Below are 52,657 nucleotides of genomic sequence, written 5' to 3'. Positions count from 1 at the left end.
TACATATAAAAAATATACAAGTTTTCTCACCCTAATGGAAATGGATGATTACATATGACTAATAAAATATATTGTAGAAATCTATAGTAAAAAGGTTGAGTTGGACTATGTTTTTGCATTCCTTGATTTTGCTGAGACATGTAGAAATCTGTAGCAAATGGTTGAATTGGCATTTGTTGTTGCAGTTCTTGATTTTGTTGGGATACTGACATATATATAACCAAGGATGGGTGCATTGAAGCACCAATAGCAGTATAGTACTCTGATGCATGTATGAAGTTTTGGTTATTCGGAATCTCCAAATGACCCTAAATAGGGGGGGGGGGGGATATTAGGAATATGATTGATGGAAAAAATCTCTAAATTAAATGCTTTAGGATCATATACCATTGCTGTTGCATGTGTCTGTGGTGGTGGTTGTGCCACATCACAATCATTCTTCATCTTTTTCCTTCTTCGTGATGATTTCTCTAAACCAGCAATAGGTCTCGCTGACCCACGGATTTCCTTATCCTTGAGTTTGATCCCCCTTGGCTTATTAGTCTTCTCTTCTTCTTTTTTTGAACTTGTGACATTTGTAGGTGCAGAGGTTAAATTATAACAAGAGTAGTTATTAAACTATTAATTATATAGTAGTGTGAAAATAAACCTTGTGGAGTAGATGAAGCGCCTAAGTCCAGATCAGACCTAATTTTTCAGCTCTTCTCAATGTCTTCAGCTAATTTCATGGCACACTTAGTGGATATAGAAAATGTTTCATTGGATTCAGCAGCTCGAGCAGCTATTCGAACGAACATTTTGCTTAATGTGTAGTAGCGATTTGATAGATTTATTTTAGGATCATCATGCATTTTAGGATTGCTACTTATATGTAAGACTTTAGCATCAATTGTCCATCTCTTAAATATATATTATTCAAGAATTCTTTTGATGTTATTGATGTCGAGTACTTTCAATGCATGAGAACATAGAATACCGACAAATTCAAATTTCTTGCAGCTGCATTTGACTTTTGATTCCATTGGAGAGAATTTGGCAATATGTTTGTAATGCTTACCATGAGCTTTTATTATGTACATCTTTTCCTTGCCATCATCACCACAACAGAATAGGTCACAATTTAAAGTCTGCAATACTTGTTCCTGAAATAACTTAAACACTTTTGCTGCTTGACTTAATATTGTAAATTCTACCTTTGGCTTCGGTTTATTTTGTGTTGCTCTGAAGTCATACCTGACCTCTTCACATCTTTTATCTCCCACCAACCTATCAAAGTGCTCAAAGAAAGTAAGCATGTCATATTTTACACTAATATAACCCTTCAATTTATCATTTAAGCTTTCATTTCTTTAGGTAGTACTCATATCAGCAGAGAATGTGTTTCGGCCGTATACTAATGCACATTGATGCATTTTATGAAAAAGTCGCTCAAGCCATTTGTTTCCTTGAAGCTCATACTTGTTAATCAATTGGTTCCATGCATTTATATATTCATCCTCCTCCTCTTGATCATAAATACAGCTCTGGAATTCAATATTAAATTTCTTATAGTCCTTAAAAACTTCAGCAAGGTGCGTGTCTGCATTCTGATTCATATGCCAGACACATATCCTGTGATGAGTATATGGTAGAACTATCATGATTGTTAATCAATTGCTTTAGCCATGGCTGCATCTTCATCTGTCAAAATTGTTTGTGGTTTCTTTTCGGACATTACATTTAGAAACGTTCTAAATAGCCAAACAAAACTCTCAGTAGTCTCTTTGTATAGAAGTGCAGCATCAAAAACAGTAGTTTTCTTATGATTATTCACCCCAACAAGCAAACCAAGAGGACGGCCATCATCCAATTTTCTGTATGTTGTGTCGAAGCCAACAACATCACCAAAAGCTTCATAGTCTAAGACCATCTTAGAATCCGCCCAGAAAATGTTAGTTATCAGATCATCCTCGTCGACTTGAATAGAATAGAAAAACTTCACAATCTTCTGATGTTTCTTTTCTCTCTCCATATATTCTAAAACCCCTCTGGTGTCACCTTGGTGTACCTTCAATGATCTCTTTGTATATAATATATTCTTCACATCTACACGAGTGAATCCAAGATTCTCAATCCCTCCTGCCTCTTTTGCAATTAGATCAATAACTGCTTTAGTAGAAATGCCTACAGATTTTACAAGTTCTACCCTTGAAATTTGTGCGTCATTAATTTGGCTTTGTGATGTTAGTTGGTGGCCCTGACTTCTAGTAGCAAGATTGTGGCTTTGTTCAGACACAAAGTGGTAGACAAAGTAGAATCCGTCCTTAAGGCTTATCTTCATACATGCTTGACATTTACACCGTGTCTCAGGTCTATTGAAACATTTACCGTAATCTGCTAATTCTGATCTTTTGTCAATGCCACGAGTCCCTGTTTAGTGCAACAAATTTATTTAAAATTACATATTGCTAAGAGGATACCTATATGTTGTAGTACAAAAAATGATCAGTACCTTCACGAGAACAACAGAATGTTCTGGTCTTTATTATGGAAGAACTTCCCACATAATGGTAGGTTGCTCCTTGGAATACTAAAACCTAGTTCCCAACCATAAACATTGTAAAAATCATAAGCATCTTGCTCAGAGTTGAATTTCATGACAATCTTTGGTATCAAGTCTTCAGGACAATCATTTCTTTGAGAAGCACCAATATTTCCATTATCCTGATTTATTCACAACAATATTTAATGATGGAGAAAGGATATCAAATGAACTGAGTATGCACATTGAAAGGTAACAAAGAGACAGATTTACAATTTTGCAGAAACTATAACTAGATTCATTCAGGATTGATAAATAGGAGAGAGATATGAAGATATCTTACATTTCCTAATTGTGATGTTGTTCCCAGGTTTTCTTCGAAAAATGTCATGAAAGCCGCCGATGACTCCATTGCTTCAGAATTACCCTTTATGTCTGCAGTACCTTGATGCATCTCTGATGTCGTTGCTGATGACTTCGTTGCTTCAGAAATATCCTTCATGTGCCCAGTACCTTGATGCATCTCTGATGCCATCGACGTTTTGTAACCAGCCTCTGTGTTGGGATATGTGAGATTACGCAAAGATGCCAAGATAAGTGTTGACAGGAGATATTTACATGAATAAACAATTTCACGCACTGGATAGATGTGTTGTTTTGGTGCGGTTGTTGGTTCCCACTTTTCATTTGACGCCAAGCTTTTACTGTTACCGCTAGATGGAGCTGTTTGCTTTGGAAACGTGAGGAAGTTGACGATGTTACGGACGGACGGACGCTAGATTGTGCTGGACCACCAGAGAAATAGGAACAAATAGAAAAGAGCCACGTAGCGGGAGCAGGGACGGGAGCAGGAAAATGGGAGCAGGGAAGCCATGTCCGGTTTGGGAACCCCTAGTTGCGGCGCCCGTCCAGGTAACCGTGCTCCTGGCAACTGCTCCGGCATCTCGCGGTTTTTAGGGCTGTTTGATTTTTATCCTAGCAGACTAAGTTAAATTTAGATGAGGTTAAATTAGGATATTGCTAAATTTTAGCCGCTAAAATGTTATTTGGTTAAAAATTTTGACAAATAATTTGCCGTTCGAGATTTAATCAGAAACACTATAAAAAAAATTTTAGTCGGTCAAATTTTTAGAGTATAACTAAATTTTAATCTCAAACCAAACATAGATCAAATTTTCAGAGTACGATTAAAATTTCAGACGATGTAAACGGTCTGTCAAACCAGTGCACGTGATCCACGACCCAGCAGTCCTCCGGCACAAGAGCAGGCGGCGCCTGGCCTGCAGATCCACTGCACTGGTTCGGAGACCGTCGACAGACAAGGAAGATGATGCTACGGTATTGTGCCATTTGATGAAACATTATCAGCGAGGAGAGACTGCTCCGTTGCCTGAGTTTACGAGGAGTAGCAAAAGAGGAGACTTGAAGCAATCGCTTTGGTTGTCATCTCCATTTGTAACAGGTCCAGGGGCGCTAACGGTTGGATGCTCCACTGAAACAGTCCACCAACAATCCATCTTTGTTTATATGTATCAATTGGAGGCTCCTTCAGAATCTCCAGTTAATTTCTAGGAACAAAGATAGAAATTCCTACAATAATTAGAAAATGATGCACCATATCAACCCGAAAAGAAAACATGTCTTGGTCATCTTGATCAATTGACCGGTTGTGAATTCTTGACGTCAGAGCAAGATGTAATGCTTTATACGAGAAGCTCGCATGTGTTTGTAGATAAGTCAAAATCAGAGCTAAACTAAATTTGAAATTATCCAGCTCTATTGTAAATTCAAAATTCTTCAATAGTAATATAATTTTATTAGTATATGTAAAGTTATAAAAAGTTACGGTGAAAGCCACATCTTGGAGACTGTACAAAATAAAAGATGTTAATTAAAAAAGAATGGGCGTAGTAGCACTTAATCGTGCTTTGTAAATGCATCTTAGTCTTCACCTTTGCTATCTCAAGGTCAAAATACACTTAATTTATTTTTAAATCTAGTTTTTACAACATTCAGCCATGACTGCAAATGGGGAGCTAAATAATAGCTCAAAATTATGAATGTAAACATGATGGAGCTAACAAATAGCACAAATTGATGAAAGTAAATGTGATGGAATGTACACTTAAGCACAAAGTCTATTAGTGTGTGTGTGTGTGTGTGTATCCATGCTTGACAAAGATTCCTATTATAGTTGTCTCCACGATGCGACAAGCCAGTTTCATTTTTTTCTTTTACTGCCTCCTTCTGTAAAAGGGATCAGAATCAAATCTAATGGGTGCCCAAATTTTTTGATCTAGTACTTAAGAGCACTTGGTGAATGTCACAAATGCAGTCCGTTACCAATCAATCTATTCAGATAATGTTCATAAATTACTCTCATATTTTAAAAGAGATGGAAAGGTCCTCTTTGCACCTTATCTAACCAAAGGGGGATCATGTAAAACGTTTCATACCTCAAGCAACGGTACTTCAATTTGTTTATCCTCTGTTTGATCTTCCTTTCTCCTCTTATTCCTTGAGATATTACACGGTAGCACATTCCACATTGTCTCCGCCATGGAAGGAGGAGGCACAACTCTCAGTAGTTCAATTGTTCCATTATTCAACAGCTGCCAACCAATATATTTTTATATTTGTGATGAATGATGTTTATTAATTCATGCTTCCTAAATTTTAGGCGTCTAAAATTTTAGACGCCTAAAATTTAGGAGCGTAATCAGATGTCGAGTTAGCGGCGGAGTTAGTGCTTGGGGTTGCCGGAGGGTGGCAGGTTTAGAGGAAGGTCGGCGGCGGTAGGCCGGCCCGACGGAGGAGGTGGGCTCAGGGGTGGAGCTGCGAGGCGGTGGGGACATCGCGGGCAGCGGAGGACGGTCGGTGGACGGTGCCGGGGCGGGGACGAGCGGAGACGGCCTAATGGAGCCGGGTTAGTGCGGCAACGGGAAAGCCATCGGAGGCGGGTGGAGGAGGGTGGGAGGCAGGGGCGAGGATCTGGCGGCTAGAGGTTGAAGATGCACGAGGGTTGTTGTATCATGATCTGATAGCTTAGATTCATTGCTTGATTTTAAAAAAACAAGCACCTGAGATATAACATTTTCCTTATTAATCAACTGTTTTGAGGAAACTCTCCTATCCAACAAGGCATATAGATATGGTAAGTAGGTTTAATCTGCCCATGACTTGAATCTTTGAGCAAATCAAGTTATAGGCAATCCCTCTTTCGTGTGATTCATATAGAGCAACAACCTCCTTATGAAATCCGAAAAAATCAATGTGTTCATGGTGGCAGTACTTTTCACTCCAATCTTCTGTGTCGAGACCATTACCATCTCTAGAGCTCCCTTTAAACATCCCCTGCTCTAGCGCTTTGTCACGAACATTCTCAATGTAAGAGTTTCATTCGAGCTTATCCACCACAAATGTTTCTTTGTTGTAATAATCATCGTGATTAACTCTATAGACACCATTGATAGCAATATCATCGTTGGAGCTCCATCCGAATATCTCCCACGCGAGTGATCTGTCATCATCATCTTCATTGTAGTACGGTAAGGTTGTTGTCACACTTGAACACCCACTCCATCTGGCCATATGATCCTACAAGGTACCAAACTTAAGCCAACACTCATAATCAATTGATGCATATTACACTCTCTTCTATGATCTTCCTAGGTAAAATCGAAGATGCTTGCTCACGTCAATACCCATCGGTGGTTTGATTAGGTGGTATGTGTTATTCTGAAGAAGAAACACAATTAGTAAAAATCATAATGTCAAATGGTACGGTTAAAGAAAAGAGAACAAAAGGCAAAATCATAAGGTGTGAGTACTATAGGCACCGCATGGCAAAGTCAAGCTGGCACAAGTACAGTCTTCCCGGGAGTAGGAGTTGTAGTAGTGAGCATAAATGGCTGGAATTGGATATCGGCTACAGTCCCATGGCATATCCTTCCCGTATGAAGGGCCTCCCCTCCCACGGTCCCCGTTCTTGATGAATGATGAGAAGACGTGCCATCCTTCATTGGCCAATGTGTCATCTTTACGCTGACCTATCTAGAGCTGTCATTAACTCTTGGCCACCTACGACTTGTACACACGCAGCTAATACAAGACCGTGCAATGGCTAGATTAGCTGGCTAGCAGTGCAAGCTACTTAACCTAGGGCACAGAGAGCTTGTGCGCTCAGTCCTAAGCTCCCTCCTAACTTATCTTCTCACTGTCTTGAAGCCACAAAAAAAAAATCATGAAGGACATCTACAAGATCCATTAGCATTTCCTCTGGGTCGGAAATTAGCGCTACACGGTGGCAAATGCAAAGTGAGCTGGGTGCGTGTATGTCGGCCGATTAATCGTGGGGGACTTGGCATCTCTAATCTGGAGTACTTCAGCTGAGCTCTTCGATTACAGTGGCTCTCGTTCCAATGGAGGTAATCTGATAGGCCATGGAATGGAATGGAACTGCCAGTTAATGAGGTTGATGTTGCTCTGTTTGCTACCGCCACACGAGTGCAAGTAAATAATGGTTGGAAGCCAAGCTTCTAGAGGTCGAGCTGGTTTGATGGCCACTCCCCAGCCTCTCTTTTCCCAGCGTTATACAAGCACAACAAACGAAAGCATAGGATTGTGGGTGAAGCTCTGCATGATGATCAATGGATTTGAGATATCTCCCATCATCTCATTGTTGGCCTCATCTCAGAGAATGTCCAGCTATGGTCACTTTTGGAGGATGTTTCCTTTCAACCCATGACAGAGGAAGATGATGTGATAACCTGGACACGCATGAGCAACGAAGAATACTCAGAAAATCAGCGTATTTGTTGCAGTTTGAAGGAGGAACTAGCTCCACCTTCCCAGCCACAGTATGGTCTATTTGGGCGCCTTCACGGTGCAAGTTTTTTCTTTGGTTACTGCTACAAAACCGGGTCTAGATTGCTGATCGTTTGTTGCTTAGGGAATGGCCAAACTCATATTTTTGTCCTTGTTGCAACAGGAACTTAGAAACAACCCACCACCTGTTTGTTACATGCCCAGCGGTGAGCTCCATCTAGGATGCCTTGAGCAACTGGGTGCATTGCTCCAGCCTGGCCATCTCGCACTGGCCTACGACTGTCATTGTTGGTGACTGGTATTTCAACTTAACTGGTGCTTTCTTGACCTCCACAAACAAGGGCATTCAATCGCTGGCTATGGCTACATTTTGGTGCCTTTGGAAGGAGATAAATAACATGGTTTTCAGCAATAAAGAGAAGCCGCCAACTCGTCTCATTTTAGAAATCCAAGACGAAATGAGAACATGGTGCGCAGTGGGTGTGAAACATCTTGCCACTCTAGTTGGTTCAAGCCTTAGTGAGTAATAGTAATAGGATATATATTCTTTTCTGTGTTGTAAGTCTGGGATCATCATTTTGATGTCCCATTAGATGGTCTTTTTGTCTGTCCAGGACTTCTTGCGCCTCTGGCACATGTAACTGCTTCCTTCTTATCAATATAAACGCCAGCAATATACCGGATATTTCGAAAAAGAGAAGACGTGCAGGACGAATGGCTAAGGTGGACATTCTCCTTCCTTCCATAGTGGGTTTACTAGCGCGTAGTAAATCCACATCAAGTATAGACTACACTAAAGATAATTTCTTGAAGAAGCTATCTAAAAGATTGTCTCTTGATATTTTTAGTACTTGCATGCACAAATAAAGACAGATGCTATATCTCAGGTGCTTGAAAACGGTGATTTTCTCAGTCAACAAGCATAGCCACATGATTTTCATCCAATGGCTAGCCTCTTCTCTTCTTCCTTCTCGTTGTTCTTCTTCCTTGCACAAACACGACGCTCTTTCCCTCCGCGCGTAGACATGGCGCACTCTTCCGCCCTACCGGATCCTCACCTCTACCTCCCGTCCTCCTCCACCCGTCTCCGGTGGTGCTCCCACCGCCACACTAACCTGGCTTCAGCGGGCCATCTCTGCTCGCCCTCACCCTGACACTACACATTTGTCCTCCGCCGCCTGCGGTCGACAACGTCCCCCCCCCCCACTTCGCTGCTCCGCCCCCCGCGCCCTCCTCCTAGCCTTCCACCACCGATCTTCCTCTAAACCTATCACCCATCGGGAATCTGCCACCAGCAACCCGAAGCCCTAACCCTTGCCGGTAACCCGTCACCTGATCACTCTTCCTAAATTTCAGGCGTTTGAAATTTAGGAAGCATGATAAAAAAAAAACATGGTGATCAACACTAAGTATCATTTTTATAGCTATCTGTATGGCAAAGATTAGCTATCATTTTTGTAGCTAAGTATCATTGCAAGGACATCGCCTCTCACCAAAGCACAATAATAATCTATAATATTTGATTTTGACTTTGCTTACACCTTGTACTTCCTTCACGATGGTTAACCGAAATACAGATTTTGATAGTTCAGAAAAACCAGCTACAAATTGTTTAGAAACAAAGAAGCTGCAGATTTGGATAGAAACACAGTAGATGCCCCTCTCAAAAGCCCGCTTCGTTTCCCATACACTCCCGTTCGTTCTCCTCCACTCCTCGTTCTCTCTGTTAATCAATCCTCCTCGCCATCGCTGCCACCAAGCTCTCAAATTAAACCTTCACAAATCTAGCTGATGTCCCATCCTCTGAGCATCCGAGCTCGGTTTGTTCCTATACTCTCATTTTTCTACAAGCAATAGCACATGCTTTCCCCAAAAATCATCTCCCTAAATCTCATGCTTGCTCTTGGCATATAGAAAAGAAATAAGGGGAGAGATGTCCTCCCTCACCTCTTACCCCCTCACCCTCGCCTCGTCACCCCCTACGCCCATGTGAAAGTGCATCTAGACCCTCTATGTGGGTTTTGGATAATTGATGATAAATGATTAAGAGACTAATGGGTTTAATAAGATTATGAATATGTATTAGTCCCATTGAAGATGCTAAAAGGTGTTGGTGGCCCTCAAAAAGAAAAGAAAAGCGGCATGTAGATTTAAATTCATTTTATTTTTGAATTTGAGTTTAAGTACGTTGTACTATTAAGAGGGATGAGTGTAGATAGACTTAAAGATATCTCAGTACTCAAAGTACCAAAAAGTTGAGAGACATAATCACCCACGAACACTGAGAAGTTCTAAGTATTGTCTATACCTGGATGTTCCGGAGTAACCTGGATACTCCAGGTCGTCGGAGTATCCAAGTTTAGCTCCAACAGGGGGTGCTCGGTTTTGGTTTTTAAGCCAACCCAGATGCTCTGGATTGACCCGGATGTTCCAGGTTGCCAAAGTCTCCAGACTTTGCTCCCACCAGGGGTGCTCGGTTAATGTCTAAATGCTTTACCCGGAGTCTCCGAATTGAACCTGGATACTCTGGGTCAGTACAAAAAATACTTTAATGACTAATTTTTTGGAGGAAGGGTAAAAATACCCCCTCACCCCCTCCATTCATTTGGATCTGTTGTCGCTAAACCAACTCAAGATAAGAACATGCATAGCCATTCAATAGCCCCTCCCACTCCTCTAGTGCATTAAATCTTGTAGAATTTTGAGAGTTGGGTTGGGAAAGTGAGATTGAGTGCTAGTGAGCATTATTTGAGCATTTGAGTTCATCATCAAGCTGTCGATTTACATTCGTTACTCTTGGAGCTTGGAGCTCCTAGACGGCTAAGCGTCACTTGGAGAGTACCCAAGCTTGTGGAGTACCCTAAGAAGTTTGTGAAGGTCATCCTTGCCTCCAAAAGGGAACATGAAGCTTTGAGTAAGCCCAAACTTGATCTTCGTGGTCGTTTGGTGAGAATAAGGGTTGAAAGAAACCTGGCTCTTTATGAGCACATCAATGGAGACGTAGAATCGTTGGATCCAAACTTCAGGAAACAAATTCTTGTCTCATTTGTGTTCTTGCTTCTATTCTTATTCTAGTTGATATTTAGGGAAATTTGTCTGATCTTTGTGTCTGAGAGTTTGTGACTACAAGTGGTTGGTAGAAAAATCTTTAAACAACCTTTGGAACATGTGGTAACCCTTAGAATCAACTAGACTTGCTTAGGATACTTAGATTTCAATTTCGAGTTCCAAACGGACTATTCAGGTTGAGCTTGGAACCTTCGGACCTTGAAAGTTCTGAATTGACTCGGAGTATCCGAATTATATTGATCCGCTACGAAGTTTTATTTTTCAGAATCGCCTATTCACCCCCCCCCCCCCATAATATATGATCACCACACCTCCATGTACCTACATATGAGGGCTCGACATCTAGTACATTCACCATGGCCACTCCAGCCTCACTAGCCCCTGCTAAGCTCGCCAGGAACACCCCTAGATCTCAACGAGCCTCTGCTAGCTAGGCCACCTCCTCTGTAGCCTTTCTCCCCTTTCCTCCACCTATCCCCAACCATTATGGCAGATCTACTGTATCAATAAAAACAAATCTCTTGGAGCGATTCAGATGTAGACGACCTCGATTTCCTGGTTCCCTCCCTTGCGCTGCCATCTTCACAATGCCTCTTGGATCCAGTCGTCTTGATGGCAAATGGGCCAAAGGTTGGCTCTACGGTGAAGTTATTGGTGCCGACCACTACGCCTTCGACGATGCATGCAACCTCCTATGCCATGGCGCCCTCATGTCCTACATTTGGTGCTCGTCTGCTACATCGGACTGCGGTGATCATGTCATCCCATAGGGGTGCCTTTACTACATCACCCGCGTGCCTGCACCTACCCGGTCTGCAGCTATGCTTTCACCAAGGTCGCCTGCTGCCCCTGCTCCATCTCTGCCCAAGGACGAGCTCAATCCCCTTTCTACCAGTATTAACCCATCGGACAGCCTGCTTGAAGATGAAGATTCACAAGCTTGGAAGGTGGTCAAACCGAGGTTCTGGAGGAGGAAATGCTCCTTGCCGCTTCTAGATTCGAGTTCAATGTGGCGTGCACCCCTTGTACCTACCAAATTCACTCCAGGTGGGACTCTGTCAGGCTATAATTCTTTGTTGTTAGGCAAGTGCATTCGTTGCCTCTCCACAATCCATAAGATCGTGAGCTGTCAAAGCCCCCTAAGGTGTCTCCACTGTGCTCGCTCGGGGCACCGTCAACGGCATTGTCCGTTGCTTCACCCAGCTTTTGCATCGGGTGCAGTTGCCTCCATGGAGTCAGCACCTACCTTCCCTATGCAGCGCAATGAGTGCACCATCCTCCTAAAGCTCCACATGCGGGAGATTGTGAATCACCTTCGTGACCATGCTGTCCTCCTCTATGTTGTGGGGGACCGATCCCTGGTGAACACCACTAGCACCTACAAGGCAGTCAAGGCACTGGAGATTCAACTCAGGATCCCTTAGGAGGACATGCGCGTCATGTGCCATTACCCTGAAGACTTCCTCGCCTGGCTACAGTACCTTGGTCAGCGTGACATGGTGCTCGGGGCTCACTCTGTGGAGCATGAAGACACCATGTACAGAATCCAGCACTGGAACAAAGTCAAGGAGGGGATCCACCAAACCTGGTGGTTCCACTACTACGTCGCCCTCAAGAACCTTCCACTCTATGCCTGGGACACCGACACAGTGGAGGAGATCCTTGGTGATCATTGTAGGCTTGATAGGATTGATCGTTGCTCCCGCCTGCATAACAACCTCAGAGAGCGATTTGATTTCTTCTGGGTTTGGGTGTGGGCGCGCTCTCCTGAAGACATTCCGGCGGAGATGGCCTGCACCTTCTTCCCAGAGGATAGGTGTGGACGTGCACCGAGAGACTGGCCCAAAGTACCAGCATCGTCGTCGGCTGGGTTCATGCACAACCTGTTGCTCCACCTTGATCTCACGGAGGATTACTCTCCGCTGGCCAACCGAGGTGACCACCAATAGTGACTTAAGACCCAGTGCTACGCTTGGGTCCCAGACGTTGTGGACGGGTCTGCTCCTGTTGTGAGGCCACATGCAAATGCTCATTATCGCATTAGCGTGCCTTAGCAAGAACGGTCAGGACGACGATAAGGACTCGGAGGAAGAACGACATCCGCGTACCCGCAGTTGTGGCCTACGCTACCTTGCTGCCTTAGTTGGACGAGGCAAGCATGAGGTGGGAGAGTAGACTGGCGAGAGTGTAAGAACAGAAACCATGACGGCTGCCAGCGTACCCAATCCTTGCGTTGTTGTCACCGCATGATGGTTGATCAGGGCACGCACAGCTACAACAAGAGCGTCTCACGCTAGTGTGGTCAGCGCCCCGGTAGCCCCGCCGGAGCTCCTTCCGCCAGATCAACCAGGTGGGTCCACGTCGTTGGATGCCCAAGTCTGGTTCTATGAGTCTTGATGTTGGGACCCTCATGCCAGGTTTAGAGGATGCAAAGGCACCTGCAGATCCTACTCTACCTGTTGTTAAGCTACTTGACAAACTCACGGGCACCTCGGATGGCCCCACCCTAATGGAAACTTCCTCCCCAGAGCTTGAGTTTTTGCCTGCTTCACTACCGCCTACTACAGTAAACTTGCCAGGGCTTCCTCCTGTTCTTCTCTGCAGCATGAAGTTAGAGGAATCAACAGACTGTGCCCTACTACAGCTTGATGCTCCTCACGGGTCTGAGATATGTGTTGCCCCCTTTGACCCAATTTTTGAGGAGTTGCTTGCATGCAAGCTGCTTCACCTTGGGACATCTGAACAAGCTGGTGACAACCTGGGTTGGGCCCTCCTATTTGAGCACTTAGTGCCTCGCAAGCCAGATATGACAGGTGCAAGTCCGGTTGCACCTGGCTTGCAGTCAGATGTGGTTTCTATTGAATGTGTTGAACACAAAAGACTGTCACGCTTGTTGTTAAACTGGTAGCTCCAAGAACTCCCGCTGTCCATCCACAGCTTACAGATGATGATGAAGCTTTCCTCAAGATCCTCTTCGCATCCCTAGTGCCAAGCATGATCCCCTCCGATCCCTCCCCACCAGTCATCGTTCCTTCGGCTACACCAAGATCTAGGGTGTGCCAGTGGCACAAATGACCGGGGAGCTAGTTGCGTGTCGTCTCAACTTCTACTCCTGGACTCGGCATTGGTGGTGAATGTGGTTGCCAACTACAAGAACATGTATAAGAAATCGCTACCGCTGAAGATCACTAAGGCTTTAAACGCCATCTGTCGTATTGACGCAACTCCTCTACCAGTGGCTGAAGCGTTGGCCTCGATTGATGCAAGCGAGGCCATTTAACTGGGCAATCTAGAGTAACTACATGATGGTTGCTTCAAATATGTCAACCACTCCCTCCTATTGGGTTAGAGTCTGTAGTTCTATTTTCCTTTCCCTAAAGCGCCACCTTATAGTAGACATGGTTGGCCGAGTAGCTGTGTCTGGATTAGGTGCTTGTCATCTCACTATGTCATTCCTTACATTCCCTAAAGTGTTGCCTTGCAATTGCTTGGCTAGCCGAGTAGTTCTAGCTATGCATGAGAATGACAAAAAATCCCCTTGTAGCTCTTCCAGTTGTTTTAGTCTCCTCCATAATGAATGATCAGTCTATTATTGTGTTAAACAGGAATGTTAGAGGGCTTAATGAGGGGGCCCATCAAGACACCCTCAGGGAGTTAATTTGCTCTTCACGATGTGCGATTGCTTGTATTCAAGAAACTAAATTGCAACTTGTTCCCCTGGGCACTTACACTAGATCGGCAGGCCAAATTTAATTAACAACTTCTTCTTACCTGCAGATGGTGTCGGGGGGGGGGGGATACTGGTACTTTGGGATGACACGTTAGTGAGCCTCATGAATCCAAGCTTTAGTATCCACATCCTATATTTTACTGCTCACTTGAGACAAAGCAAGCAAATGTTTAAACTCTTCGTCGTCTATGGCCCTAGTGAGGATAGAGAAAAGCCAACCTTTCTCCAGGAAATCATAAACGCTAATACAACTAGTCCGATGCCATGGCTCATTGTAGGGGATTTTAATTTGATTTACAAGACAAGAGAAAAGTAGTAGCAACCTGAATCATCGTTTGATGGGGCAATTCAAAGCAGCCCTGAACTATTGTGAGCTAAAAGAAATTTGCTTACAAAACTGAAAATTCACTTGGAGCAATGAGCGGGCCGATCCCATCCTAGTCCGCTTGGATCACTTCTTTTGCAACCACAATTGGAATGCCCTATTCTCCTCCCACCACCTACAAGCCCTCTCTTCCTCCATGTCAGATCATTGTCTCCTATTGCTTGCAAGTAAAAATGGACTGCGCCGACCACCTTCCTTTAGGTTTGAAAACTTTTGGCTATGCATCTCAGGGTTCATGGATGTTGTCCAAGAGGCTTGGGACACACAACAATAGCACAAGAATCCATTGCGTCGCTTGGCCGCAAGACTTTGTGCAACGGTCGAGGCCCTTCGAGCTTGGAGCAAGCAACTCATTAGTGACGCATGGCTGCAGTTGCAAATAGCTAATCATGCCATCCTCCATCTAGATATAGCTCAAGAAAGTAGGATCCTCACAGCAGACAAGCTCAACCTCCGCAAAAATCTAAAAGTCAAGTCCTAGGCCTAGCGGTTATAGAGAAGGCGCGAAAAAGGCAGGCGTCTCAGGTAACCTACCTCAAGGAGGGAGACACGAGTACTCATTTCTTCCATCTAAAAATTAAAGGGTAGAGGCGAAATAATTTCAAGCGACGATGAACTCTCTCCATTAACTAGAACCTCCTCTAGCTCCCACGGGTTGATGATCTAGACCTTGAGGTGGCCTTTAGTGAGGAAGAAGTCTGGAATGCTATTCTTGCACTACCAACAGAAAAGGCCCCTGGACCTGATGGTTTCATTGGGACCTTTTACAAAGCTACTGGATGATCATAAAGGATGACATGATGGCAGTCTACCAGTGCATCCACAATTTCTCTACATAAGCCTTTGGAATCCTAAACACCGCTAGAATCTCCTTGATTCCAAAGAAGGAGACCGCCACCGCTGCAAATGACTTTTGCCCAATCAGTTTGATTCATTCCTTCACCAAATTACTAGGAAAAGTATTGGCTATCAAATTGTCTAAGAATATTGGTTCCCTTATATCTTGCTCGCAGAGTGCCTTCATTAAGAGTAGATGCATTCAGAATAACTTTTTGCTGGTGCGAAACTGAGGTAGGGCCTATCATCGCACCAGGACCCCCTCCTTAATGTTAAAACTAGACACTGCAAAAGCTTTTGACTCAGTTTCTTGGGAATAGAACTCCTGCAGGCAAGGGGTCTTGGCACATGTTGGCGTGACTAGATAGCCATCACGCTAGCCACCTCGTCTTCCTCCATTCTTTTAAATGGAGTTCCAGGGCAGTTTCTGATGCACAGGCGTGGTATGCGTCAGGGTGATCCATTGTTGCATTACCTCTTCTTCCTGGCAATTTGAATGTACTTAAATTTGCCTAGAGGGGGGGGGGGGTGAATAGGTGTTTCTGAAAATTAAAACTAAGCAGCGGATTAAACAGATGCCGGATACTTCGGTGAAGGTCGGATACTCCGGTTTGTCCGGAGTATTCGGTCTAGTCCGGAATATCTGGGCTATACAGGATTTCGGAAACAAATAAAGCTAAGCAAGTATTAGATAACACTAGTTCTATTATGAGTAAAATGCTTAAACAACAATAGCTAGCAGTAAGATTCTCACAAATACTAAAATTTGGGGGAAAATCCCAAAACTACAACAACTAGTAAATCTTGCACAAATGATGAGACAAGAATTTATCCCGGAGTTTGGCCACCTCACAAAAAAGTGCCTACATCTCCGTTGAGGAGCTCACAAAGAGCCATATCTTTTCCAACCTTATCCTCTTCTAGCGACCACAAATATCAAGCTAGATTTTCTTACTCAAGTCGATGGCGATTACAAACTTTCCGTGGCACTCCACAATGGTTGGGTTCTCTACGGGCGACGCCTTGCCGTCTAGGAGCATGAGGCTCCAAGAGAAATGATCACAAATGTGTGCTTGATGATGAACTCAATACTCAACAACTCAATTTCACTTCCAAACATAATTTCTCAAATTTGACGCAAAACTAAGCACTAGAGATATTTGGAGGGCTCTTGAATGCTCTTAGGAAGCTTTTTCAAAGTGGAGCTCAGCAGCAACAGTAAGCAATAAATGCTAGAGGTTGTGAGGGTATATATAGCTAACCCTAAAAAACTAGCCATTACTGTTCTGACTCACCTACCCCGGAGTATCCAGTGAACATCGGAGTCTCTGGCCTGAAATCCGAAATAGGCTCAGAACGGTGTCAGAACTAGTTGTTACGGTTCTATTGACTGCCCGGAGTATCTGATGAACACCGGAGTCTCCGGGTAGGACTTAGTCACCACGAAGAAATAGTCCGGAGACTTGCCGGACTTTCCGGCCTCTCCAGGTACCGGAGTATCCGGTGAACACCAGACTCTGGTCATTTAAATTAAAAGCTAACCGAGACTCTCTGGCGGAGTCTCTCTCGGAGACTCCGACCAAAAGCTCATCTACCCGGAGACTTCGATCTTTTTAAAATTAAAGGCTTAAACGAGGCTCTTTGCCGGAGACTTTCTCGGAGACTCCGGCCAAAATTCATCAACTAACGGAGTATCCGGTGAACACCGGAGACTCCGACAATTAGAAATAATTCGGAACCGAGACTCTCTAGCGGAGTGTCTCTTGAAGACTCTGGCCTAAAACACTGAGTACCGGAGTATCCGGTGAACACCGGAGACTCCAGACTCAGCACATTCTGCCTATATTTCCCGGTGTACGTGGGTGAATGTGTCTCTCAACTATTGGTTCTAATAGGTTACTTTGAGCATTGAGACACCATCAAAGCTAACGATTTCATCCCTCTTGATAGTACAGCTATCCTATACTCAATTTCAAAGATAAAACAAATTAAATCCTATTGAGTACTACAAACCGCTTCTCTTTTCTTTTCGAGGGACGTCAATCGTCGTGTGTCTTCACAAATGAGACTAAATCCTGTTCATAGCTTCAATAAACATATTAGTCCCTTAATCGTTTCATCATTAATAAGCCAAAACCCACTTAGAGGGCCTAGATGCACTTTCACAATTGAATCGCTACAACGAATCTTGGATTTAGCTACTGAGATCGTGAAAGGATCAAATGGCCTAAGAGGGGGGTGAATTGGGCTATTAAAAAATTTACTTCGACCAATTTTTAGAACAAGTAACAACCTTAGCCTAGATGAATAGAAATATGAGTAAACGATCAAACTAGATGGAAGCATGAAAAACAAAGCTAGAACACAAAGTAAATACGGAAAGTAAATTTGCAAGTAAGTAAAATTCTCAAATACAAATACGGGAAAGTAAGGAGATGGACAAGAGAATACTGATTTTTTTTCAGCGGTATCGAGGAGTTGGCACTCTCCCCTAGTCCTTATTGGAGCATCCACAAAGGATATCGCTTCCTCTTTGAGTTCTGAAGTCTCAAGTGCTCACTCATGATTGCAACTTCTCCATCTCTGAATTGGCAGGCATCAAACCAAGCACATAGCTCTTCCTAGGGCTCCCACAAGAACTCCAAGAGTTCATCGAGACACCTCTAATCACCAAACACTGGCTAGGTATTGCCAACCACTAAGAGTAACAAGTCAATAGCTTTACTTGATCAAGATCAAGCCTAGACTACAGCTAGACGCACACTTGCTACTCTCTAAGCACTAAAAATGTCCTTAACCTTCAATTAAGAACTTTGGAATTCACTCAAGTGCACTCTCTTGCTTCTTGATGATACACACAGTGTATGAGCTCTTCTGGGATCACAAGAGAGTCAATTGAAACCAAGTGAGGGGATGTTTATATGCTAAAGATCTAAATTTAGCCGTTGCCTAACAACCTAATTTTTTTGTTAACACCAGATGATTCGGTGAGTATCTCCTCACAATCACAGGACAATCTGATGAGTACAAACTTCATAGCCCCATTGTGTCAGCTGTCATTAGCCGTTACTGCTGATAAAAGATCCGGTAGATTCATTCGGTGTGCCCTAGTTGATCACCGGACCATCCGATCAATAGAATCAAAGCCAGACTACCCGTTACAATCCTCTCTGCAAAAAATTAGTCCGATGATTCCTCTTTGCCTTCATCAGATCATCTAGTGAGTGTAGCTTCTTCTGGAACAAAAAACTCTTCTCTGTAAGAATTGCTTCGGTGCTCCTATCTTTCCTTCACCAGATAATCCGATGAAATCAACTTCAATTTCTCTGGAGCATGCTTCTGCTGAAAAAGCTCTGGTTCTCTCACCGAGGTAACACCAAACTATACGGTGCAACACTTCTAAAAAATCAGGACACGTGTCACTAAAAAAAGATTTCGGTGATACCTGCATGTCAACCACCAGACCATCCAGTCAACACATATGATTTCTATTTGAACCAAGAAAAAAAATGCTCTGGTGAGAACAAGATGGACATCATCGGACCATCCGGTGGGGCTAACTTCACTGAGCTCGTCCAATTCAATTTTTTTCTTGAGCTCTAACTTCATGACATCTCAACCATGAGCTTTTATGAGATACCTCGTACTAGCACAAGTGTGCATCAAACCAAGTTTAGACTAAACTAGATCAAGCTACTACTCTTAACCTCTCTTTATAGGATGGTCAAAAGACTAAGAAAGAAGAACTATACTACTCTAAGTGTCCTTCATGTCCCTTGTGACACTCAGAACTAGAAGATCCTTAATCTTGATACACATCTCCTTTGATCATCTATATAATCAACTTAGGGACCAAGAATACTCAATCATCATTGTGAACTAAAATTTTTTATGCCCTTCAAAATAAATTTGTTAGTCACAATGATACAGTTGTCATTAATCACTGAAACACTTATCACTTACCTAGGAGCCTAGATACTACATGCCAAGAGATTGTCCTATCTATGAGGATAATCGACTTGCCTCCGCCTCTCCTTATATGCGGATGACACAGTCCTTTTCCTCAATCCAGTGTGGCGTGAGCTTGCAACCGTACTCATTATCCTACAGGAGTTTGGAGAATCCACCGGACTACACGTCAACCTCCAGAAGAGCTCTATCGCTGATATTAGCTGCTAGCACATAGACTTAGATGAGATCCTTGGGATGTTCCTTGGGATAGTGACAACCTTCCAAATGCAGTACATTGGGTTGCCACTAATTTTAGGACGCTTGCGTCTTGTGCTATTGGAAACAATTCTAGATAAGGCAGCCTGTCGTCTCTTTGGTTGGAAGCCAAAACTCCTAACTTCGGCTGGAAGACTGACCTTAGTTAAGTCGGTTCTCTCCTTCCTGCCAACTTACCTCCTCTCTGCCATCAAGCCTCCTGGAAAATTCTATAAAGCATTGGATAAATTTCAAACTTGTAATTGGTGGGAGCCGAGGAATGTAACGGAGGGACTTATAAGGTTGCATGGAACAAAGTCTATCGGCTGATAGAAAAGGGGGAGGGTGTCTAGGAGTCCTAGACATGAAAAAATTCAGCAAGGCACTCCGCCTCTGGTGGATGTGGTTTGAGTGGGTCAGACTGGGGAGTCGTTGGATTGGTTTCCTGATCCCCTATGATCCGGGAGACAAGGCCTCGTTCCACTCCTGCATTAAGATCTCCCTTGGCAACGGAAGAAAGGCTCATTTCTAGTGCTCTAGACGGCTAGACGGGGAAGCCCCAAAATTTTTAGCTCCGACGCTATACGGCCACTCCAAACGGAAACACCGGACGGTTGCAAATACACTACAAGATAACAATTGGATTCGTGATCTTCGGCACAACCTGACTGCCCACCACATTGAAGAATTTGTGCAACTTTGGAACAAGGTCAGCGAAGTGCAACTGAGTCAAGCGGAGGACACAATAATCTATACACTAACGACGCATGGCTCATATACTGCAAAGTTGGCATACAAAGCCTAGATTGTGGACTTGCCAAGCAAAAGCTACAAAAAGCTCTTCTGGAAGGCTTGGGCGCCGCCAAAATGCAAATTATTTGCATGGCTTCTAATCCAACACAACATTTGGATAGCGCAATGCTTGCAATTACGCCATTGCAAGAATCAATACTTCTGCCCAAATGTGTGTCCGCAATCTGGAGACCATGGTTCATCTATTTATGGAAATGCCCGATCTTTCAAAGGCTATGGTCACGTATAGCAGACTAAATACACTTACCTTCTCTACACCCAAATTCATGGGTCAATATGGATCCATTGAGGCCTAGTGTGGTGAGCGCACCTACCAACCGAGGAGCTTGAAGAATGGCGTCAAGACACTGATCATCTTGATCCTTTGGGAGTGGTGGAAAGAATAAAATTGTCGGATCTTTCAGGGAGATGAACTTACGGAGGACGTGTTGCTGCATAGAATTCAAGAGGAGGCAATGACATGATGTATGATGGGTGCTCATGCTTTAGCGACCCTAAGGAATAGCCGAGAAAACAATTGAGTGACTTTTCCTTGGCTTCTTTTTTTCTTGGCCATGTGTCCAGCCTTATGACCTTGTATGTGTAAACTTCAGGCATCACTGATGCTTTTATTCCCTTCTTTCTAATATAATTATCCACATGATGGCTTTCAAAAAAAAAATCTCCTGCTTGTTCTTTCTCGATAAATTAGTGCCATGGCCTTCCCTTTCTTACGCATTGGTGAAATCAGTGGCCGTCGAAGAGGTCCTCCGCCCTCACCCCAGACTCCATGCAAGAAGAGTCCACGAAGGGGAGGTCTTGTGGACAAGGCGTTGCTGCGACGCGCGCAGGTGGCACTGCGGCAAGTACAACTCCAGCATAGTCGCTGGTTTCCTGCACTTGGAGGATTTTGGGCGCAAGAGGCTTGGGAGGGAAGTTTGTTCTGGAGAATATCGGTGTGATTGACTGTTCGTATGTGGTTTTGAACGCAAGTATGGTATGTACATGCTGAGATGAAGTAGGTTGAGTTGAGTTGTATTCGCTGAAAAGAAGAGTATTTCGTCGATTCTATCTGTCTGGACAAGTTGAGCATAGTTTATATTTGGTTGGTCGAATCTAAGGTTGTACGAGAGATTGAATGTGATGATATTATGATTGGTGGTCTGTATAAGATTGTATGATTGGTGGCTGAATCTGTCTAATTTGTGGGCTCGCCTATACGCACAAATGCGATGTAATTGTATCCGTCAGGCCAGGTTTAGGAGCGAAGGACCTTGCGGGCTTATCTGCTGGGACAAGCCTGATGTGTATTTTTGTATGCGCCGAGGCAGACCACTCTGTTGTGCGGGTAACCAATCACCCTTCTCTTTAGTATTATAAGCATGAGTTAAGTTTGATTGAGATATATGCAGACAACCCAAGAGCTAGTTCATTTGTTTCTCCTAGTTCTCTTTTCTTCACATAGGATAAATGATGGCATGCATTAGCTTATAGATAGCTGATATGTCTTTATTGGAGATGCTCTAAGAAATATATGGAGTGATCAATATTTATGTTCATATGTTGCATGAAGCAAGTAAATAAAAGTGAACTAATTGAAAATGATATGTTAACACGTATTTTTACATATTCCTTCGCTATAGACATGGCTCTAACAAACTTGTATTGGGGGTGGCCTAAGTTGCTTACTAAGTGAACAGTTAGGTTGGTCATTAGGAGTGCTAGTTAAGTAGTCATTGTCCGGCGTCGCGTGTGTAAAAAGCCCAGTAGCATGCAAGCTAATGAGCTTTTTTTTTCTTTGCTATAAGAGCTAATGAGCTTTACCGTCGTGACACGATAGATAACCTACCTTTTAACTTGTCTAATTAGTGAATAAAACAACTTAGGTGCAGTTAGCAACAGAAAAACACCAATGGCACATCTTTTTCGCATTAAAACATAATGCAACCTTGTAAACCAAATTAGAGTTTGTGGACTACTTTTATAATATTTAAAAATCAGTATACATGTTCAATCTCAATATACAAGGAGGTATCACTCTTAAAAAAATTTAGGTTCTTTGACTATCGCAACCCAAATATTCTAAGAAAAAATGCTCTTGAAAAAGCCCTTAACTTACTTGCAGAACCACACTGATTCCCCGAGAACACGTCGCTTCCTACGCACGCATCCCAGTCTAACATTCCAACAACCATTGACCAAAATCTCAATTAAAAGAAAGAAGAAGCAAGAGCTGACCAATTCCATAATACCCTAAATGGATAAACGTTACTCCCTCTAGTTACAAATATAAATCATTTTAACCTTCTTAACTATTCTTTAAATATAAATCATTCTCGAACTTCTATACATTTTTTTCTCTTTTATTTCCATCTTACCCTTATTTAATAAATGCTACTACTCTCACAAATGAATGAGTTATCTTTTTCAATACAGAATAAATAAAGGACAACAAGGTCATTTGATCTACTTTTTTAATCCTTATGCACAAGTCTAAAACGACCTACATTTGCAATCGGAGGAAGTATTTATTTTCTAAACTTGTCCACCAGAATAATTACTACTATTATATTTTGTACACCGCAGGCGTATAGTTTCGATTCGTTGAAGCGAAACGGATTGGGCCATTGAGGTTGACTTTTTCCAAGTCCGCAACCGGGATTAAAATTTTATCAAATTTTTTTTAATAAAATTTAGATGAATGAAATATCTATTTTTTTAAAAGAAAAATCACTGACATGTGGAACATATGAAATAGAGGATGAAAAATGATCAAAATTTTAATATTTTTTACGAATTTTTATCTTGTCGTAGCAAATGAAAAAAATTGTAAAATAAAATCGAAATCCCTGGCCGCAATTATTTGAACGTGCTATTAAGGAAAAAAGAATAAGGAAAAAGAATTCGATTTGAAGTTTCCGCTCACTTTCGCGTGCGCTTCCACGTGACGTCGGACTCCGCGTTGGCGCGTTCCACCTGTATTTCACACTTCCCCTTTCGGCCTTGCGCCCTTTGCGGCTTTGCCTATCCTTTTCTTGTTGGTTAGTACTGGGCGCATTTAAAAGGAAAAAGAAAGGCACAAGTAGCAATATTCTTCCGATAAATCAACCCGCTTCTTGACTCGTTCTTGGCGGCTAATTCGTTTTTTTTTTAAATCTGGCCTCGGCTCCTTCCTTAACCCGCTTTTCCATTTCTGGTCCGAATCAAACCACGCGGCCTGTTGTCGTTGAATCCATCTCAAGGGTGGAGGAAAGGTAGGATCTCCAGTGCCGATTCTTGGAGGAAAACCAGGAGCGCAGCGGGTTTTGGTGCTTCTTTAGGGTTGTGTTCTTGCAAAGTTGCTCCCAGGCATGGGGACTAATCGGAGGAGCGCTCCGGCGGTGTGCGTCTTGTTCTGGTTCTTGATGGCGTCTGAGTTGTGTGCATCTCTGAACCACGAAGGTACCGCGTTGTGATTTGGATCGCTTGCTTGTGTGGGTTCCCTTGCCCAGCCTTCGTTTCGACTCTGTTTAGGTGTTTCTTTGCTGAATTGCAGGTGTTGCTCTTCTGAGGTTTAAGAAGATGATCCATGTGGATCCATATGGTGCTCTGTTGGATTGGGATGAAGGGAGTTTCAGCCCTTGTTCTTGGTTCGGTGTGCGGTGCTCCGATGATGGACAAGTCACGTCCCTGTAAGTAATCACTTTTGGCAGCAATTGGAAGAAATGAACTATCTGAATTAAGCTGCAATGATAGGAATCATAGCTCAGGTGGTGGGAGGTATCGGTGTGTGCCTATACCACTCAAGTTTGAGTCTAGTTCTTGCTGTGTGAAAAAGAGTAACATTAAATTCACATGTTTAGGTTGAATGTCGAGATCTCGATGTCCCATTCTTTGTTGTGTCAGTCTTTATTAGCAGAATTACATCAGATTCTCTTTATATCCTGAGAATGGCATAAATTGGTATTTTGTGTGTATTTAGGGACGTCCTGTTTTTTGGATGAACAATTTGTTGATCATCCTGATGAGGATCCTACATAAATCCACCTGTGGAGCTGTCTGTGGTGTCATTTTCTTCCTCATCCACTGGCATGCAGGGGAATTTAGTATTTGATGTGCATCTTGTTCAGCTTAGCTGTTTTTTTTTGATTTGATATTGCCATAAAAATTGATTTGATATTAGTTTTGGTGCTGCGTGCCTGTTTGTTCTGCTGTATCATTATGTGTGCTTCAACTTCACCCTGCTATGGACTGTATGTAATCTACACATTCATGTTTTCGCTGACATGAGGTAGCATAATTTTTTATGCTTGATGTTTGCAATGTATTCTTATGTTTTAATTGAGCATGTCCATGTTGATGTTTTCCCCTGAATTTGAATGTGTGATCATGCAGGAACTTAGAAAATCTTGGTCTAAAGGGCATCTTATCTCCAGAGATTGGAAAGCTTGTGCATATGCATTCTCTGTAAGTAAATTCTGTGCTTTCTTCAATAACATTTGTCAGAAGTACTTTGCTTTTATTGATCATACACTTTACACTTCATCGTGCATATTAGTATTTGACCTTTTTTATGTTACCTTTGAATCAAGATCTGTTGTGTGCTTCCATCTAGTTGTGTTATGTTGGCAGCAAAACTGGGAATTTTTCTTGGATCTGATTATAGGATACAAAGGTGATATATGTTGGAACGGTTAGAATTTTATCAGATATAGTGTTGTTTCTTCCATTCTATCGAACCTACTGGGGCACGTCAGTTAGAAAATAAATAGTGTCTCAGAAGTGTTAAAAAATGAGAGAAAGGTGGCCATAATTTTTTTCACATTTTAAATTCTTTTAGATGACTTCTTTTATTTTAACTTCATGGCCATTCTTGTTCTTCATCTTGCGTCTGAAATACAAAATTGAAAAACTTGGATAAATATATTTTTCCTGTTAGTAGTTGGCACTAGAAATCCATCTGATGAATTGTGTATGCCTGTCACCCAAAAACATCTTATATGTATAGATTTGGATTTGCACTTATATATTTGCCTTACTTGGAAGGTATTCTACCTACCTACCTACCTACTGTGCTGATGTGCTGATTTTGTTCTTTCTGTACAGCATTCTGCACAACAACTCCTTCTATGGTATCATCCCTACAGAGATACATGATCTAAAGGAGCTAAAGATGTTGGATCTGGGATACAATAATTTCAGTGGACCAGTTCCGTCAGACATAAGAAACATTCTTTCTCTAGAATTTCTGTGAGTGAGAATTTCATGTAACAAGTGCTTTCGCTCAGCTTATCTTCACTACTTGACCTTGATTTCGTTTCTTGAGATGCAGCTTTCTTAAAGGCAACAGATTTTCTGGTGCTTTGCCAGTTGAGTTGCATGAGCTTACTAGGATATGTGAATCTCAAGATCAAGGCATAACTAGGTTAAATAGGATATCTGCTGCAAGGTGTGTCTCATCTGCTTCTACTGAACTATAAAATATTAGTCCCTTTTCTTTTCTCGTACCATTATAGCCTCATTATTTCTCTTACCATCATACACTGAGATAATTGTTTCCCCTAACATTCAGTTATTAACTTATTATCCATGTAGAAATGTGGGGAGTGCTACAACCAGAAGACTTCTAGCGAGCAAACAAAAAGATTCATTAGAGACCAAGATTGTTGGTTCTGGAACTCCCACATCTGCATCCTTAGTCTCTGAACAAAGGTTTTTTGCTTATCCACCAACGCATTTTAAAGGGAATACAGAAAGACCACCTTTTTTGGACCCCAGAGTCTCTCCACCTCCATCTCCACCGCCGCCATCTCCTTCTGAACCCATTCCACCCCCACCTGTATCTCCCGACACAGAGCATACCGCAAACCAAGAGAACAAGAGCAGCAATTCTTCAACAGTCTATGCATCGATTGGAGCAGCAATTGGTTTTGTGGTGGTAGCCTTGTCAGCTGTATGCTTCTTTTACTATCGCCGCAGAAAAACTAGCACTGTTGTGCCCTTGTCTGCAACTTCAAGCAGGCAATTACAGACCACTACCGTGGGAGGTTGGTTTATAAGCTGATGTTTTTTATTATTATTTTAACCATGCATTTTGGTTTGATATTCACTTTGCTGTAGTGCTTTGCATTTTATAGTTTAGTATGCTCAAGGTGTAGGCTGCAATACTGCCTGTTTCTTTCTTTACACAAACAGAATCTAGACTCAGCATCTATCCCCTGTTTTTGCAGAGATAACTTTACTCAGACTGTCCGAGCTTGAAAAAGCTTGCGAAGGTTTCAGCAACGTAATTGGCACACTACCTGGATGTACACTGTATAAAGGCACTCTCCCATGTGGAGCGGAAATAGCTGTGGTGTCTACATCAGTAGCTTATGCAGGAGGTTGGTCCGCTATAGCTGAAGCACATTACAAGAATAAGGTAAGTGTCTGGTTTCGCTATTCCTTTCATTTTCCAAGCTGTAAAACGTTGGATTTTGAACATGGTTATTCTTTGCTGTTGTAGGTTGAAGCCTTCTCAAAATTGGACCATAAGAATCTCATGAACCTTGTGGGGTACTGCGAAGATGAAGAGCCATTCACTCGGATGATGGTGTTTGAGTATGTTTCAAACGGATCTCTATTTGAGCACTTGCATGGTGAGTTACCTTGTGGGCTATTCTTTTTAAGGGGTATGTTGTGGGGTACTGTGAAGATGGAAAACCTTGTTATTAACAGTCTTCACACCTTGGCCCATGTTATTAGCTGTAGTTGGATATTCAGATTAGCGGTTTCACTAATCACAATCAAAACATTGTTGTTGCAGTTAAAGAAGCCGAACACCTGAACTGGCAATCACGCCTACGGATAGCTATGGGAGTAGTCTACTGTCTGGACTACATTTACCAGCAGAACCCTCCCGTGATCCTAAGAAATCTAACCAGTTCATGCATATACTTGACTGAAGACAATGCTGCAAAGATTTCAGACATCAGTTTTTGGCATGGCGAGAAAGAAGAGGAAGATGAAGTCGATGCCTCTGATGAGTACAACACAGTGTATAAGTTTGCTTTGCTACTGCTTGAGATGATCTCTGGAAGGCGTCCATATTCTGATGACGATGGCCTCCTTGTTCTATGGGCACACAGATATCTCACTGGTGTTAATCCCATGATGGGTATGGTTGACCCAACACTAAATTCAGTCCCTGATGAGCATGTCAGAGCTCTCTCGGAGCTGATTGGGTTATGCATAAGCGAGGACCGCAGGCAGAGGCCAACAATGGCTGAGGTCACCAAGAGGATGCAAGAGATCACTGCGATTACTCAAGATCAAGCAATTCCAAGGAACAGCGCATTGTGGTGGGCTGAACTTGAAATCATCACATCATAGTGCAATTGTCTTGCAGAGGATCTGCAATACTGTCCATTTCCTAGGAGAAATATTGAAGGTTGTACAGTTTAGTGTTTTTAGGCATGGCATACGATTGTACAGATATGCTTGAGTACGCTTTTCTCTCATTCTTTTTTTGTTTTCACCAAGTGTTCTTTCATTCTTTGTTTCATGAAAAGCAAATAAATCTTATAAAGCCTGTAACTGTAAAGCATAAGGATATGACATCTCATCCTACAAGGAAAAAAAAATGTTTCTCCCTGGTTCGTTATTGAAGACATGAAACGTGGAAAGATATGAACAAAAGCATCCGGATACATTTGCGATTCAGCTCTCGCGTCGTTCACAAAACTCTATCATCTTTTGTTATTCACAGCATTGCTTCTTCGCGCGTGGCTGAGCCACGACTCGGACGGCGGCGACAGCTGCGGCATCTTGCCCGACGTAGACTGCAGCGGTGAGGCGGTCGGCTTGTCGCTCCTCCGCTCCCTGCTGACCCTTGGGCTGTTGCCGCTGTCCATTGCCGCCGAGCGAGTCAGCCTGCTCAGTACCTTCCTTGCGTCGGCACAGTACCTCTTGCTCGTGCCAAGAAGCGCCGTGCCCCATCCGGGACTCGACCACTCGTTTCCGCTGACGCTCTTCTCGTCGTACCAGTGCGACAGGCCGCCGTCGCGTAGTTTGCGCTCCTTCTCTAGGACATTGCTTAGTGTGACGCTCCGGCGAGGAGAGGGCGCGGTGACAGCGGCGTGCGGCGTGCGGCAACGTGACGGGCTCCGCAGGAAACCGAAGTGCACCGGCTCGGCGCTCCACGGGAAGAAGAACATGAGCCCGCACACCCTCGGGGACACCCGGTCGCCTTGCGGCTCCACGTCGACGCGCGGTGATAGCTGCGCCTTTGCTACTGCGTTCTTGCTCTGACGCGGCGGGGAGAGCTCCGGCTGCTTGCGTGCAAGAGCGCGGAGCGGCATGTTCGTCACGTGCCTGGCTCTGGCCGCGGCCTCCTCGTCGTTCTTGGAGTAGTGCACGCTGCGGCGCGGGGACGACCGCCTCCGGTGTTTGTCCGCGGACGTGGTGGCGATAACGTTGGCGGCCGGGAGAAAGCGGTCCATAATGAAGCTCGGAGAGCGCCGCGATCCGGTGACGCCGTCGATGGAACTCAGCCGGGCGGAGATCCCAGCGAGCCGGTCGGACAACGAGATCCTGTCCAGCGCGTCGGAGAACGTATCCTCATCATCGTCGCTGCTCGCGTCGGTGGTGTTGCTCTGGTAGGCCCGCGCGTGGCATTGGGTGCCGGTGCCGCACCGCCCTGGTGGTGGCAGCGGCTTTGGCGGCAGCACCCGCACCTCCCGCTCCTTGCCTCCCAGCGCCAGGGTCTTGGGCACGCCCGGCGAGCTCTCCCACGAGAAGGGCACGTGCCTGCGCTGCGGGGACGCGTCGGCGGAGCCGCAGCGCCGGGTGGGCGTGTCGGCCGACGACCCGCAGCATGAGCGGCGCGGCGTGGGTAGCGGCGAGTCGAGAAGCTGCGCCACGACGTGCGCATTGCTACCCTTCCGCCGCCTCCGATGATCGGAGCTCCCGATCTCCATGCGCTGCTCCCTGTCGACCGGACGCGGCACGAGACTGGCAAATGGCGTGGCGAGAGCGAGGGCGATGGCTAAGCAACGTCGTACATCTGCGACTGCAGCAGCATTGCATGCACCAACGCGAGAGGCGTATAAAAGGCTGCGCGGTTAGGCGGTTGGAGCTGTGCTCGCGCGGGCACTGCACTGGTGGCGCAGACCGCAAAGGCGATGACGCTGGTGGTTGATCGGTTGTTGGTTCGGCAGCCGGCAGGTGCCAGGTGAGCGTGAGCTAGTGAGCTCTCTACTCCTCGTGAAGGCGTTTATAGGCCTCAACGGAGGTTGCGAAAAGGAAGGAGCGCGCCTATGGTGCAGCTTAGCTGGTACTGCAAATGGCACTTGCAAGTATTAATGCTTCCACTAGCCCTCCGTCACTGGCTAATTAAGCACCGTCTTAACCTCCATTTGGATTTTTTTCTAGATAGTTTCAGACTTGAGAGGGAACTAGTGCAGAGATTTGTGGTTTAGCTTGAGATCGATCGGCATTTTAATAGCATGGTTTAGCAGTCGGTAGTCAGACGATGACGGTGCTGACATGGTCATGGACCTTTTCTCCTCCATACGAAGGAACTCAACAGCAGCAGGAGGCTTCAGCTTCCTTGTATTTCTTTAAGGTGCTGACTTGATGGAACCAGACGTCCTGCCAGTGCGCCTTCTTGATACGACGGTTGTAGCGAAAATGGTTATTATAATTTGTTTTATTAATGATAATATAGTTATTGAAACTAACATGTTTGCTAATAATATATAGTTTTACTAGATGATTTGGTGTTCAGAGTTTAACTCGTCAAAATATTTCTAATAAAGGGAGAGAAGACTAAGGATCTCACCGGATAGTTCGGTGATCTGTATTGGGTAACACTGGAGTATTTCCTACAAAGAAGAATGCAAGGGTAGAAGACTAATGATCAGCCCACTGAATGGTCCGGTGCTTGGTTTGTGCATGTCAGATTATAGCACCGGTGCATTTCTTATAGAGACGATAGTATGTGTTGAAAAATGAAGAACAACCTATCGAAAAGTCCGATGCTCTGAAGATGAATGCACCGGAGTATTTTATACAGAGAGACTGCAAAGGCTCAGTTGGCTCAAGATAACTCACCGGAAAGTTCGATGATGGATTTGAAGGCACACCGGAGTACCCGGTGTTCACAGAGGTATTTGGTGAAGTTCTAACAGCTAGTTTCTGAGGTTGTACACACCAGATGATCAGATGTTAGTACTATTATTCTCACTAAATCATTCAGTGTTAATAACTTTTCTGAGCCATTGAGAAAACAACTAGTTGATAGTGAGGCTATAAATACCCCTCCACTAAGTCATATGAAAGTGTGGCATGCTGCTAGAGTCTGGAGGAAGCTCATACACATTTGAGAAGACATCCAAGCCACCGAAGTGCTTAAAGTGATCATCCAAGATGATTAAGCATAAGATTAGAGAGTGTTTAGTGCTTATAGACCTAGAGTGAGTGGTAGCTTGGTGCTACAGCTTGGGCTCAAGAAGTAATCCTAACTTGTACCGAGTGATATGTCGACGTCTTGGAGGCTCGTAGGCATCTTGGGCATTGGTGGCTCAAGCTTGTTGACCCTCTAACTTAGTGTGGAGCGGCAACAAGATACGTGTACAGGGACGCGAAGACCCTTATCTTAGTGGATCCAGCTCCGAAGTGGTCATGACAGCAAGTGACTGAAAGAGAGGCTAGTGATGAGACCTTACCTTTGTGGCTTGATAGCTTATCTGGCTTGAGATTTTGTCTTGGTGGCTTGGTGGCTCAGGAGTTATGACCGGGTGCCGATCAGGAGCATATCCTTGGTGGAGCTCCAACGTGAACTAGGGGTAGCATTCATGCCATCGATATCATGGGATAAAAATCTCTTGTTCCGAGTTTGTGTCTCTACCTTATTTATGTTTCCGCATTTACATACTTGTATTTTACCTTGCTACAGTAGGTTGTAATCATCTTGAGCGGTAGAGTAGACACACTAGATAAATCTAGAGCATATTTAGATATAAATTAAGATAGGTTTATCTTGTGAAGTTTTTATAGCTAATTTTGAGGTTGTACACGGGCCCCAACGACATCACCAGGACCCAGATCGGCGAGGTCGGGAACCTGGATGAGGAAGCGCTGGCGGCCCTGCTGCGGGTAGTGACCGGCGTGGAAGACCTCACTCGGGCGGTCCTGCCCTGGGAGCAGCTGGCACTCTACGCGGACTTAGGCCGGGTGACGCTACAAGCGACGCTGCCGGAGTTCGACGCCCAGGGCCTGGTGGACCGTCTGGGGCGCCGGAACCCCGGGACTATCCAGATTCCCGGGGTAGATGAAGAGACCGGCGGCGCGTAGCGGACCAGCGGCTGGGGCACCGCGAGCGGCAGGCCGCAGGCTGGCGACAGGACGCAGGCCAGCGGCAGGGAAGCCGCAGGCAGCAGGCCGCAAGCCGGCCGTGGAGCTGCTGCAGGCAGCAGCCATCAGGCCGGCGGTAGAGGCGCCGCCTGTAGCGGAGTGGCAGCCCCGGGGGACAAAGGAAAACGCCCCCGGGCGTTCGTGCCCCAGCCGTCGTCTTTGTTGTCACCGTCGACTCCACGGCAACGGCCGGCGGCAGGCGGCGCGAAAGAAGGAGGCCGGGGCGGCCAGTTGTCGGGCGCGAAGTTCGCGACGGAGGTCCAGGGCGCGGGAGCCCGAAGACCAAGACCGGGCCGACGGCGCTACAGCGGGCGCCCGGGCCGACCCGCAGCCGGAGACAGGCTCCACGGCGGCCCCTCAACGGCCCGGAGGCCAGAGCCCCCCGCCGAAGAGGAGGAAGGCGGACCCCGGGCCGAAGCCGCAGGGCCCGGACTTCAAGATTCCAGAGTCTCGGTGGCAATACCGCGGACCAAAGTCTACGTAAGTTCTTTTCTTCCGAGCGTGCTTGCCCGGACATCAGTTTAGGGGTACTGACCTTTTCTGTTTTCAGGTCGCCCAAAGACCCCACCGGAGACCAGAGGTGACCAGAGGCGCCAAGGCCGGTTCTCGCCCCCGAGCCAAGTGCGCCCGTGCCTAAGCCGAGCGCGCCGGCGGAAACGGAGCCGCAGGCGTCGCCCTGCCCTGAGCCGAGGGCAGCGGCCGCGCCCGAGCAACCGGCACCGTCCGAGCCCACCCCGAGGACTTCAAGGGTGGGGCAAGTGGCCGCGAGAAGGGCGGCGCCGACGTGACAGCCATCGGGGACCCCGAGCGCCTCTGCTGAGAGGGCTTGCAGGGGACCCAACACCCGGCCGTCATCCAGCCAGGCCCCAGAACCCCTCCCGGACGTGCTCGGAAGCGCCGGGGAGGTTATCCAGTGTTTGGAGGCGGCCGTGGTGGCGGAGCGGGCAGAGCTTGATAGGGACCACGCCACCCTCGTCGAAGAGAGGGGGCGGCTAGAGGAGGTCGGCTGGCTCCTGGAGACCCGCATCGCCTTGGCTCGCACAACCCACGAGAGGGCAATGCGCGTGGTGGCCGAGGAGCAGGAGGCACTGGAGGAGGTGCGCGACGAAGCCGTTGCCGCGCAGGAGGAGGCCAGCCGCTTGGAGCAGGCAGTGCGGCGGTGGGCCGCGGAGCTGCTTGCTCGGGAGCAGCTGGTCCGGGCTCGGGAAGAGGCAATAGGCCAGTGCGAGCAGTCTGTGGAGACCGCCCGGGCAGACTTAGCCCGCTGGAGCGACGAGCTCGAGCGTTGTCACGCTGAAGTCCACCGTTGGGAGGAGGAGGTCGCGATCCGCGAGACTGACGTCGAGATCACGGTGACGGCTCAGGACGCCCTGGAGGAGCAGATTTCAAGGCACGAAGCAGAGGCCGCCTCGGCGTCGGCGGCCTTTACTGCTCGGGAGGAGCAGGACGCCAAGTGGGTGGCCGAGCTGGCCGCTCGGGAGCGGGCCCTTGCCACCTTAGCCGAGCAGGTGAAGCGGGGACAAGCCGAAGCCCCGGTGACCAGCGGTGTCCCGACCAGCGCGGCCGAGGAGGTCAACCTTGAGGAGCGGCTGCAGGTCGTGAGGGACGAGCTCGAGACCATCGTCTCCGAGCGGGCCAATGTGAAGCTGATGATGCAAGACATCCTTCGTCAAGCACGGAGGTCCGTGAGGGTGGCCGGGCTCGGGCGAGTCAACGTGGGCGAGAAGGGGATGGACCAAGAGACCATCGGCCACCTGAAGGCTCTCCCCCGGGCTGTGCAGGAGTTGGCATCCCGAGAGGGGCGCGCTCTGGCCCAAGCAGTGGCCGAGCACGTCCTTGCCTGCTACCGGAGCTGAGACCCCACCATCTCGCTGGAACCGGTTCGGCAGGGGGTGGTCGAGGCCGAGGAAGCGGCCGCCCGGGAGGCTGTCCGCGGCGTCACCGCTGAGGTGGTGGCGTGCTTCACGCGGGAGCCACCACCGGAACCGAGCAGCAGCAGCAGCAGCAGTGAAGCCTCCTCACCGCCTTCAGAGCCCGCCAATTTAGATTAGGCTTTTGTTGTTTGACTTGTTGTAAATATAGGAGTGATCCCCTCCGAATGGTTCTTTTTGAATATAATAGAAGCCTTTCTTCTAGATCGCAACTCCAATGCTTGTCTTGATGATGTCTTTTTTGCTTTTCACTTGACATCCCGAGAAGAACTTAGCCCGACCTTCCTTCCCCGAGAGCGAAGTCGCCCCGACCACTCGTCGCACGAGTAGTCGGACCAATCCGAGTGTTCAGCCCCCGAGCCCTCGTGAGTCCGCAGCTGCTAAGTCAAGAGACAAAGGCACAAACTTCCTTGCTCGGGAGATAGGTCGATCCAGCACGGAGCACGCCACGACCAGTGAATAATTTTCCACTTTGCGATCTCTCAAACAAGCAGACCGGAGACACGTGCGGGCGGAAATGCAACCAAGAGTCCCCATGGTTTGGTGGTGTCTGGGCTAGGACAGACCAGACCGAGCACCGATAACCCGCCCCCAGGGTCTAGGCGGTCCCGACCACTCTTTGCTCAAGCGGTAGGATTACCCGAGAACCCCAGAGGCTCGGTAGTGCCCGGGGTACTCAAGCTGGCCGAACACCACGACCACCATGAAGGACTTCGGTCAAACATCACCGTTCGTATGGTACACCTGACTGCTATCTGTTTCTGTCGTTCCGGAAAAAGCGAACACGTGGGCAGGGTTTTGTGCACAAGGACACCATCTCGCCGAACAGATTAGAATGCGAGGGTCCCGAGGATAACTCTGGAACAATAGTTTACTGAGTAGGTAAGAATGTAAATTCGTATGACTTTAGCTACTCACCGGACAGCTGTCAGCCTTTCGGTCGATCGATCCAGGAGGGGTGCACGCTTCGAGCTCGGGGTACCTAGGAACTTGGTTCCCTCGTACGAAGTGCCCAAGCACTGGAAAGCGTGAGAGGGGGCCAGGGGCTAGGTAGTCCCGACCACTCATGCCCGAGTGGTAGGACTACCCGAGGATCCTCTAGGCTTGAGCAGCGCCCTGGGCCGTGAGGCCCTTGCGGTCGGGTTGCTTTATTCTTGATTGTTGATCTGTAAGCTTGAGAAAAATAGGGAAAGATTCCTTATTTGGTGCACTCTGTTAGTGCGGTACTCATTATAGATTGCTCTCATTTTTTATCCGAGACCTCTCGAATACCCGGACCGACAAAGTATACAGACAGAGGCATAACCAAAAGGTCCTATGGTTCGGTGGCGCCCAGGAAGGACTGACCAGACCGAGCACCGACAGCCCGCCCCTGGAGTCTTGGCGGTCCCGACCACTCTTTGCTCAAGTGGTAGGATTAACCGAGAACCCCAGAGGCTCGGTGATGCTCGGGGTACTGCCATGGCACCAGACACCACAGCCTACCACAACAAACTTAGGTCAGTGGCAACTGCCTGCTCGCATACTGATCGGGATTCTTTTTATCAACGGGAAAAATGAGAGAGCGTGTTTTTCTCGCACAATCGAGCATCTCATCGAACAGACTAAACATATGGATCCCAGAGAAAAGAACTGAAAAATAAGAGTATATATTGACAATTTTTGTACAAGATTGGGTGACTTACATGGTTGGTGGCAGCCCCCGGCCAACTTGGGCGGGGGGAAACCCCTGGCCTGGTTGGCCCAAGCACAAACATGTCCACCTAGGGATAGAACTTGCGCAGATGCTCGATGTTCTATACGTTTGGGAGCGGCTGCCCATCCTACGCAGCCAGCCGAAACGAGCCTTGTCGCGGGACGCCGATCACGACAAAGGGGCCTTCCCACATGGGGGACAGTTTATTCCTTCCTTCGCGCAATTGAACGCGACGAAGAACTAGATCCCCAACTTCGAGTAATCGAGCCCGGATGTGACGCTGGTGATAGTGCCGCAGGCTTTGCTGGTATCTGGCTGCTCAGACGGCGGCACGTCGCCGGCGCTCCTCTAAGTAGTCGACGTCATCGCGCCTTCGCTGTTCCTGTTCGCCTTCAGAGTAGGCATGCACCCGAGGGGAGCCAAGAGTGAGCTCGGAGGGGAGGACCGCCTCAGCGCCGTACACGAGGAAGAAAGGAGTCTCCCCGGTGGCGTGGCTTGGCGTGGTCCGGTTGGCCCATAGCACAGCAGGTAGCTCATCGATCCACCCTTTCCTGTGATTTGCAAGCACGTCGTAGGTCCGCGTTTTGAGCCCCTTCAGTATCTCGGTATTTGCACGCTCGACCTGCCCATTGCTCCGAGGATGAGCAACAGAGGCGAAGCAAAGCTTGATGCCGAGGTCCTCGCAGTAGTCCCCGAACAGGGCACTTGTGAACTGAGTGCCATTATCGGTGATGATTCTGTTCGGGACGCCGAAGCGACTTGTGATACCGCGGATGAACTGAAGCGCCCTGTTCTTGGTAACCTTGATGACTGAAACCACCTCCGATCACTTGGTGAACTTGTCGATGGCGACGTAGAGGTACTCATAGCCCCCGATTGCTCAGGGGAATGGACCCAGGATGTTCAACCCCCAGACCGCGAAGGGCCATGACATGGGGATAGTATGAAGAGCCTAAGCTGGCTGGTGAATCTACTTTGCGTGGAACTGGCGCGCCCTGCAGTGTCGAACCAACTCGGAAGCATCCTGGAGAGCTGTAGGCCAGTAGAAACCTTGCCAGAAGGACTCCCCGACCAGCGTGCGTAACGATGCATGGCCACCGCACTCGCCCTCGTGGATCTCAGTGAGAAGCTCACCGCCTTCTGCCCGGGTGATGCTTTTCAGGAGGACACCGTCCGTGCCGCGTCGGTAGAGATCCCCATCTACTATGGCATAGAGTTTGGACTGCCGTGCAATCCTCTCGGCAGAGGCATCATCCCCGGGGAGGATATTTTCTTTCAAGTACCCTCGGATCTCGTCGATCCACGAGGCATCTTGAGAACCTCCGGCAAGCGCAGCACACTCACCGAGCGACGGCACCCTGACGGGATTCCCCATTGAGGGCGCCGCCCGGGTTCCCTCAACTAGGCTCGAGGGTTCCCCTTCGCCCTGGTCGGCAGGCGGGACGGAAGGTCGTGTGAGCCTTTCTTCAAAGGCTCTAGCAGGGACGTGCGCCCGGGAAGAGGCTAGGCGAGAGAGGTCATCGGCCAGAGCATTATCGCGGCGAGATATGTACCGCAGCTCCAGGCCGTTGAAGTGCCTCTCTAGCCTCCTGACTTCCACCACATACGCCGCCATCTGAGGATCCGCGCACTAGTATTCCTTGGATACCTAGTTGACCACCAGCTGGGAGTCTCCCTTGACCAGCAGGCGACGAATCCTAAGGCCCACCATGACACGGAGGCCAGCGATGAGGCCCTCATACTCCGCCATGTTGTTGGTTGCTCAGAAATGTAGCTGTACGACGTACCAGAGTACTTCACCCATTAGGGAGGTGAGAACCACTCCAGCCCCCGCGCCTTTCAGCGTGAGGGATCCATCGAAGTGCATAACCCAGTACCCGGACACATCATGCCCGGGATAGGCGGAAATTTCTTCATGGTCGATCTCGGGGACGGGCGTCCACTCCGCCACAAAGTCAGACAGAGCCTGGCTTTTGATTGCCTGGCGACTGACGAAGTGCAAATTGAACTCCGCTAGCTCCACCGCCCACTTGACGATGCGCCTAGTGCCTTCTCGGTTCCAGAGGATCGGCCCCAGTGGATACGTAGTAACCACTGAGACCTTGTGCGCCTGAAAGTAGTGGCGCAGCTTCCGGGAAGCGATGAGCACGGCATAGAGTAGCTTCTGGTCTTGTGGGTACCTTGTCTTGGCGTCTCGGAGGACTTCACTGATGAAGTACACCGATCGCTGTACACGGTAGGCCCGGACTGTGGCTTCACCCGAGGGCTTGTCACAGCCCCCGAGCTTGGAGCCGTGGTCGGGGCTGGCCGAGTGCTCGGGCTCGACTCCCTGGTCGGGGGGAACCGAGAGCTCGGTCTCGACTCCCTTGTCGGGAGGAGCCAGGTACTCGGGCTTGACTCCCTGGTCGGGAGGAGCTGCGAGAACAGGAGACTGCTCAGGGGCAGCCGGGAGCTGGGACCCAGCACCTTGCCCCGAGCACTCATCACGCTCCACCACCAGTACCATGCTCAAGACCTGAGGAGTGGCCGAGACGTAGAGCAGTAAAGGCTCGCCCTCAGAGGGGGCCACCAGTACAGGCGGTGAGGTGAGATACTTCTTCAAGTCGTGGAAGGCCTGCTCGGCCTCCGGCGTCCAGTCAAAGTGACCGATCTTCTTCAGGAGTTTGAAGAGGGGGAGTCCTCGCTCCCCGAGCTTGGAGATAAAGCGCCCCAGGAATGCCATGCAGCCAGCGAGACGCTGGACTTCCTTCAGTCGAGCTGGGGGTCGCATCTGCTCGATGGCCCGTATCTTTTTTGGGTTGGCCTCGATCCCTCGGCTAGAGACCAAGAAACTGAGAAGCTTGCCCGCGGGCACCCCGAAGACACTTCTCGGGGTTGAGCTTCAAGCGGGTAGTGCGGAGACTGTTGAAAAGTCTCAGCCAGATCTTCCAGCAAGGTGGCGCTGTCTTGGGATTTGACCACAAGATCGTCGATGTATGCCTCGACGTTGCGGCCAACCTGCGAATCAAGGGTAATACGCATAGCGCGCTGGAAAGACGACCCAGCGTTGTGCAAACCAAATGGCATTGACATATAATAATAAGTCCCCACCGGAGTGGTAAAAGAAGTTTTTTCTTCGTCCTCTACGGCCATACAGATTTGGTGATAACTAGAATTTGCATCTAAAAAACATAAAAGATCGCACCCCGCGATGGCATCTACAATTTGATCTATACGGGGTAAAGGAAAAGGATCTTTCGGACAAGCCTTGTTTAGGTCGGTGTAGTCGACGCACATGCGGAGCTTGCCGTTGGCCTTTGGGACAATGACTGAGTTTGCCAGCCATTCTGGGTGGAGGACCTCTTGGATGAAGCCGGCGTCGAGGAGCTTGCTTAGTTGCTCCCGGATGAATTCCTGGTGCTCGGGCGCCTGCCGCTGGACTTTCTGTCTCACCGGTCGTGCGTCCGGGCGCACAGCAAGATGGTGCTTGATCTCCTCCCTAGGGATCCTGGGCATATCGGACGACTGCTATGCAAACATGTTGACGTTAGCTCGGAGGAAGGCGACGAGCTCGCTTTCCTATTTGCCGCCCAGGTCGCCGCCGATTCGAACGACCCGGGAAGCGTCTTCGCCCACCGCAACCTCCTTTGTAGGAACGGAGGCGTCAGCGGCGAGTCGGGGGTTGGATGAAGAGGGTCCCGGGCCCCCTGGGTGTCCCTCAACCTCGGCCCGAGCAGAGACCAAGGCCGAGTAAAGCTGCTCGGCGCAGGAGACGGCGCTGCCAGTCTCGGTGGGCACGGAGATAGGACCTGCAGAGCCCAGCATCTTAACCGTGAGGTATGCATAGTGTGTGACCACCATGAACCGAGCGAGCGCCGGGCGCTCGAGAATGGCGTTGTAGGGGAGGGGGACTTTCGCGACATCGAAGATGACGTTCTTCGTCCGGAAATTGTCCCAGCTCCCGAATGTCACAGGCAGCTCAACCTGCCCGAGGGCCAGGGTGTGCCCGGGTGTCACCCCATAGAAGGGGAGCGATGGCTTTAGGCGCCTGGAAGGCACCTGCAGCTTCTCGAAGGCCTCCCGGGAGAGGAGGTTTAGGCCTGCACCTCCGTCGATCAGCACTCTGCTGACCCTTACGTTGCAGATGGTGGGGGACACTACCAGGGGTAGTCGCCCCACGCCTGCAGTACTCGAGGGGTGGTCCGCCAAGCTGAACATGATCGGGGAGTCCGACCACTTCAGGGGCCTTGCGGCCTCAGTGCTCGGGGTCACCGAACACACCTCGGGCCGCATGGTCTTGACACAGCGGCGGGAGGAGGGCGTGTACGCGCCTCCGTTGATGAAGGAGATGGTGTGCTCAGGCTCCTGAAACCCGAGCTCTTGGTTTTCGAGGGCGGCTCTGTCGCCGTCGTCCCTTTGGCGCTCTCCGCGGTCCTTCTGGCACCGCTCGATGAGACCCTTGACCGAGCGGCACTCCGTGAGGTCATGCCACTCAGTCTGGTGGATCTGGCACCACTTTCCCGGCTCGGGCCTCGCAGGGGCGGGGGCCCTTGCAGGAGCAGGAGCATTCGTGGGAGTCGGAGCCCTTGCGGGGGCTGGAGCCCTTGTGGGCGCAGGCCTTCTGTCGGTGGCCGCCCGGCGCGCCGGCCGGCGGTCAGGCTCCTCCGCTGGCCTACGGGCAGGGCCCTGAGCCGGTACGACAGGGACAGCCTCGCGCCTTCTTCTCTTTTTCTTTTCCCGCCCGTCAGAGCAGGAAGGACCTGGTTGATCGGCAGCGGGTTGCTTAGGGCACGGAACATGCCACGCCCGAGCCTCCGTCGCCTTTGCGCACTTGTCGGCCAACGCGAAGAGCTCCGTTGTGGTCTCGACTTCGTGCGTGCCCAGCTTTTCGAGCATCCGCTCATCGCGGACGCCCTGCCGAAACGCGACGATAATGGCATCGGGGGTTATCCGCGGGATGGTGTTGCGGACCTGGCTGAAACGCTGTATGAAGCGCCACAGGGTTTCCCCCTCTTGCTGTTTTACGATGTGGAGGTCGCACTCCAGGTCGGGGCGCGTGAATGTGCCCTAAAAGTTAGCCACAAACTGGTGGCAGAGGTCATCCCAGGAGCCGATGGATCCTGGGGGCAAGTTCATAAGTCAAGAACGGGCAGAGCCCCTGAAGGCTACATGGAAATAATTGGCCATCACCTTTTCTACCACCCACCACTTGGACGGCGGTGGTGTAGATCTGGAGGAACTCGACGGGGTTGATGGACCCGTCGTACTTCTCCGGCAGTTCTGGCCGGAACTTCGTGGGTCAGTTGACCCGGCGGAGCTCGCTGGTGAAGGCGCGACAGCCTGTGCCGTACCCTGCTGTGCGGGCAGCACCCTTGAGCGGTGAACGCCGGCGAGCCTGGGAACCCCGACAGTCATGGGCTGGCATAGAGGAAGCTTGGTCCTCTGCCTCGGTCTCGTACCGGGACTCCTGTTGGCGCTCAAGGGTGACGCGCGTATCTTCGACGGCCCTCCGCTCATTAAGATGTAAGCGAAGGTCCTGAGCTCCAGTTGTGGCCAGGGGGGTGGCACTCCGTCTGGAGGCCCCCCTGCCAGTTCGGCCGCCACCTGAGGATAGACCGGCTTTGGTTGCGCGGCGGTGGGAGGTGGCATGGGAGCTCTCGGCCAGCACCTATCGGTGAGCCGTGCCCACCAGAGCGGTCACCTCCTGAAGCCAGCGGCCTTCCGGGGTTTCCCCTGCCGCCTGGACAGGCGGGTGCCTAAGGAGCGCTTGCGCCGCAAGCAGCGTGCTCCCAGGACTGGCATCGCTGAAGGCAAGCTTGCGCCGCAACAGCGCCCGGCGCTGCCCAGACGTGGACCTCGCGGCAAGCGTAACACCCTACTCCTGTGTGTATGCTATAAATGCTCTGAGAATATTTCTCTGAGTGTTTGCTGGGTTACAAGAATATTTGTCTAGTCTAGAGCTTCGTGCTCCTTATTCTTCGGTGATCTAAGCTTCTGTGCTTGTTGTTTTCCAACTTGTCTGAGCTGTTCTTCACTCAGTCCGGCCTCTGGTCCTAACTTGGTTCTTTTTTCTCCGGGGAGCCCGCCCCGCCTTAAATACGCGCCGGGGCGGTAGCGTGCCCAGAAAAGGATGATGCGAGTTCCAAGGCGCCATAAATGGAAAGCAACCATCATGGGCTGCTGCCCGAGGTGACGGGGAGGGTTGAAAACGCGCCCCGTCTGGTCTTGTATGTCATCATGCCGTTCTTCAACGGGCTCCACGGGGAGAGCCCACCGAGCAGCCATCGAGTAGCCCGGCATGCTCGCCCGGTCAGAGCAGGCCTGACACAGCAGGGCGGCAGGCGGAGCACCTTGGGCTTTGCGATGTTATCCCGAGGCACGCCGGATGTCCCGCGATGGGACTCATGCATTAAATATCCTCCCTGCCAGGCCGTGGCAGGGACTGACAGCAAGCGTGGGGGACCAGTGGAGGTGAGAGGCCACGCGCCCTCTTAAACGCAGCATCGGGCCTCTCACCAGTTGACACCTCACCGCTGGACCTCTGTGGGGGCCATCAGCGAAGGACTTCCTCAGGCCCTCGGGGAACCGAGTGCTCGGGGGACACTGTTCGCCGCCCCGAGCACTCTTTCCCGGATATGTCCCTTCTTGGTCCTCGAGGAACCGAGTGCTCAGGGGCCACTGTTCACGGCCCCGAGCACTCTCTCCCGGAACTAGCTGTTTGGGTCATCGGGGAATCGAGTGCTCGGGGGGGCCACTGTTCGTCACCCCGAGCACTCTCTCCCGAAACTGACTTCCCTTGGGTCCTCGGGGGACTCGGGTGCTCAGGGGCCACTGTTCGCAGCCCGGAGCACCCTCTTCCCGGTACTTGGCTTTTCATGTCGTCGGGGGACTTGAGTGCTCAGAGGCCATTACTCGCAGCCCCGAGCACTCTCTTCCCGGCACTTGGTCTTCTCGGGTCATCGGGGAACTCGGGTACTCGGGGACCACTGTTCGTAGCCCTGAGCACCCTCTCCCGGGACTTAGTCTTCTCGTACCTCGCGGAGATAATCCCCGCGGGAGGGCACCATGTGGCATCCTGCTGATCTGGCCTCGGGACTCGTGGACCCCTAGTTCCTGTGTCACTGACAGATAACGATTCAATTGTTATTGCCTTCTGCCAGCCTTCCTAATATGACCTTATTCTACATTCAGCGAGCGATGCAGGCTCAAGGTCATGATTTATGATTCTGGCAATTTTATTTGCGAAGTATGTGTCGACTATTATGGTTGCTCTATTCCAGGATTCCCCTGAATTCACATAGTTCATTGCTATTTCGTCATGGGTTGTACTTTTATGTGCTTCTACATCTTGCTCTTCATAATTTCTTTCATATGCACTTTCAGGTGCTTCTTCATTATTTCTTACTGTTGAAGCAAGACTCTTTAGTTTACTAGCGTCAATTTCTATTTTAGTACGCGCATTTTTGATGGTTCCTTTCTGCGTGGGAAGATACAAATCTAGTATGCCTACTTCATGAGGTTTCATACCATCACCAGGTATCAACTGGCTCTCCTTCTTCTTTTTTTGGCATTTCTGTGATCGGCTATGGTAAGCTCTCATTTTCTATTTTTGCCAAACATCTCTGGCTATTTGTGACTTGAGGAACCAAATTTCTTGTCCTTTATTTATTTTTCGGAGCTCCTAAGACAAGATGAGGGGTACCTTCCTTTGTTACTTCCACCCTCTCTGGTGCATTGCATGCAGGCACATGCGACTTAGTCATAATCTTCAAATCATAAAAATGATTAGGCAGATCATTTGCTAATTTATGCAAAATGATACATTTCTATACTTCATCATCTGCTTCACTAGTGCGAGGATCATGTGTCGCAATTCCTTCGGTCTGCCAAATAATTTTCTGATATTCTTCATCCAAGGGTATATTTCCTCCCCTTAATTACGAAAAAAATATTTTCAACAAATATGCAATCAGCGAAGAGGGTCGTATGCAAGGTCCCATAGCATTTCGCTGTGCCGACGATATTGGCACATAAACCATACATACAGGTTTGCGTAAATGGGAAATTTTTAGAATTACCCCTTGCACTAGTTGCATAGTTGAATGGATGTTATAGGATGATGATTTATAATAAATGAGAGCTCTCGCATGCAAGACTGTATGTTCCCAATATGTAGCAAGCAAGTTACAAGGCTGCAACAAAGATCTAGCAATAAATTTTATTCTTTTATAGCACTTCGGCTAGTCCATTCTTAGTGTGGACACACGGTATAAAATATTCAACTTTAATTCCCATACCAGTGCAATAATCATTGAACGCTTTAGAAGTAAATTCTCCAGCGTTGTCCATTCTAATGGATTTCACGCGATGATCCAAAAATTATTTCTGCTTTATATGATATGTGAGATCAACTTTGCAAAGGCATAGTTGCAGGAAGATAATAGACATACATGCGACCACTTTGAGGATGTGTTTATTAATACCATAAAGTACCAAAATAGATCAGAAAACAGTTGAATGGGACCATAAATATCCCCTGGATTTGGTCTAGGAATGTAGAGATTTCATCTTGTACCTTCAAGGTAGACGGTCTTATTATTAATTTCTCGGTAACACATGCAGGGCATACAAAATCTTCGTGATTCGGGAAATTCTTCACATTTATGTCATGACCTTATGAGTTAGCAATTATATTTCTCATCATTCTAAAACCAGGGTGACCTAATATATAATGTCATAGAGAGAATAATTCTACATTACAAAACACGGTCTTGAAGGTAGTGAACACTTCAGATGCTCTAATGCGAGTGTAGTACAAGCCGTTACTCATGGAAGGAAGTTTTTCTAGTATTCTAACTTCACTATCACGCTTAGTGATATGTTGGTATTCCCTATCGTCTTCTTCACCTATTTCTACATGGAAATCATTAGCGTGAATATTTTTAAAACTTAAAATATTTCTTGTAGATTCAGAGTACAATAATGCTTCTTTGATGTGCAAAATAGTTCCCATAGGTAGTATGATTGTGGCTCTTCTAAAACCTACTATGCATTTATCACTACCAGCGACAGTCATCACTTTTCCAAAGCTATTTCTAGTAAGCTGGTGTTTGTGGTTTCACTATCCACACACACTTTCTCCATGCGGACACCACACGTATTCTATAAATAAAGCATTCAATTATTTACATGCGAGTAAGTAGCAACAAGACTAAATGCTTCATTAACTATCGAAAAATATTGTTTGCAGCTAGGATTGCTCTTCTAGAGCTTACATTTATTCATTCAATCATCCTAAATTCAGCAACTAAGTAAATGACTAATTACTCTAATTATAGATAGAGTCTGCGAAATATCCGGCCACTACATCTTTAATGGCTTTCTTTTTATCTTTTCGGTATACTTCCAAAACATACTTTGGTGCTTTGCAGATTCAGGACCAATGGCCCCAAACATCGCACTTATAGCATGTCTGGTTCTGCTCACCATATGACTTGACTTCTTTCTTTGTCTTGCTATTATCATCACCAGGCTTGACTTTGTCTGCCACTACTTCCTTTCCTCTCTTCCTACGCTTCTTATTGTGGTTCTTGCGTGCTTTCAAAGAGTTGTGATTGATTTCTAGACCACTGTTTTTCCCTTGCGACTGGGATAAGAAATTCTTCTTTACGACTTTGTCATAAACTATGTGAAGATGGAACACGTCAATTAGTTCAGAATACTTCTTGTATTTTGATTGACGGTGATTACGTGCGGATTCTACCGCATTCGGGTGGAAAATGGAGAGAGTCTTCTCAATTTTCTCGTCTTCTGTGATCTCTTTCCCATAGAGATATAGAATTGTGCAAATACGGTGCAGCACGGAGTTGTACTCTCTAATATTCTTGTAGTCATAGAAAATAGAGTCGGACCCATCCTTACTCTGCAAAAGGCTTGATGGTGTACTTAAGGCGCTCAAAATGCTCATGCATTGCTTCCCATAGTGCCTTAGCACTAATCATTGTTATGTACTCATCCTTCAAAGTGGGGGAGAGATGATGGCGGATAAAATGAAATACCTGATCATTCCTACACTCTGTAGGAATCATTGCACTACTTGTTACTAGACCAATGGCAGCGTAGAGCTTTTCTGCTTCAAGTACAATCCGAACATCTGACGTCCAAGTGAGATAGTTGCAGCCATTTGAACTCAGCTCAGCGAACTCCATGTTCATGATGTCAGCCATCTTCATATTTTAAATGACGCAAATATTACTGCTAGTAAAGTTGCATCGTGTTGCTAAATAGGATTACTGTAAATTTTTCAATATTTTCTATGCTATTATTCAAATTTTATTGAATTTAAATGCGTAATAGGCAATTTAAACAGTAAAAATAACATAGAAATAAATACTGCATAATTGCAAAATAGATACAAAATTCAAATTCTAGAGGTACTTTTCTGTAGGAAAAGGTACTTTTAGGATTTTCTACAAAGTCTGAGGGTTTATATGTAAAACTTCAGGATTTGCGTAATTTCTATAAACCACAAGGTCTAATTTGTGAAATTTCTGTATGCTCTTTTTCTTTTGCATTTCGTTCCTTTCATATTCTTTCTAGCTGGCCCATGTAGCTTCTCCCTTTCCTTTTATTTTCTTATTCTAGTCGATTTCTTATTAGGTCGGCTTGGCCTAACTCCCCTTGGCCCATACAGCCATGTGGCCCAATCCGACAGCGCATCAGGGTTTAACCCTAGCCACAACTGTCATTCGTGCACGTACTGGTGCGGCGGGCTACCACACTCGGTACGGCGAGCGCCGGCGAGATGGCATGCTAGCCGGACAGCGGCGCGTGCGGGGCCAACGTGGAGGCGGGAGGCCGATACAGCGGCATTGCAGGGGCGCGATAGGCAAGGCTCTGGCCGATCTTCTCCTCAGTGCGGCAGTAGAAGCAAGCCTGGCGGGCACCAAGGCGGCCGGCCAGCAGAGGCTGAAGGGCCTCTGGTCAACAGGAGTGTGCAGCGCACCATATGACAATAGTCCAGGTGGGAACAACAAAGCCTGGCTGATTTCCCTCTTCTGCCTCGGTGGGTGCGCAGGGGTGCCGGTCTGTAGGGCCTCTGGCCATCCTTCACGGTAGATGGCAGCAAGGGGGCACGACGTGCAAGGTCTTCAGGCCATTCTTCGGGAGGAGCGCATGGCCAACAAGGGCGAAGGGTAGGTAGCAGGTTGTCAGCATCGTACTGATCTATCCACATCAGCTAGATCGCACCTTTTCCGGAGTTGTTGTCTTCCATTGGACAACATCGATGACCGGTAAGGCAACAACCCATGGAGCTTTGCAAGACCCTCCTTCTTGGAAGATGCCATGCACTTGGCTGCCGGCCTGCAGGGCTCCTTGCCCGATGGAAAGAAGGCAGCAAGGCGACAGCCTTAGGGGCTCGATGTAGTGGGAAGGGGCACACAGCTGCAGGGCTGCAGGCCGATCTTCGTTCAGTGTCATGGGCAACGGCGGCAAGGCCTCCGGCTGGTTCTATTCCTCTACCTTAGGACATTCACATATGGGTGGCGGTCGAACTGCAGAATCGGCTCGGCAGGGCCGACGCAGAGGCTTGATCCCTTTTTCGTGGGCATGAATTACATACAAGTTGCGATCTAGCAAACAGATCTATTCTTCAAAACAATCTGTTTGTTCATCATACACATACCGTAGCATGTTCATATCGTAGTAAATTCATGTCGCATAGGACATATAGGCTAGGTCATGACCTGTCCGCTTGACGACGAAATCGATACAGTGCAAATCTGTTCCGCTAGCTTAGTCTCTGGCAGAGCTTCGTGCTAATTACGTGTTAAAGAACCATTGTTACCGGGTGTAGTCCAGTGATCTCTCAAGAGACAATTGTAAAGGAGACACAATGAAGGGAAAAGATGTTTATTCTTTATTCATCTTTGTTTGCAATAAGTGCTTCTACCCTGTATATATAATGCCAAAAACCCGCTAAGAGATAAAATTGAATATTTTAAGAGATCTAGATGAGTTCATATTCGGTTGTAAAACTCTAGGTTTCCTAACACAAATTTGCTAGTGCTTAGGCGACTGAGATTTCATAAATCTCTCATGCATATTTTATGGAACAAATATATATATTTTTTTTTTGAAACCAGAACATTTTTTCTTGAAGCTGAACATTTTTCTTATTCAGCAAAACATTTTAAGGGAACAAGAGATGGAGGGGGGAGGGAGAGGGCAGTGGTTAAGGTTAATAAGGGGGTGATCTGGATAGTTGGATTCACATCCAACGATTGAAAAAGTGATTGAGAGGTAAACAAAATCTCAATCACCTGATGAGGTGACAAACCTTTTGTGTTGTACCTAACCCTGGCTCGTGCTTCAAACGCGATGTGTAAGTTCTTCAATAGTTGGTCATGCTTGTACAAGCCAGTAAGCTCTACCGTCTGCTGGACTAGATGAACGTTGAATTCATACCGTGCTAATATAGGTGAAATGGTGAATTTTATTGTTGGTTCTTTTTCTGAACTTTTTTTTATAAAAAATAGAAACTTGTTCCAACCCCTGCGCCATTGAGATGCTCTTTTTCTGAACTGTAAGCGGGCTGTGATCTCTCATCACAGCCCACCACGCGCAAACGCAGCCCATTAAAGCCAAGGCCCGTCCTTCAACGGCAGCTCATTCGGCTTGCAAAGCACGAAGCGGCCGCCCTCCTCCCTCTTCAGCTCTTCCCCCAAACCCCAACCATGGCAGCCGCCGCCGACCAAAACCCTAAGGACGCTGAACCCCACGAGCCCGCCACCGATGAGAGTCCCGAGTTCGCCGAGGAGGAGTACGACGAGTATGGGGAGGACGAGGACGAGGACGAGGAGGAAGAGCCGGACGGGCCAGCTGCCGCGGCGGCGGAGCGGGAGCGAGTGAAGTCCGTGTTCCAGCGGCTGTCTTCCGATCCGGTGGGCATCCGCGTCCACGACGTGGTCATCAAGGGCAACTCCAAGACGCGGGACGACCTCATCGAGGCGGAGGTCGCCGACCTCCTCCGCGCCGCGCCCACCGTGCAGGACCTGCTCCGCGCGGCCAGCGTCGCCAGCGCGCGGCTGCACCGGCTCGACGTGTTCGACGCCGTCAAGATCACGCTCGACGCGGGCCCGCCCGAGCTGCCCGGCACCACCAACGTCGTCATCGAGGTCGTCGAGGCCGCCAACCCCGTCACGGGGACCGCTGGGGTCTATTCCAAGCCCGAGGTGAGCTCTTCTTTTGGCTCGATTGTATAGCATTGCATTGGGTGGTCAAATTGCGAGGTGCTTGAGACTTTGAACAATGGTTGTTGATATTTTGAGGCCTCGATTGGGATCTAGATTCCTAATTGTCTATTCTTAGGGAAGTTGTTGGGATTCAGCATCTGTCCTGTTATCTAATTAGCAAGCTAAGTCTAGTAGCACGGCTTGTGAATACGAGTATATGGCGCATGCTTAGTAGTGATTACTTCACCTTTGGACTTCCCAAATGTTTCTTATCGTCAATTATATGTTTTTGTTTTGGGTTCCTACTAGTTCGGCGTATAGCATTAGCGAGGATTGAAGCCTACCCAATTACTGTGGAAGTATGTCAAAAAAAAGCTACCAAGTAGATTTTAAAAGGCACTTCGAGAGGGAAGCTGCTAAATTTCTCTCAGTAACTAATCATAGTAGCCTGCTTGACTTAGTTGGATACTGGATCTTCCAAACTAATTTATGATGTTGTCATTTACATTTATCGTGGCAATCAATGTACAATTCTTAATTGTATGCATGTGCCTTTTCTTTTAATTCCTTTGCTGTTGCTTTAAATTTAAATACTCAATGGATCTAAATTGCATACAAGTCCGACCAGTGAAATGATAAGCTGATGGAAGACAAAAAAAAAAGCATGCAAATATTATGTCTTCATGGTTATACTCGTAATGACCAATCTTGAGCTTGATAATGCAAGTCGATTAATCCTCTAGAGGAGGATATTAGAGGAGGATGCTCCTCTAGTTTCTCTATTTCAATACCAAGTTCACTGGAAATTTTACTTTCATATCACTATATTTGGACCCATGAAAAAACTAAATTTGTACACAAAAGTAGAGTTATTGGATTCTGATTTGGCCATCCATTTTCGTTTCTCCAAACTGGTTACACTATGGTAGTCACCAAATTATTCTACTACAAGCAGCACTTGTCTGTTAATAGTTGAGCTTAAGTTATTATAAATCTTCATCAGTTGATGGAAATATAAAGATATGTTAGCTGTTTGTTGGGAACTTAAGCTGTAAATACTGAGTTCTTAGAGTTGGAGGTCTAAGCCATCCCAACATGTTAGCCCAAATACTCTCTCTAAAAAAAACATGTTAGCACCAATAAGGCAATTTTTGTCTGATCGAGAGGGCAATTTTTCTGTTGAGTCAAGCTGTGAGTTCACTTGTTGGAATTCAGCATAGAAGTGTTGCAATTGGATATTGATTTACTAACTGTATTTGCATATAGTTGTGTTTCGTTTGTTTGCCTTTTGGCACATCCTTAATATTCTTTATACATTTCACCTTTTCTCATAAGCCATACTAAAGATATAATTGCTAAGCTTGAGCATAGGTTCCATTCGGCTTCAATGAAATTAGAAAATTGACTGGGATGAATTGTTTTGTGAGGAATAAGCAATCTCATTGCATCCTTGATTTTGAAATATAATAATTATTTTTTTTCAAGAAGTAACTTTTTTTAGGCAGTTAACTTTTATCATGTACCGGATACAAAAAGGATGAAAATGCTTACTGAGCTTATATTGTCAACATTATAAGAGCAGAAGATGTGGCCTAAAAAGAAAGAAAAATATCAGAGCAGGAAAATTTGATTACAGCATTTGATAACGGCATAGTGCATTCCAATAAATCCTGCTACTTAATTGAGATATTTTTCACATTTGATGCATAACTGTATATTCTCTACTTTTGCAGTCAAGATCTTGGTCCCTGGAAGGGTCACTTAAGTTGAAGAACCTGTTTGGCTACGGTGACATCTGGGATGCTTCTGGTGCTTATGGTTGGGACCAAACAACAGAGGTTGGAGTTGGAGTCTCCTTACCAAGGTTTAAATCAATACCAACACCGTTGATGGCCCGGGCATCTTTGTCGTCACAAGATTGGTTAAAGTTCTCATCATACAAGGAGCGCCTATTTGGTCTTTCATTTGGTTTGCTTTCAACCTTGAACCATGACTTGTCTTATAACCTTACATGGCGTACCTTAACTGATCCATCACGTGCCTCATCAAAGGCCATAAGGAGGCAGTTAGGGCATAATCTTCTTTCTGCATTGAAATATACATACAAGATTGATGAAAGGGATTCACATCTCAGGCCAACAAAAGGATATGCATTTATATCAACTTCTCAAGTTGGTGGTCTATGTGATAGCAGAGGATTGAAATTTTTTCGGCAGGTTATTCCCCTGTACTTTTTCATAATTTCTTCTTTTTGCTTGGCCCTCACAGTCCATGTGCGAAGAAATTGCATTGGCTGTATGTGTATCATCTAATCATCTCAGTTCTCACCATCACTTTCTTACAAATATGTTATTGTTGGCTTTGCTTCAGGAGTTTGATGTTCGTAGCGCTGTGCCTTTGGGATTCTATAATTCTGCTCTCAATGTTGGCGCAGGAGCGGGCATTGTTTTACCACTAGGAAGGGGATTCATGAATTTATCTTCACCTGTGCCTGATAGATTTTACCTTGGAGGTCATTCTTCTCCAGTTTGCAGCTTGAGCGGACTGTCATCCTTGCTGGGTTTCAGAACAAGAGGAGTTGGCCCAACAGAACCACGGAGGCTTATCCCTGGTGAATCTGATGGTGGCTCTGCTGCCCCTCCAGGAAGGGATTACCTAGGAGGTGATCTTGCCGTTTCTGCCTTTGCTGACCTTTCTTTTGACTTGCCTCTCAAGTTATTTAGAGATGCCGGCATACATGGTCACGCATTTCTCACTGCTGGGAATGTTGTGAAATTGTCGGAGGGTGAGTATAAGAAGTTCTCAGTTTCTGAATTCCGGCACACATTTAGGAGCTCTGCAGGTGTTGGCATTATTTTGCCTACTAAACTTTTTCGTGTGGAGGTATGTTTCTTTTGTTTTTTGAACATCTGATTTCCATATTAGTACAGATATCTGCTTGGCTGCTTCAAGACTAACATCATCATGTACCATCTTTATCCAGGTGAACTACTGTTACATTCTAAAGCAAGCTGAGCATGACTGTGGAAAGACGGGGATCCAGTTCAGCTTCTCCTCGCCCTTGTAGGAACTTGCATGAAATGTTTTGCAGCCGAAGTAGCTTCTCTTTCCCTTGTAGACTCGCCTTCTTCCGTTGTTCTTTTCTCGCAGAAGCAATTGCACAACAAACATAGTTGCATTTCATCGACGTTTCTTGCGACGCTCATTCTTTGGCATGAGGAGCCCGAGCCTGGAGTTGCCCATTCTTTTTGGTGTCTGGACTTCTGCAAAAGAAGGGTTCAATTCCCTTTTTTGACACGAGGGATGTGTCCTTTAAAACTCAAATACTGGTACTATGCTACAGCGGTGCATAAAATAAAATTGTGGGTCAAGAATGTTTACACCACTTTAATTTTGTCACCCACTCGTATTGTGATTTATAAACCACACTTTCAAACCTTTTGTGCTTGCATTTATTCGTGTGTTGCTTCGCGGCAACAGTCATTGTTACGTCACATGGTTGAATTGCACCAGAAACTTGTGCCTCTTGCAGAAGCATGCTTTGGTTCGCTGGTTGCTGAGTACGGTTAACATTGGTCAATTGGACGGGGCCATTAGCTAGAACAGTGTTAGTGTTGTGAACTTGTGTTGTCGCATGCAACAAAGTTTATGTTCGCGTTCAAATTTGCCCGTCTAAAGTTAGCGATGTATGGTTTATTTTTTTAGTCACAAACGTGACAAAGTTAGTTAAAAATTTGAATGTATAGCGTGTGGGCTAGGGCGCTAAGAAAGTGTGGTCTATCACATTGTGATAGTTAACTAAACAGTAAATATATGATGTAACTAATCTTAAAAATAATAAACTTAAAACTTAAACCAAATAGGTTCTAAATACAGAGACGTGAACCAAGAGAAATCACAAGGAGGATTGAATAAGCACTTGAACTTTCAGTATTTAAAGTATGTCGAACACATCTCCAGATTATTCAATTAGAAATTACAGATGTCATATCACAATAAAACTTGCTGTTTTTTCAGCAACGTATAAACATGTTACATATTAAAAAACACTTCAAAGGATACTAAGACATGCTAAA

At 47.1% G+C, this 52,657-nt stretch overlaps 3 protein-coding genes across 3 annotated transcripts; all 3 read left to right on the top strand.

The window, feature by feature from the left end:
- Positions 1-23,405: 23,405 nt before the first annotated feature.
- Positions 23,406-27,862, top strand: LOC133884522 (probable inactive receptor-like protein kinase At3g56050). Its single transcript, XM_062323970.1, has 9 exons — positions 23,406-23,808; positions 23,903-24,038; positions 24,742-24,813; positions 25,453-25,596; positions 25,679-25,795; positions 25,942-26,393; positions 26,577-26,767; positions 26,852-26,984; positions 27,152-27,862. Exons 1-9 carry the CDS (start codon positions 23,718-23,720, stop codon positions 27,715-27,717), a joined length of 1,902 nt encoding a protein of 633 aa, XP_062179954.1. The 5' UTR covers positions 23,406-23,717; the 3' UTR covers positions 27,718-27,862.
- Positions 27,863-32,798: 4,936 nt separating this feature from the next.
- Positions 32,799-33,791, top strand: LOC133884113 (uncharacterized). The gene is made up of 2 exons (XM_062323485.1): positions 32,799-33,431; positions 33,630-33,791. The coding sequence occupies exons 1-2, from the start codon at positions 32,799-32,801 to the stop codon at positions 33,789-33,791; spliced, it is 795 nt and encodes a 264-aa protein (XP_062179469.1).
- A 14,232-nt stretch (positions 33,792-48,023) lies between these two features.
- On the top strand, positions 48,024-52,004 carry LOC133885498 (uncharacterized). Its single transcript, XM_062325219.1, has 4 exons — positions 48,024-48,581; positions 50,315-50,797; positions 50,952-51,464; positions 51,565-52,004. Exons 1-4 carry the CDS (start codon positions 48,084-48,086, stop codon positions 51,646-51,648), a joined length of 1,578 nt encoding a protein of 525 aa, XP_062181203.1. The 5' UTR covers positions 48,024-48,083; the 3' UTR covers positions 51,649-52,004.
- The last annotated feature ends 653 nt before the right edge of the window (positions 52,005-52,657 follow it).

The sequence above is a fragment of the Phragmites australis genome, chromosome 11 (assembly GCF_958298935.1).
Source record: "Phragmites australis chromosome 11, lpPhrAust1.1, whole genome shotgun sequence".
NCBI classification, from domain to species: Eukaryota; Viridiplantae; Streptophyta; class Magnoliopsida; order Poales; family Poaceae; genus Phragmites; species Phragmites australis.
This window is presented reverse-complemented; position numbering and strand designations above follow the sequence as displayed.

Coding starts and splice junctions, on each gene's coding strand:
- LOC133884522 (XM_062323970.1), top strand. CDS start 23,718: ATGGGGACTAATCGGAGGAGCGCTCCGGCGGTGTGCGTCTTGTTCTGG. Junction 24,814..25,452: donor CTTGTGCATATGCATTCTCT/GTAAGTAAATTC, acceptor CTTTCTGTACAG/CATTCTGCACAACAACTCCT. Junction 25,597..25,678: donor ATTCTTTCTCTAGAATTTCT/GTGAGTGAGAAT, acceptor CTTGAGATGCAG/CTTTCTTAAAGGCAACAGAT.
- LOC133884113 (XM_062323485.1), top strand. CDS start 32,799: ATGCGCGTGGTGGCCGAGGAGCAGGAGGCACTGGAGGAGGTGCGCGAC. Junction 33,432..33,629: donor AAGCACGGAGGTCCGTGAGG/GTGGCCGGGCTC, acceptor CCGGTTCGGCAG/GGGGTGGTCGAGGCCGAGGA.
- LOC133885498 (XM_062325219.1), top strand. CDS start 48,084: ATGGCAGCCGCCGCCGACCAAAACCCTAAGGACGCTGAACCCCACGAG. Junction 48,582..50,314: donor GGGTCTATTCCAAGCCCGAG/GTGAGCTCTTCT, acceptor CTACTTTTGCAG/TCAAGATCTTGGTCCCTGGA. Junction 50,798..50,951: donor GATTGAAATTTTTTCGGCAG/GTTATTCCCCTG, acceptor GCTTTGCTTCAG/GAGTTTGATGTTCGTAGCGC.